The 69,671-nt window shown below is 42.1% G+C and overlaps 2 long non-coding RNA genes across 2 annotated transcripts; both read right to left on the reverse strand.

Annotated features, from left to right (window-relative positions):
- Positions 1–34,447: 34,447 nt before the first annotated feature.
- LOC116276363 lies at positions 34,448–51,673 on the reverse strand. The gene is made up of 3 exons (XR_004185840.1): positions 51,565–51,673; positions 41,872–41,978; positions 34,448–34,594 (listed from the first exon to the last, which is right to left on the reverse strand). It is a non-coding gene; the product is annotated as an uncharacterized LOC116276363 (long non-coding RNA).
- A 1,173-nt stretch (positions 51,674–52,846) lies between these two features.
- Positions 52,847–57,132, reverse strand: LOC116276362. The gene is made up of 2 exons (XR_004185839.1): positions 57,009–57,132; positions 52,847–53,016 (listed from the first exon to the last, which is right to left on the reverse strand). It is a non-coding gene; the product is annotated as an uncharacterized LOC116276362 (long non-coding RNA).
- Positions 57,133–69,671: the final 12,539 nt, after the last annotated feature.

Here is a 69,671-nt window from a genome sequence, read left to right on the forward strand (position 1 = left end):
TTTTGAAAAGTGAGGATACGAGATTTGGGAGGGGCCAGAGGGTGGAATGATATGGTTTGGCTGTGTCCCCACCCAAAGTTTCATCTTGAATTGTAATCTGAATTATAATCCCCATATATTGGGGGAGGGACCTCGTAGAAGGTGATTAAATCATAGGGGTGGTTCCCCCTGCTGTTCTTGTGATAGTAAGTGAGTTCTCATGAGATCTGATGGTCTTCTAAGGGGGTTTTCTCCTCTTCACTCTGCACTTCTCCTTTCTGCTGCCATGTGAAGAAGGCCATGTTTGCTTCACCTTCTGCCATGATTGTAAGTTTCCTGAGGACTTCCAAGCCCTGTGGTACTCCAAATCAATTAAACCTCTTGCCTTTTTAAATTACTCAGTCTCAGGCAGTTCTTTATAGCAGCATGAGCATGTACTAATACAAGACCCTTTTTCCAAGTAAGGTCACATTCCAAGGTTCTGGAAAAGAAATGAATTTGGGGGATGGGAGGACACTACTCTTCTACCCAGTACAAGTTTCATGTGAGCACAACAAAGTTGATCACTGCTGGTTCTGAATTATGAGGCATCAGGCTGCTGCCTAATCAGTTATTTTCCCTTACAAAGTCAACACCATGCAAGGAGGGACTAATGTATTCCAGAAGTACGCCCCCTTGGGTGGCTTGCACATAGATTATCATATAGATTCACTTGGCTTTTTCAGATCTGGAAAGGCTGTGATTGAAGTTCCGAGGAATAGAAAGATTACAACAAGTACTTGCTCACTTAAGTACATGCTATATTCTCCATTGAGACAACACACTGTATTTTTGACTCAACATAACCTATAAGAACTCCATGGAGGCAGAAGTCAAATATGTATTATTAAGGCATAATGCTATGCAAACATATACATCAATTTTATAAAATGCTAAAAAAAAGTTTGAATATTGTTTTAGGAAAGGAAACTACTGTTAATTTTGAGGTCGAAATCTGTTTATAATCTGATAGGTTTATTATATATATATATAGGCTTGTAATATAATATATAAGCTTATCAGAAAAATCAGAGAAAGCTTATATTTTGTCACCAAACATCAGTTTCAGCTATTTATAAAAATGATAAAACTGAGACATCAAGCAACTGAGTTTAATTCTTATTATGTCATATGCATATTTAGTGTTAGTCACAAGCGGTATGATTTACAGTGCTACATCTCTCTTCTTTTTTTGCTTGCTTGTTTGCTTTTTTCTTTTTTTCTTTCCTTCTTTCTTTTTTCTTTCTTTCTTTCCTTCTTTCTTTTTTCTTTCTCTCTCCCTCCCTCCTTTCTTTCCTCCCTTCCTCCTTTTTTCCTTTCTTTATTCTTTTTCCTTCCTTCCCTCCCTCCCTCCTTCCTTTCTTTTCTCTCTCTCACTCTTTCTTTCCTTCCTTCCTCCTCTCTCATTTTTTCTTTCTTTTTTTCTCTCTCTTTCTTTCTTTTTTTCTTTTCTGTCAGGGTCTTGCTCTGTCACCCCGGCTGGAGTGCAGTGGCATGATCATAGCTCACTGAAGCCTTGAACTCCTGGGCTGGGCTCAAGCAGTCCTCCTGCCTCAGCCTCCTTAGTAGATGCGACTATAGGTGCATACCACCACACCTGGATAATTTTTTAATTTTATCTTTTGTAGAGATGGGGCCTTGCCATGTTGCCCAGGCTGGTCTTGAACTCCTGGGCTTAAGTGATCCTAATGCCTCGGCCTCCCAAAGAGTTGGGATTACAGTGATGAGCCACTGTGCCCAGCCCTCCCTTTTTATAGAAGAAACACATCCCTACATATATGGTTAGATGGGTAGTCTAATATTTCCTTGCTTTTAGTATGTAGCAGAACACTTACACTTTATTGTATTCTCTGTGAATTCAGACCATGTAGTCTATGATAGCCACATCCATATTGAAAATTCAATTTAGAAAAAAATTCAAATGCCTAGACCTATTTTTCTGGTCTGTAGAGAGAGGTCCTTTTGGGTCCTCAATCCATCATGAGACAGATGGCTTATTTTATCTAATTAGAAGTCATATTTTGTTGGACTGCCATCAGTGTTTATATTAGCCCATTCTCACATTGCTACAAAGAACTACCTGAGATTGGGTAACTTATAAGGAAAAGAGGTTTAATTAGTTCATGGTTCTTCAGGCTTTAAGGATGCATTGCTAGGGAGATCTCAGGAAACTTACAATCATGGCTGAAGGCAAAGGGGAAGTAAGCACATCTTCACATGGCCAGTGGGAGAGAGCAAGCAAAGGAGCAGGCACTACACACTTTCAAACAACCAGATCTCGTGAGAACTCTATCATGAGAACAGCAAGGGGGAAATCTGCTCCTATGATTTAATCACCTTCTACCAGGTCTTTTCTTCAACATTGGGAATTATAATTTGACAGGAGATTTGGGTGGGGACACAGAACCAAACAAAATCAGTGCTCTTTTCCAATTTGTCCATGAAATTTTTGAACTGGAAGGGTAGCACAGTGGTCCTTTCCATTGCTCTCCAGGTTTACATCCCCCTTTGGTGAGAACAATCAACCACATGCAGATCCATGTGGCTGTTCATCACTGGCCCCTGGGTTTCCCACGCACTTCATGGAGTAGTTGATGAGACTTTGCTGTGTGCCCTACTAAACCCACTAGCACTTTGTTTACTTACCACTTTTTATATGACTTGCTAATAAGTAGGTGTGGAGATAACCATGTCGAAAGAGAAATGAGGTTAATTGTAGCTGATTTATTAATGAACCCATTATAGCTGTCAGTGGTCACATGCTTTCTTTTTAGATGCTGAAAAAAGCACTATTTGACAATCAGTTTTTGAATTTTGTCCAGGATTAACATCACCAATACATACTATATAGATATAATAATAACTCCCAATTTATTATTTTATTGAGTGTGTCCTCTGTGCTAGGCATTGTGTTAAGTGCTTTACTTATATTATCTCATTGAATTTCTACCACAAGCCTATGGAGTTGATTTTACTCCCAGATGGAGGATGAAGGCCACAGTAGTATAATTATTTTTCCAGCTCCACATAGCTTGTAAGTGGCAGAGCCAGCATCATCCTCTAGCCTGTCTGACTTGTAAACCCATGCTGATAACAACAGCTCTGGTTGCCTGATAATATCCTATACAAATCAGTATCATTGCACCTTCCAAATTTTTACTATATTATCTGTTGAGTGTCTCCTTTCTCTGGGAACCATGTCTAATTTCTCTTTATAGGAAAGATCTCAATAAGTTTTTGTTGAATAAATGTATTAACAATGTCTTCCTATTACTCACAATCTCCCATTTGCCCACCCTCACCCAACACTTATCTTCTTGTTCACAACAATTTCAGATAGTGGCTCAATAATGTCAGTGTTTCTGGCAGCCAGGGGTTCTCATAAAATTCTCTCTCATCCAACGCTTAACAAAAGCCTTTGTTTTAGCTTTTACAATCTGATAATCACCACCTAGGGAGAAAACACAGGTGAAATGGAAAATGACTGATTGTTTTTTCTTTTTAGCCATTAGCTTTTTACCAACTGCCAGGTATGAATTTATGCCTGCCATATTATTCATCTCTGAATATGAATTACTACCCTTATTGCCCTTAATCTTTTCCTTTACAGAAATGGACAGTCATATTTAAATCAATAATACATTGGAGTAACACACTTAGAACTGAGCACTTCTTGGTCTAGAGTCTCATTTGTTTATTCATTAATCAAATCACATTTTGGGAGGGAGAGGGAAAAGGGAATAATTAATGGGTACAAAAAATATAGTTAGATAGGATGAATAAAGATCTAGTGTTTGATCTTCATTCAACAAGATAACTACAGTCAACAATAACTTATTGTACATTATAAAATAACTAAAAGAGTGTAACTGGAATGCTTATAACACAAAGAAATAATAAATACTTAGATAGATACCCCATTTGCTCTGATGTGATTATTACACATTGTATGCCTATATCAAAGTATCTCATGTACCCCATAAAAATGTACCTACTATGTGACTGTAAAAATTAAAAAAATTAAAAAATGTAAAGAAAAACCTAAATCATATTTAAGATGTAATTTTAATAATGTAAGAATACTGGGAGGAGAGTAAGTTAACAAATACTCCCTGATACTTAAGGAATTTTGAATTATGTGCATATTTGTGGCAACCTCAAAAACAGGAGGAAAAGCAAAAAGATGTCTATAGTCCCTAAAATGGACAGATACTCTTTTTTTGGCTTTGGCTAACATGTACCCATTCTACTCTGCCTATTCTACCTACAACATGTGTCTCCCACTGGATACATTCCCAACCAGGAAAGTTTGCTAGTTTTCTCTTTCCAGCCAAGAATTCTGTGTTTTGGTCAATAATTTGTAATAGGCTTGACATATGACTCAATGTGGTCTCTAACTTGATAGTCTGATTTAGGGAATAAACTGGATGGTGAAGGTCAAAATTTTCACCTACTCCAGGGTTGTAACTAAACTAATGGACTTAGCAAATGCCAAAAACAAGGAGTGCTCAGAAGGAGAGTCATTCGCTGAGATCCCTTACTAGGAAGGAAGAAGACTAGAGTGTCTCCAAGTCATAGAGGAACCAGGTCTAAAGTCAGCTGTGAATCTAGATTAAAGAGGGTACTACCGCACACAAGTGGAAAGATGTTTCTAGATGGCATCTGTCCACTGATCTCATCAGGAGATGCCCATACTATGTATCTCTTAATGTGGTGGTACTTCATTGCCCCCTTTACATGCTGTTTATACAGCTATTCAATCCATGCAGTATATTTGTTTGTTAACCACCATTGGGAGGACATGGCTAGGTGTTAGGGATACCAAAAATGATTGAAGTCAATTTATTTTCAGGGTAGCAAGTGAAGCAATCATGCCAAACAACCCATCCGTTTTCCATCATAACATAAAAAACAAGCAATTAGAAAGCTCTACATCTAAATTACCATTACAAGATGGAGAAAAAGGGATGCATTATTACATGCTATGCCTGATGATCAAAGTGCCTCTGAATGTTAAGGATTATAAATATGATGTGTATGGTGCAGGCCTTACCAAGATGTACCATTTGATACATGTAAATAAAGTCTACTTTCTATACCAAAGTCACACTTTTGATAATAAATTATCATCCATTGAGTCATTTCTCATGAAATTATTGTTCTTTAGTGCCACATTTGCCTCTCTGTCTCTTCTGTCTCTCTTTCTATGCGCGCACACACACACATGCACACACACACACACACACACAACCATTATTAACTTTCAGGCTAAACCATTTGAAAATAACTTTCATACAATATGACCCTGACCTTTCACTCCTAAATACCTGATCATACTTCTAAATGCCTCCTAAGGACAATAACTTTCTCTTACATAACCGTAATTCAATAATCAAATTCAGGAAATTTAACAGCAATGCACATTTCTATTACCCAACATACACGTCATTTGACAATTTCACCAATTATCCCAATAATTAAATGTCCTCTAGGGCATTTATTTTTTTGATCCAAGAACCAGTCCAGGATCACACCCTTCAATTTTGTTGTCATGCCTCTCATGTCCTTGTCCTTGGAAGAGTCCTCACCCTCTCTGTTCCTTTGATGAAATGGATGTTCCTGAGGGGTACCAGCACGTCTGTAGAATGTCCTTCAGCTGGGTTTGGCTGGGTATTTTGCCAAGTTTTTCGTGGAGTTCCTGGACACTGGCTCATGTGCGATCTGGAGCAGGTCTCTCTGGTTCTTCCCTCTGGCGCTGTCCCTGCTTTCCACGTGGTGGCCACTGTGCTCCTCCATTGCAAAAGAAAGTCCAGCTATCTCTGCTCAATCCTCTCATGCCTCAGAGAAAGTGCACTGCAGCCCCATGGCCATTAGATGGGTGCTTCTTCGTTCCCTGCGGCACACCTCGGGCCAGGCTGTGGCTTTTACATAAAACTTCAGGGCTTGAGGTTAACACAAGTGTAATAAAAAGAACACTGTCAAACTGCTGCTAAACATTGCTACTCTTCCAGCCCACATCCTAAATCACCATCTGAGGGGTTTTTAGGGGTTTCTGCCTTAACACTGGCCTGCCTCCATGTAGAGGGGTGGACTCACTCTAGCACATGTGCTCCCGCGATGTCCATGCTAGATGGTTCGGATCCAACAGATCCCCAGGCCTGGAGAGGGGAAAACATCATTCTCTACCCCAGCCAGTGACCACTTCGTTTCCCGGTTTGGAAGGATTTTCTTCCCGGGAAGACTAACTCTAAAGACTGTTCTCCCTCTACCTGATAACCCACCTCTGAAGAATTAGGCTTCTGTGACTCAGCAAGTCCAGTCCTCCCAGACCACACTGACTAAAGTTAGACTGTCCGGTCTTATGTAACAGCAATGTGGGACAACCAGAAGCAGCCTGGAAGCACAGCCCCGAGCCAGATGCAATTCCTTTACAGCCTTTTCTCCAGCATGCGGTGAAGCGCAGAATGGTCTTTCACATGAACCCTAATGTAGCCCTGTTTTCATTCCTGATGTCCTATAAACAAATGCTGGACAAGAACCTATAAACACATCTCCCAAGAACAACTAGCATTTTTCAGACATAAATTCTAAATCTAGATTGAGGGAAAAAATGTATACCTCTGCAGGAACATAATTGAGCTTAAGACATTCCTAATTTACACTACCAAATAGACTGTCTGGAGCATTTGCATTTGGGTTACTGCACTGCATTTCGGCTTTCTTTAAGAAAAATAGTGAGTACTTGCCCTTACACCTACATAATTAAAAGGTCCATTGAAACGATGTTTGTAAAAAACTGACTTAGCAGTTTGGCTCCAATGGTAAATTCTAGCCTTCACCCCAGAGAGTGAGACTGCTTGTAACTTTAAGACTGGAAGGTTTTCCAGCCTCAACTATTTTCACTATTTTAAGGCAGATTTTCCACACTGCACGTGGTTACAGACAGCATCCTTCAAATATGCCCTATCTTTCCCACTTATCACACCAAGCCCATCCTGCTGATCTCTCACTGCATCCCTTATTTTCTCACTTCTAGGCACTTGCTTTTGTTGAATATGCTCCTCATCACTCCAGTCTCCCAAGATTCTACTTGGTAGTTAAAGACAAACCTAATGCTATCTCCTGATCTTCCCAACTGGATGTGATCACTCTTTCCTCTTAAAATCCCGTAACACAAGATCTGCGCCTTTCTCTTAGGGTGGTTACACTCTACCTTATGACCTAGTTATTTGGGTTCATGTTTCCTGTCCTACTAGGCTTTCTTCAGGTCAGTGACAAACCAACAGTCATCTTGGCACTTCTCCCATTACCTAGCGTGGTGCCTTGCAAAGAACAGGCATTCAGAATGCTTGCAGAGTTGAACTGAACTAAAACCTAGTGAATACAAGGTATTACAGGAAGGTTTAGTTCTGACCTAAAGTACCTAACATGGGAAATTTGAAAATATTAGTAAAAGAATGAGAGAAGGAATGTTTCAGTCTGTTCGTTTGCCAACTGCAGCTTTGGCCAAATATTAACACAGACAGGTATTGTAAATGAAGCTCCTTTATGTCCAGACTTAATGAGCATTCGATGACACAGAGTAGAGCAACCGGATAAAATGATTCTCGGGCTGCAGAGTTTGAGGTTTACAAGAAAAATGTGATACCAGCTAAATAACAATTACAAAATTGCTACTGCTCTCTCTACCATTTAGTTGGCCACACTGAAAGGAAAATTAAAAGTAGAAAATAAGAATGTAATAGACACTAAACAAAGATATTTAGTAACACATTTCTGATGATTACATCGCTGGTATCAGGTAGAGTCCCCAAGAGCCTTATTAGAGCTAACTATTGAGCAGCTAACTCTATCACAGTATAATGAGAAAGAAAAATGCTATATGGCAAATGGTAAGTAGATTCTTCTTGGGGTGGGGGTGGGGGAGCTCACCTTTCTTGTGGGTAAAGCCTTGAAAAGCCTATGAAGAAAAATAAATCTCTGTAGGTCTTCTGAGGATGGAAGGAAGACACGGAGAAATGTGTTTGCAACTAGAGTGGGGCTAAGGGAGAAGGGAGAGAGAGGAAAGAGAGAACAAGGGACATGAAGAAATGCCATGTTCAGTGGAATATTATAAACTGCACAGGGTAACTCCTCTCCATGACCCCATGAACACTCAAAAAATTTGACAAAAAGTTTGAGGTGATTGGATTTCTCGTGAAAATCAAATCTCATGAAAAACCGGCCAAATTCTGCGTCAGAATTTTTGTAAGAAAGTGGAGACAGTAAGTTCTAGTGCAGGGGACTGGGTGAGAGGGGATAAGTTCCCAGAAATCCTGGGGACTTCCCCACCCCATGGAAATTAGGGGCTTTGAAAAATTTCCCCCAGGGCACAGAAATAGAGAAGACCTCAGATAAAATCAGCATTATAGCAAATTTAGTGGCCACAGGTTTATCATTTAATATTCCAGGGGTATTAATCCAGGACCTATTTATATAAACACTACCTCCATTGCAAGAAAAGAAAATAAAGCTTGAGGCAGTGCAATGTGGCACTTATGAGCATAGATCCTGGAGCCAAATGCCTGAGTCTAGTTCTGTGATCTTGAACTATGTGATCTTGGTAAGTTACCTGACAGTCTGTGCATCAGTTTCTTCATTGGAAAAATAGGGATAATGAAAGCACCTATTTGTAAACAAAGGGTTTAACAAAACCTGTTATTCCTCTGGGAGACTTGAACATTGGTTGACTATGCAGTTCTGTCCTGGTAGCCTGGAAAAAGTAGAAGTGTTAACTATATCACTAGCATCACTGTTTATTATAAGAATGAGCCCTAATTGGTAAATTGCATCTGAACTTGGGGAATTAGAAGTGAACTGGGGATGCCCTGCTTTGGGCTGCCATGAGTATGGTGACCCTGGTAACTGGGCCTGTGCTTTGCAGGATCCTTGTACCTGTACCTATACAAGTCCTTCATATATATATATATGTCTCATTTCATACTTTTAAAACTTTTTAAATATAGAAATAGGAAAAGGAAACAATTTCTATAGGAGAGATTAACGTACAATCGAGCAATCATACTCCCTTGTATTTACCCAAATGAGTTGAAAACTCCACAAAACCTCCACACAAAAACCTGGACACAGATGTTTACAGCAGCTTTATTCATAGTTGCCAAAACTTGGCAGCAGCCAAGATGTCCTGTAATAGGTGAGTGGATAAATAAACCATGGTACATCCCGACAATAAAATATTATTCAGCACTAAGAAGAAGTGAGCTATCACATCACGAAAAGACATGCAGTGGTATTAAATGCATATCACTAAGTGAGAGAAGCCATTCTGAAAAGGCTGTATGATTCTAACTAGATGACACTTTGGAAAATGCAAAACTGTAGAGACAGTAAAAGATAGGTGGTTGCTGAGGGAGGGGGATCAGAAGGATGTATAGGTGTGGCACAGGGAATTTTTAGGGCAGTGACACTCTTCTGTATACTATAATACTGGTTACATCTGTTAAAAATCCGTAGAATGTACAACATGCAGAATCCTATTGTAAACCATGAACTTTTAGTTAATAATAATCTATTAACATTGTTTCATCAAGTAAAACAATATATCACACTAATGGAAGACATTAACATAAAAACAGGGGAATCTGTGTGCTGGGGGTATATGGGAAATTTCTGTACTTTCCACTCACTTTTTCTGAAACCTGAAACTGCTCTGGTCTGGTGGAGAATGAGGCTTCTAGGCCAGAGTAAATCCTGCACTTACCCCCTGTGGATCTTTTTTCGCTGAACCTGAGCTGTTGGACGACTTCAAAACTGCCATTGAAGGGAACTGTCTGGAGTTGCCCTGGGGTGAGCTATGTTTCCTGTCTTACATCCTTCTCACCAGGCTGGTGGCCTGTGGTCACTTTGTAAGTCTGAACATCTGGTAGAGTCTAAGAAGACCACCTGTTGGGTGATGCACTATCTCAAAAGTGTTGTGACAATTAAATGAAGAGTTAACATAGGCAAAACACTCAGAACAAGGCTTGGGACATATAAGTGCTGTGTAACTACAGTTGTTGTAAGAGTGAGTGGTTGTGGTTTAACTTTTTAATAATAAAATCTCAAAAAGGTGTGAATGATATGCCATCTGCAATATCGTATATGTATCTCCACATATATAGATATTATATATTCATTATGTAATGCCTTGCAAATAATTTTCTGCTCCTCAGGCACCCCCCAAAATTAAACTATCTGGCCATGTTTAAGTGATTACACCATGGAACCCAAATTAGGACTGCAAGTTTCCAAAGTCCAGCCTGCCCTCAGCATAGCTGAGCTCCCCTCAAAATGAACTAACTGACCCCAGAGCTTTTGAGTGACTATGTGTCTGAAATCTATGCTTTTCTTGTTATTGTATCCAAAGTTCCTAGCACAGTGCCTTGCACATATTCATTTATTCACAAACCAATGTGTATCAAGGGCCTACACTGTGCCAAGTGCTGGGCTAGTATTAATAGTTGTTTTTATTTTTATTTTTTATTTTTTGAGACAAGGTCTTGCTCTGTTTCCCAGGCTGGAGTGTGGTGGCACAATCTTGGCTCACTGCAGCGTCTGCCTCCTGGGCTCAAGCGATTCTCCTGCCTCAGCCTCCCAAGTAGCTGAGGTTATAGGCACATGCTACCATGCTTGGCTAATTTTTGTATTTTTAGTGGAGATGGGGTTTCACCATGTTGGCCAGGCTGGTCTCAAACTCCTGACCTCAAGTAATCCATCTGCCTCAACATTCCAAAGTGTTGGGATTACAGGTATGAGCCACCATGCCCAGCCTAATATCTGTTTTTGAAAAGTCCTAATAGAAAACATGAACCTTGTGTTGAACACATTCTATGTGCCATCTCAGATCCGCTTGGCCTCGCCACCTCCTGGGCCCTTACTGCTTGCGTCTCCCCTGAAGTCTGCTCCCTGCCAGTCTCACACCGTACAGCCTGAGGCCAATGTCCAGAGTCTTGGATGAAACACCACAGCACAGGTTAAACACATCTGTCTTCACATACTGAAGGGGCCAGATGACATCATGGAAGTTTGCAGGAGTTAACTCTGTGGGACAAACTGATGAATGAAGATGGCACATCAATCTCTTCTCCATCCCTCCCAACAATGGACGGTTCTGCGGTATGGTGCTCAGGGAGTGCATCCGGAGACGGCTCCTTTATAGATGAGGCTATTTACACACTTTGTAAAGTGTCTCTTTACGAAGGAGTGACCCAACTTGTGTTTGCCTCCGTTCCTTCCAACCTTACTTCCTTTCCCCCTCACTTTTGCTGCCCTGGGATTGCAACTCCCCCACAAAACATCGGCAATTAAAGTTTTGCCACAGGCCCTGATTTCTGGGCCACTCGGGCTAAGCCATGCTCATAGATCCATGTCCTTAGTAATCCTAGTTACCCTTCTGCTTATTGCACTCTGGGTCCACTCCTTGCCCCTCTCATTCATCACACATTCCAATTCCACTTGGCTCAGTATCACAACTTTCCTGATTATGTCTCAGTGTTGATTCCACATACTCACACCCACCTTGATTATCCCAGTCTCCTTTGCTTTTGCTTTTCCAGCCTCCATTCCTCCTTCTTACAGCTAATGATATTTTTCTGTTTCCTTGGGAAATTTGCTACTCTCTTCCCCTTGGTCCATGTGGTTCAAGTGGGACTGAGCCTTCTCCCCCACCACCCAGGTCCTGGACAATCCGTGTATTCCCAAGAGCCAGTCATAGTGATTGGTTTGGAGACAGGGACATGACTAAATCAGTCCAAACAGAGCCTGTCTTGAGATCTTTGCCAGAACTACTGAGGTTTAGAAGCTCTTTCTCTTATGAGAAAGACAAAGGAGGAGAGCCTGGACATGGAGAGAACCTGAGAACAGAGTCGGACCCAATGTGGGGCAAGGGATTGGCCTTTGACGGGGAGCTTTCAGCCACTGAATTAATTCATGCCTGAAATTTCCTATCCTCAATTTGGCTTTCTGTATCTACAACAGAAGGTGAACAAACTAATTGGTTCTCTCTCTATATAAATCCTGGGCATTAATATAAAAGCCTGGAGTACCTAATGTAATACAGTGGAAGTGCTTGCTATCACCTTGTGATCTGCGTATCTTTCCACTGCGGGGTTGTGGGATGGGCTTCGGTGAGTCATTTCACAGAGTCAAGGCTTGGGACACGGGCCCTTAGGGCACACACTCCACCTGGTGCACAAGTGGCTGTTCCTTCCACAACGCCGCCTGGCCTGTCTCGGCTTGTCTCTGCCCTTTCCCTCCTGACATGTGTTTCTGTCTGAGTGCCTTGCCAACAGTCTGATGCAACTTCTCAAATTCTTCATACTGCAGGGAGATTTTATGGCCATTTAGGCATACAGTTCTTCAGCAGCGCAGAGCAGGTGGAATTTCTGGCACCCTACCAGACGGGGCGATTCAAGAGCAGGTCTTTTGCTGTAGGAGGTGGTGGCAGCTCTCAGAGAGACTTTCCAGTCGGACCACCGCATGCCTTCCACGGTTGGCTTCTGCTTAACATTTCTACTTGACTCATGTTCCTGTCTTTCCTAACTCTCCTCAGAATGCAGTTTTACATCTGTTTCTGGGCTCCCCACACTCTCAGACTGCCTTGGGTAATGTTTCCTCACCCATCCTTGACCCTTCAGACTTTCCTCCTTCCTTTAAGTTGCCCCTTTAGGAAGGCAGGTCTTATCAGTTCTATGCCAACCTGATGAATAGGACCTGGCCACTGGCAAAGTCTAATTACTGCTTCTTCTGACTCAAGATCATGGTGTCCCATGTGTCCCAGGCTAGAACCAACGACAACTTAAAAACTCATCCTCTACCTTGCCAGGTGTCCAGCAAACCTCTAGAATTTATGTCTATCCTGCTGTGTTTTCAGAGAAGTGTCCTTATGCAGTGATCAGATGTGTATTGAGCAAAGTCTAAAGCACATTTGGGGCTATCCTGCTTGCAGATGAGTGAGTGGCTGATGGTGAAGTCTTAAAGCATAGACTGAAAAATATTCCCACTCATGCAATGTGGCAATTTTCTCTAACGCTTTAGCCCCTTTAGTCCAGCACAATTTCTGGAGTTTGCTTGGTGACCTGCACAGCAGCCATACCCTCAGTCTACTGAACAGACATACTCTGGACAACCAGTTGGGTTTCAGGCAATATTGATGGTGGAATTCAGGTGTAACATGCATGGACCAAACAATAATTGTAAAACATCTTTCATACGCAATGCTCTGGCTAGGGGCTAGTGGTTTAAACAAGAAAACATTAAATGAAAACATTATTATAAATTGTGAAATATGCTTTGAATATTTGAACTTTGAATAAGCAAGAGGCAGAGACAGAATAATTGGGGAAAGTGTCTACTTAGGGAAGGCCTTTCTGAAGAGGTGACATGAGGTACAGCAAAAAGTAAGAGCAAAAGAAATGAGAAAGTAGAACAAAAAGAATGAGATAAATGCAAACAGTTGAAGGAATGGTGTTACAGCTAGAAAAAACAGTCTGTACAAACTCCCTGAGGTAGGTATTTTACAAGAATGGAAAGAAAATCAGTGGAGCTGAAGCATAGTGAGCCTGGGGGAGAAATGGTACAAGATAAGAATTGAGGTATAGGCTACGCATGGTGGCTCATGCCTGTAATCCCAGCACTTTGAGAAGCTGAGGCAGGCAGATCACTTGAGCTCAGGAGTTTGAGATCACCCTGGGCAACATGGTGAGACCCTGTCTCTACCCAAAATACAAAAGATTAGTTAAAACAAAACAAAACAAAACAAAACAAAACCTATCTTAAAAAAAAAAAAAGAATTGAGGCATGATCAGCAGCAGAATGTAGGACCTTAGGGAGCTCATATATAAATCCATGTGAGAAATGAAGGCATTGAGGTGAGAGAATAACATGGAATAATTGAAATTCCAAGGTCACCCTTACTGCAAAATGTATGGAGAATGGGTTGTAGATGGCAGAAGAGGAAGCAGGGGAGCCAGTCAGGAGGCTGCCCCTGGGTGTGGCGGCTGCGGGGAGGAATGAAGGATTTCTCCATCCTTTTGGAGGGTGATCAGTAGGACTTCCTGTTGGGTTCAACTAGATGGGTAAGAAAAAGAAGAATCAGCATGACTGTTAGGTTTCTGGCTTAAGAGACTGATCCATGGTGGCGTCAGTTAGTAATCCGGGAAAATCTGAGAGGTGAGTATATTTGTAGGGGTGAGTGGGAATCCATTTCATTTTGGAGCTGAGTTTTAGATATTTGTGAGACAGCCAAATGGAGCCATCTAATGGGAAGTTGGAATACGCACCTGAAACCTGGGCAGATAGGTCTAATCTAGAAGCAGGGATTTGAGAACCATCAGCATACAGATGGCCTTTAGAGCTGCAGGCATGGAGAAGGTCCCTAGGAGGATGTGGTAAAAAAAAAAAAAAAATAGGAGGGCAGAAGGTCCTACACCCCAGTTCCTCCCCTCAAGTCTTACCATATGTCCTAGTCCTTCCTTCTCTAGGCTTCATGTGCAGAAGATACAGTTCACTTCTGCCCGCTCACTTGGAGTCTGATGGTCCCTCAGCAAGTTGGCCAACTGTGGTCACACTCTCAGAAAGCCCAGCCCCCCTGCCTTTATCTTCTACACCTTTCAGATAAGATTCCTTCCCCCCTCCCCAACCCTCAAGATCACCGAATGATCTTCATTGCAAAAGGAAGGAAGGAAGAAAACCTAAACAATACTGCCATCATCACCCAGCCAAGCAACTAAACCAACAAGCAAAACTGCAGCATGAGCTTTCAGAGAGATTACCCTCCTGGTCAAGTCTTAGAAGACAATTTGCTGTCCTACGATTTGCCTTTGGGGTGAATCACGTTTCCAGACTGCTCTCTTTTGACTTAGCAGTTAGTTTGTCAGTGTATAGCCTGGATCACACGGAAGGCTGGAATAAGAGAATTTTACCAGCATCACTCTTTGATGAGCATATGCTCCACTGACAATGAATCCCAAAGGGAAAATGAGTCCCGAAGCCAATATGCACCTGTAATGACACCACATGTTTTTCAGTGTGGTGTGTGAGTTTCAAAGACCCCGTTGTGTAATTCTCCACTCCTTTTATGTTAACTCTTATCTCTGTATGAATATTCCCCATTCCTGGCAGATTCCCCCTCTTACCTGCTCCCTCCCACCGCTCCCAGACTATGTCAGGAGCTAATTCCTGTACCAGAAAGAAGCAAACAGGAAGTGCCTTCTTTAAGGCTGTAGATAACCCACAGCATTGAGGTTTCCTTTTGGTGTTTTGCACCTCTGCTTCAGTTCATTTTGCCCGGCCCCTTTCCTTCCGGTGCAGCATCAGGCCACTTTTCTGGCCTTTCTCTGCAGTTCTTAAGGCCACATGTTTCTCATCTTCCCACTATTTTCCTTGACCAATCATTGTGTGTGCTGCTCATACAAGTGGTGTGATTCACAACTTTGCCCTGAAGCTCAATTTGTTCATGCATCTGGGCTCCCGGCTCCTCATCAGGTTTGCAAACCTGCTGTGCAACCCAGACCCATAACTTCCGCATGTGCTTTGTTCCCCTAGCTCCAGCTTGTGGCCTATCTTTGTACTAAGCCACCACCCCCACAGTTCCTCTGCTGACACATAGCGTGCACATGCAAAAACTGCTTTTTGCTTCATGACTGCTTAAAATACCTGGATCCTGTGATCCTGTGGTTGCGTCTCTGTCCCCTCCTTATTTATGTATTTCATGACATTTTGACTCACCCAAATCTACTCCATCTCTGCTCCCCACTGAAAGGGTCTGCCTTCTGCAGCTTTTCCTAGGGGTCAGCATTTGTGTGTATCACTGCTCCTAAGCAGGGTTAACTATTTTTTTTTTTTTTTTTTTTTTTCTGAGATGGAGTTTCACTGTCATGTTGCCCAGGCTGGAGTGCAATGGCATGATCTTGGCTCACTGAAATCTCCACCTCCAGGGTTCAAATGATTCTCCTGCCTCAGCCTCCCAAGTAGGTGGGATTACAGGCATGTGCCACCACACCCAGCTAATTTTTGTATTTTTAGTGGAGACAGGGTTTCACCATGTTGGCCAAGCTGGTCTTGAACTCCTGACCTCAGGGGATCCTCACGCCTTGGCCTCCCAAAGTGCTGGGACTACAGGTGTGAGCCGTCGTGCCCAACCGCATGGTTGCTATTGATTAGTAAAAGTGTTTCTTTTTCCTGACCTAGAAATGTCTACTTCATGTTAGTTCATCATTCAGAGCTGCTTGGGAGACCTGTGTTCAGCCAGCAAAGAATAAGGCAAGGATGGGGAATGATAAACTGATGGTGGTCCAGTCTTTACTGACATTTAATATTAAATCTATTTCATGGGTGTGATTAGTGAAACTCTTTAAGGAAAGGACGTGTGGTTGTCACTAGTGCTGTAAACGAAATTATTCTGGTTCCCCTGAGTGCATATGGTTCAATTATACTTCTCTCTGAAAAGGTTAGGAAGGGCTGTGTGAGTTGTTTGGGACAAATAAATTTTAGCAGAAGTGATATGTGTTACCTTGGAATGGAAACTCTAAGAACCATTGTGGACTTTGGCATACTTCCTTTTCTCTGCCAAGGCCAGCATCCTCTGACAGAAATACAGTGCAAATATGTCACCTTAAATGTTTTAGTAGTCTCATTAAAAAGGTTAAGAGAAAAAAGTAAAATTAATTTTAATATATTTTATTTAACTCGTTATATCCAAAATATCATTTCAACAGGGAATTGATGTTAAAAATTATTTGTGAGACATTTTACAGTCTTTTATATTCATATTAAGTCTTTGAAATCTAGTGTGTATTTTACAATTACCTCTCAATTCAGAATAGCCACTTTTCAAGGATTCAACAGCCAGAGATGCCTAGTGAATGACAGCTGGACAGCACACGCCCCAGTCAGCATGGAAGCACAGATAGAGCTTATTTCTCTTCACCTGGCTTTCTAAGGAGAATGGTATAGGCACAGCTGATCTTCAGCGGATGCACAGGCAGGAATGAGAAGTAAGCCTCTGTTGTTTTCAGTCACTCAGACTTTAGGGTTCTCTGTTGTGCAACATAAGGTAACTAATAGAGATATTGATATAGGGTATTAGATACTGATGTAACAATGTGCTGAAATATGCGGTGCTATTAGCTACAGGAGCAAGCAATGAGTAGCAAGGAAATTTTTATCAACTAAAAGGATAGCAATTCCCTTTAAGTAGTGGTAAGACATTGAGTAAATCACTTTTGAAAACTTAGAAGGTTGTATGTAATGCACTTGCAGTTTTAGGGAAAGAGGTTGGATGACAACATTTAGTAGCATGTGTTAGTTGCCATTGGCTGCATTTATGGAGGAATTACAAGAAAAGAAATCAGCTGAAAAGAGAATTGTTGGATTTGAAAGCAAGAATAAAAGGAAATAATAGAGATTGTCCCCAAATTGTACAATTTGTGTGGCAGAGACTTATTGCTTATTATTAACCACAAATGGAAGAAATAAAATTAGGAAATTCACTTAAAAGAAGATTCAAACACAAATTATCAAATTTGTGTTTACTTACTATAAATTATCAAGTCAAGGCCTGACCATGGAAACCTCTGAATGGATTAAATAACTCTTTAAATTGGATAAAAGAACTTAAGGAAAAGATACTAAAACCCTCGTTCTTAGACCCAAGGAATTCATAATTTTATGTTTGTATTATATCCTTACCTACATATTCTACTAAATTTTAAATTTTACTATCTGAAAAACCATGAACCAGGACTTTAAAAATCTACGACTTTCCTCTCCTAGACATTTCTGTCTCTATCAACAAATGTTTAGGAAGGGTGATGGAAATCATCCCTTCAACCTGCAACACCACCAGCCTTGCCACCACAATCAGCCTTGAATCTACTGAGGCTAATTTAAAGGGTTCCTTTAATGTGCTTGTGTTGGTCATCATAGGAAAGTCCAGAAACTCAAGTACTATGGTTTGTTCGTATTTCCCTGAAATTAATATGTTGAAATTCTAACCCTCAAGATGATGATATTAGGAGGTAGGACCTTTGGGAGGTGATTAGATCATAGGAATGGAGCCCTCATGAATGAGACTAGTTCCCTTCTGAAAAAGATCTAGAGAGACCCCTTGTCTCTTCTTCCTGTGAGGTTAGAGTGAGAAGACAGCTGTCTATGAGGAAGCAGCCCTCACCAGACATAATCTGCTGGCACCTTGATTGTGGGCTTCCTAGCATCCAGCACTGTGCAAAGTATGTTTGTGTTGTTTGTAAGCTACCCAGTATATGGTATTTTATAATAGCAGCCCGAATGGATTAAGACACCAAGTAATCTCATCTTTTGCACACGGAAGTCCATGGCATTTACACCCCCATTGAGCCACCCATCCCCAACCCCTGAAACTCTTTAACTCCTCTTCCATTTCTGAAACACTTCAAGTAGAACTCTACTGTGCCTTATCATTTCGCCCCTCCCTAACTCCTAAACTCTGCGTATTAAAGTTGCACATCATTTTACACTTCCCCAAGTATTCCCTACACCTTCTTGTTCTAAACAGAATCTAATTCTTCCCTGAGGACTGATTTCTCTGCAGAAGTAACTGTGTATCCCTAAGATGTTAGTCCTGATTTCTCAATGATTTTATTTACTGCTCATACACCATATTCTACATGATTCTTTCTTAAATATACCTCTGTGGTCTTTCCAGTGACTCTAGCCACTCAGTCCCTTTGACCTCTTTTCCCCACTGTTCTGGTTTTTCTCTGTGTCTCATTTCCCCAGAAATATCTTAGACTATGTCATTATCAAGAACTGTAAACACTCCATAATCTCATTTCCAAGTATTTCAAACTCTGAGCACCAGGGAATAGTACACTTCCTCTAGAACCCAAACACTCCTTGACAAGGAGATGGCCTCCAACCCATGGGTCCCATTTTTTAAAGTGTCTCCTTCATTTATAGCCTTTTCCCGGTTCTTATCAAACTGAGGTTATATGATGTTATGGGCTGAATTGTATCCTTCCTAAATTCATATGTTGATGTCCTAACCCCCAGTATCTCAGAATATGACTGTATTCAGAGATAGGGCCTTTAAAGAAGTAATTAAGATTAATAAAGTCATATGAGTGGGTCCTAACATAATCTGACTAGTGTCCTTATAAGAAAAACTTTGGAACATAAATTTTATTACCCAAAATTTGACTATTTTTTGGATAGTAAAATTTGCAACATAAAGATATCAGGGAAGTGTGTGCACAGAGGAAAGACCATATGAGTAATAAGGGATTTTTCCCTTGACCTTGACCCGCTTTGTGCAGGGGAACTGGAGTGGCTTGTTTCACTCAGCCTGCCTCTGGCCACTCCTCACAAGAAGGAGTGTGTGAGCAAGTGAGTGTGGGAACTGGAGAGAATGAATGCTGGAACCAGCCAGTCGCTTCTCTCTGGCAGGAGCAGGCTCTGTGTGGGCCTCGCAGCAGAGTCCAAGCCCCTGCGCTCTCAGCACCTGGGCTCTTGTCCATTGTCCAGAAAGAGTCAGATCACATGAATGGATGGAAGAGTAGTGTATGCTGAGGATTGTATTGGGTGATGGATGTGGTTCTCAGTGGAATGGGGAGTTGGAAAGGGGATGGTGCAGGAAGAAGGTGCTCTTTCTCTGAAACCACATTGTCTGAAGTTAGCCACATCTAACCGTAGTCTCTGAAATTCAGCCACTCATTTGTATCCCTGATACTCAGCTGCTTCTATCCCCAACGCTCAACTGCTTGTGTTGTTCTGCCAGCTGGTCTTTTTATGGGCACAGCATAGGGATGTGGCAGGCCAAAAAGGCAACATTTGGGCAGAAAAATGGGGTCGGCTGTTTTCACTTAGGGCTGTGGTTCCAGGCTTAAGGGGGTTGGCCTGGAGCCCAGCCTTTCTGTCTCATTAGGACACAGCAAGAAGGCAGCCATTTGCAAGTCAAGGAGAGAGGCCTCAGAATAAACCAGACCTGCTGACACGTTGATCTTGGACTTCCAGTCTTCAGAACTATGGGAAAATAAATTTGTGCTGTTTAAACCACCCAGCCTGCAGTATTTTATTATGGCAGCCTTAGCAAACTAATATGGATTTGGTACTGAGAAGTTGGGTACTGCTGTATCAAATACCTAAGAGTGTAGCAGGGGCTTTGGGATTGCATAATGGACGGAAACTAGAAGAGTTTTGAGGTGTATGCCAGCAAAAGCCTAGATTGCCTTGAAGAGTTTGTTGGTACAAATATTGATGTTAAAGGTGGTTCTGATAAGGCACCAGAGGGAATAAGGGACATGTTATTAGAAACTGGAGGAAAAGTGATCCTTGTTATAAAGTAGCAAAGATCTTGGTTTGTGTTCTAGTGTTTTGTGGAGACTAGAAATTGTAAATGATGACCTTCAGTATTTAGCTGACAAGATTTCTAAGCAAAATGTTGAAAGAGCAGTCTTGTTTCCCCTTGGAACTTATAGTAACACACAAGAAGACAGAAGTAATTTGAAGAAAAAGTTGTTAAGTAATAAGGAAGAACTTGAAGATTTGAAAAAGTGTATTTTGGAGAGAACACTAACGGTGTGGCTGGACAATTGCTCCATAGATTTGGGGTATGATTCATGGATCCAATCAGCAATTTTAGCAGAAGCCAGGAAAAGATATGGGGTTACACGAGCAGAAATACTGCCAGCTTGGACTAAATGGGACAGAAATGGGACAAAGTCAAGAAAGGCTGTTGTACTTCTGGGATTCTGCAGGACTGGACAATGGAGCTATCTGGCTGGGAAAATGCATTACCCATTATCCTTAAAGAAAAGGGAAGCATGACACTGAGGTGACTCAGAGATCATCAGGACTGCCACCCCCACTCCAGATCCTAGGGTTTAGATCCAGGGGAGACACCATCTCCTCTTCAGTTTCCATGGGGCAGGCCCTCACTGCCCAGGGCTGCCAGGATGGGGGTATGTCCTGGTGGGCCCAAAGGACAGAGCATTCAGCCAAAGAGGATTATTCTTGAGCCTTAAATTTTAATGAGATTTCCTGCTAGGTTTTGGACTTGCTTGGGATCCATGACCCCTTTCTTCTTTCCAGTTTACCCTTATCCTCTGTCTATCCTCTGCCTGTCCCACCAGTGTAATTTGGAAGTAGATAACTTGTCTGGTTTCACAGGTTCACAGCTGGAACGGAGTTTCGCCTTAGGATGAATCATACCTGCAGTCTTGCCCATATCTGAATTATAAGAAATTTGAGACTTAGAGTTTATGCTGGAATGGATTAAGAATTTTGAGCTGCTGGGACGGGGGTAAATGCATTTTGCTTGTGAGGAAGACTTGAATTTTGGGGGACCAAGGGCAGAGTATCATGGGTTGAATGCCCTGCCAAATTCATATGTTAAAGCCCTAACCTGCCGTATCTCAGTATGTGGCTGCATTTCGAGATAGAAACATGTAAAAGGTAATTAATATTAAGTGAGGTCTTATGGGTGAACCCTAGTTCAATCTGACTTGTGTCCTTATAAGAAGAGGAAGTTTAGACATCATGAAAGTGCACACAGGAGAAAGATCATATGAGGACACAGCAAGAAGGTGGCCATGCACAAGTCAAGGAGAGAGGTCTTAGGAGAAACCAGACCTGCTAATACCTTGACCTTAGATGTACAGCCTCCAGAACTACAAGAAAATAAATTTCCGTTATTTAAGTTCCCCTACCCACCACCAAAAAAAGAAAAAAAAAATCCATGACTTTCAATATTTAAAAAGCACCACAGGTCCCTACTTCTGATGAGTAGGAGACTGGTTTCCAAGAAACGAGCTAGTCCCCAAGGAATATTCTCCAACTCTTCAGGTGATCAAGGAAGATAATGGAATAGGTTATCAAGTTACATGTCTACCCGTAAGTAGAAGGCCTTACGACATTTGCTCAGTGGGATTTTAGAATTGTAAATGACCGCTGTGTGTCTACCACGCTTTCCCAATTTTTAGTCGGGAGATGATATTGTGGCATGAGGAGAAAACACGGGAAACTGAGGGATGGGAGAGATACTGAGAACAAAGGGAATGAGAAGTTATGACAGGCAGTTAGATTCCCTTTAAAACTATTTAAAGAATAAAGGTTGGAATTACGTTCAGCTACACTGGCCCCTGGGCGTTTTCTCAGACCATAACTTCTTATGGATACTGCTCTCAGTGGGGCCTCGGCACTATGTGAGTTACAGTAAAATACATTAAACTTGGCACTGGTCATGATTAGTACCTACCGTATCTCTCCTCTGTATATCAACCAGGCTGATCTGCACAGATGTAGATCAGGCTGTGCTGCTGTCCATTGAAATCCAGCAAGGGCTCCCCATTCTATGTATGATAGGAATTAAGCCTCTTTAACCCACTAGTCAGGGCTCTTCACGCTGTGGCTCCTGTTTTCTTCTGCAGCCTCATTTCTTGCTGCTCATGTCCTTTGTCTTATGCTTCAGGAACACCAGAGTATTTTAAGTTTTTTGCTCAATGCATGATACTTCTCTTGATTCAAACTTTCCTGGAATACCCTTCTTCCTCTTTTTTGCCTACTAATTGTTTAAAAACTTAATTCAAGTCTCATCTCAAAGAAGTCTGTGCAAGCTGTCAGAATTATTAGATGTTCTTGTTTGACCCACCCTAAGACCTTACACATCTATCATTAAGGTTATCACTTTGCATTAAAATTATGTATTTACGGGCCAGGCACGGTGGCTTAGGCCTATAATCCTAGTACTTTGGGAGGCCAAGGCAGGTGGATCGCTTAAGCTCAGGAGTTCGAGACCAGCCTGGCCAACATAGTGAAACCCCATCTCTACAAGAAATACAAAAGTTAGCTGAGGATGGTGGCTCGAGCCTGTAGTCCCAGCTACTTGGAGGGCTGAGCGGGGAGGATCGCTTGAGCTCAGCAGGCGGAGGTTGCAGTGAGCCAAGACGGCACCACCACACTCCAGCTTGGGTGACAGAGAGAGACCCTGTATCAAAAATATATATATATATATATTTACATTTGTGTATATACATATATTTACATCTGTGTGTGTGTGTATATATATATATTTACATTTGTATATAAACATTTCTTGGAGAAATGTTTCTGGAAGACAGAGCCAGTGATCACAGGTAAGAATGGATGAGGAAACTTCCTAGAGAGTAAGGTTAGGCCGGGCGCGGTGGCTCAAGCCTGTAATCCCAGCACTTTGGGAGGCCGAGACGGGCGGATCACGAGGTCAGGAGATCGAGACCATCCTGGCTAACACGATGAAACCCCGTCTCTACTAAAAGATACAAAAAACTAGCCGGGCGTGGTGGCGGGCACCTGTAGTCCCAGCTACTCCGGAGGCTGAGGCAGGAGAATGGCGTGAACCCGGGAGGCGGAGCTTGCAGTGAGCCGAGATCCGGCCACTGCACTCCAGCCTGGGCGACAGAGCGAGACTCCGTCTCAAAAAAAAAAAAAAAAAAGAGTAAGGTTAGTAGAGGTTTCATAAATGTTTCCTGAGTAAGTGGCAAGTGAGAAGTTTGTTGTTGAAATAGTAGAATCTGACTGTAATTTACAGTTTTTCCCAGCATGGCGAGTGTATTTCTGTACCAATAATGGATCATAATTTCTAAAAGCTCTCATTTTTTGCCTGATAGGCCACCAAAACTCTGATGGTATAAGCTAGTCAGCTTTTCCTTGCCAGCTTATCAGAGAAGGATCTCAAATGCCTGATCTTTTACCATAGCTTGCTGACATTCCCTAACTGAAGACAGGGAGGTAAGAAGCCACAAGAGTTTTCGTGGTGAAGGGAGTTACTTATGCAGTAATTGCAATAATGTCTTATATGACTGGGCAACCATGGCCAAGGCCTTAACAGCCTTTGACATAGCTATAATGTTTAGAGTGTATTTTTGGACCATGATGTGAAAAGCAGACATTTGTGAAGTTTTTATCAAATGCCAAAGTTATTGGGAATTTGGGAAACTATCTGCCCATGAAACCACATCATACCTTCTTCTCCCCTTGAAACTTGCATTGTCTCTTCCTTATGATTACTTTGGGGCCCTATTATTCCTTTACATGACACCTTGGCCATAATGGATTGGTTTATGAGTGGAAACAGGGACCCACTTGGACCAATCATAAAACTTGACAGCTCCAAATCATACCTCACTGGTACAAAGACTATCATCTGACCTAAGATTGACTAACAAAATCCAGGATTGTTGTGCTTGGTAAAAGAAAGTTTGGAAGTTATGAGATGTGAGACTTTGGAGACTTATTTGAAAAATTCAGGTGCTGTGAGAAAGAATCCAACCACCTTGCAAAAAGAAAAGAAATGAATTGTACATAGATGGTGGTAAGTTGACTAGGCACAGTAGCCTCACAATAAACATAATTTAAATGGATACCTTAGCTAAATGACAGGTTTATTTTATGACATGGACCTACAGGATGATTCAAATATAAATGTAGCTACAAATCTTAGATTATGAAATATGACCCATTATATTTACAGACAGAAACACAGAATAAGAGAAGGAAAGTGGCACCAAGATAATAAATACCTCAGTGAAAGAGGCTAGATTTGAGCTTCGAATTATATTGGCAGAGCTCTGATTCCAAACCTCCTGATCTGTTAAGAGAAGAGAACCATAGATTCACCTCTATGGTGGAGTAAAGATGGTCACAAAATCTTTGACACTTTTCCCATTGTGAGATGGAGTCTATGTCTCTTCCACTTGAACTCGGGTGGGCTCTGTGATAGATATCCATCTCTGCTCTGATGGATAGAATCTGGTGGAAATGACACTGGGCATGTCTGGCCTTAAGAAACTGACCGCTTCTGCTTCCTATCACCTGGAACACTAACTATGGAAAGGCAGCTTCTGTGTGAGAGGTATGACTACCCTGAGAGTACCATGTTGTGAGAAGCCAAGGCCATGTGAAGAGTCCATGGAGGATGAGACATTATGTGGAGCAAGAGAGAGACCGAAGAAGATCAAGATGCTGGACAGAGGAGTGAGACATAGGAGCCCTCTTAGAAGTCCATACCCAGCCCCAGTGACTCGGGCTGACAACACGTGAATCAGAAACAAGCTGCAGTCATCATGAATTCCCAATCCAAAATTTTAGGTAAATAGTATAGTTGCTTGGGGACACTAAATGATGGATAGTGTGTTAGGCAGCGATAGATAACAGGAACAGATAGACAACTAGAAAAGGGGTGCTGCCATCACAAAAATCTAAAATATATAGTATGGTTTTTTTGTTCTTTTGTTTGTTTTTTGAGATGGAGTCTCACTCTGTTGCTAAGGCTGGAGTGCAGTGACATCACGTCGGCTCACTGCAACCTCCATCTCCTGGGTTCAAGCAATTCTCCTGCCTCAGCCTCCCAAGTAGGTGGGATTACAGGCACCCACCACCATGCCTGGCTAGTTTTCATATTTTTTTGTAGAGACAGGGTTTCACCATGTTGGCCAGGCTTGTCTCAAATTCCTGACCTCAGGTGATCCACCTGCCTCGGCCTCCCAAAGTGCTGGGATTACAGGCATGAGCCACCCCACCCGGCCAATATATAGTATTGGTTTTGGGAATGGACAGTGGGCAGAGACTGAAAAAGCCTCAAGGAAAGTGTTAATGAAGTCTGGAGGACAGAAGGTCATTATTGTGGGTCAGTAGGAACATGACACTTATTGTACAGTGGCAGCAGGTTTAGCAAAACTATCATTTGAGAGATTCTAGAAAATAAAATATAGGCCTAATAAACTGATGGGTTTTGCTAAGTAGATTTCCACATAGAATGTTAAAAGTGTCACCTGGTTCTTTTATCTGTACATGATAAAGTAAGGATGGGGGAAATAAGATAAGAAATAGTTATTCAAATTTTTTGGCAGAATTTAGAGAAAATGTATGGCAGCCAGGACTTGTTGGCTTCAAATAGGACTATTTCTCATGTTTTCCTGATGGTGTCTCGCTGTGTTGCTGAGGCTAGCATCAAACTCCTGGCCAATCGCAGTGCTTGACATCCCAAAGTGCTAGGATTACATGGGATTACAGGTGTGAGCCACTGCACCCAGCCTAAGAAAACATTTTTAAAGCCAGAAATAGCCTCCAGGCAGAGATCAAAACCAGGGCAATAAGACAAAGACTCAGGGTAAAAGTTAAATCGAAGCTGCAACTGTAAATCCCTTTGATAAGACTTCTGAAAAATTTAAGTTGATGCTTTGTTGGCCCTTTCAGCTAGACAAAATATTTTCTTTTTCTTTTTGTGTTTTTGAGATGGAGTCTCGCTCTTGTCACCCAGACGGGAGTGCAGTGGTGCGATCTTGGCTCACTGCAACCTCCGTCTCCTGAGTTCAAGCAATTCTCCTACCTCAGCCTCCTGAGTAGCTGGGATTACAGGTGCCCACCACCACAGCCAGGTAATTTTTGCATTTTTAGTAGAGACGATTTCACCACGTTCGCCAGGCTGGCCTCTAACTCCTAAACTCAGGTGATCCACCTGCCTCGGCCTCCCAAAGTGCTGGAATTACAGGTGTGAGCCACTGCGTCTGGCCAGACAAAAGATTTTCTAGGATTTTAAGAGTGTGCCTTACGGGTCTATCTGTTAAACTAGCAGTTCCCAGCCTCTTTGGCACCAGCGATCAGTTTCATGGAAGACAGTATTTTCAAGGATGAGGTTGGGGCCAGAGGGGGTTAGAGGTGGGGGGATGTTTTCTGGATGAAACTGTTTCACTTCAGATCATCAAGCATTAGTTAGAGTCTCATAAGGAGCATATAACCTAGATCCCTTGCATGCGCAGTTCACAATAGGGTTTGTGTTTCTATGAGATTCTAATGCCACCGCTAATCTGACAGGAGGTGAAGCTCAGGTGGTAATGCGCGCTCACCCGCTGCTCACCTCCTGCTGTGCGGCCTGGTTCCTAACAGGCCATGACTGGTACCGGTCTGCGACCTGGGGGTTGGGGACCCCTTAAGATTCTAATAATCTTAAGGATATTGTCCCATTTTTAAGCAGCTTTGCAGAGGGCCCAGGGCAGAGAAGAATCTACCTCAAAAAGATTTGCGGCCATGACTTTTATATAACACAACAGATTATAATTTGATACACAAGAAGCCCATGATGTTTTAAAAGAAATTATATCACCTTGGACTTGAAAAAGTCAGAATCAATATCAAATAATAAAAAAAAAGCCCTTGGACTCCACACCAAACTAGTACAGCCAGGACTCAGAATGAGAAATTTATTCCGCATAAAACAAAGGCTATTTCTTAAGGAAAAAGAGGACTGACTTACAGGACCAAACCAAGACCCCAAAGGTCAGAACCAAAGGAAGCAGAGAATCCTACCAAAGGTTCAGGACCGGGGCCGCATCCAGGAGCTGGCAGCATCCACTGTCTGGATGTCAGTGTTGTTCTGGAGCAGCGACGGCCCTGAGCCTCTTGCTTTCCTCCTTTTAGAAAGGGCGTGTTTACACATTCCCACCCATCATGGTATGTTGGAATGTGTGTGTATCTATGTGTGTGCGCGTGTGTGTGAGTGAGAGAGAGAGAGAGAGAGAGAGAGAGAGAGTTGGGGCAAGATAATTTATTTCTCTATTTCTAGGATTTCAGATTGAGAGGACATGCACTTGAGGAACCAAACCCAAGATTTATTTGTACCTGGATCTGAGATCTGGAACCTTGAGCCTAAGCTTAATAACATAAGGGGATGAGACTTTGGGGGACTGCAGAAGATGATTAGCACATTTTCATGTGGGGAGAGTATTGTTTGTGACCACAGGGCAGAGTGTGGCACATCAAAGATGGCCACAAATTCTTTGACATTTCTCCCATTGATAAGTGGGAAGCTTGTGTTCCCCTGCTTAAATCTGGTTAGATTCTGTGGCTGTTTTGATCAATTGAATATGGTCAAAGTGAAGTCGTGCCAGTTTCTTGAACCAGGTTTTAGGCAGTTGGCAACTTTCGCTTCCTGTTCCTTGGAACTCTCAGTTTTGGGATCCAGCTACCTCTTGAGAAGTATGATTGTACTGACACTACCATGCCATGAGATGCCCGGCCACGCGGAGGAGGAGGCATCGTGCAGAGAGAGAACCATAGAGAACCCATGTATCATGCATGAGCGAGAGTCATCTTGGAAGTGGATTCTCCAGTCCTAGCTGATGCCTCATGGATTAGCAAGAAACTCAGAATGCATGATGCATAAAACCCCTGAGCAAAATAAACAGGCAGTTTTGAGCCAGTACATTTAGGGTAGCTGATTATACAAGCCACAGATGACCAGAACAACTTCTTGGAATTCACTATTTAATCAAAAGCACTTGCTCTTCCTGTCACGAAAATTGTTGGTTATACAAAATTGGAGTTTGTCTGACCTCATGACTTCTGGCCAATAGAATGCAGCAGAAGTGATGTCTCCATTTTGAGCCTGGGCCTCAGGAGGCTCATGTCCTTCTGCTCTTTCTCTTGGAAGCTTTGGAGGCTGAGGACATGAGTTATCCCAGCTGCCTCCCTGGCTGACCACAAATTTATGAGCAAGCCAAGCTGAGGTCAGCTGAGCCCAGCAGCCTAGAAGAACCCGCCCCGTTGGACCCAGCCTAAATTGCCAACCCACAGAACCATGAACTGAAAAATGGTTATTGTTAAGCTGTAAGTTTTAAAGCAGTTTCTTAAATAGTGAGAGCTAACTTTAATAGTGATACAACAGCCTTCTATTTGATTTACTGCCAACCAAGAACAAAGTGGAGAAATATTGATTGTGCTGTCCAGTTTTAGGGAATTTGTTTACTTTCATTTCTTTACACATTGGAGGATGAAACCAATTAACTTTTAGGATTTCTGTGTAACGGAATATGATGAGGAACACAGCAACACTTCTGTGACATTTCTGCCAAAAACGAAAACCTGAACCTAATTATAAGAAAACATCAGATGAACCCAAACCGAGGGACATTCTTCAAAAGTGTCAAGGTCACAAAGGACAAGGACACACTAAGAAATTCTTCCAGTTTGAAGGAGACTAAAGAGATGTGACAACAAAAATTCAATATGTGATTCTGACTGGATCCTTCGACTAGAAAGAGCATTATTAGAACGCTGGGCAAAATGTGGGCATTTATGGTTTGTTTAGAGGAGTGCATTAGCATTAACTTGCCCATTTTGGTGGTTGTATTGTGGTTATGTAGAAATGGCTTTGTTTAGAGAAATGATACATGAAAGTATTCGGAGGTTTTGGAGCTTCATGTAAGTAACTTATTCTCAATAGTTCAGTTTACAAGTTTAAAAAGAAAAAGAATATTATAGAAAAGAATTGTTTTGTTTTGTTTTGAGACAGAGTCTCAGTCTGTCACCCAGGCTGGAGGGCAGTGGCACTTTCTAGGCTCACTGCAACCTCCATCTCCTGGGTTCAAGTGATAGAAAAGAATATTAATGTTATGGCAGTTCTAATCCCACAAGATAATAAAGAACAGGTTTCTCCCACTTAAGTCAATAATTTGTGTTTGATCATCAGACTTACTGCCCCCCAAAAATACTCCTTGAGAGCCTATTTCTTATTATTTTTCCCTATTTATTTATTTATTTATTTACTTACTTACTTACTTACTTACTGGAGACAGAGTCTCACTCTGTCTCCCAGGCTGGAGTGCAGTGGTGCGATCTCGGCTCACTGCAACCTCCACCTCCCAGGTTCAAGTGATTCTTCTGCCTCAGCCTCCTGAGTAGCTAGGATTACAGGCGCATGCCACCAGGCCCAGCTAATTTTTATATTTTTAGTGGAGATGAGATTTCACCATATTGTCCAGGCTGGTCTCAAACTCCTGACCTCAGGTGATCCACCCGCCTTGGCTTCCCAAAGTGCTGAGATTACAGGCGTGAGCCACCATGCCCAGCTTCCCTCCATTATTTTAAATGAAAAAAAGTATATGCTTGGCATATCAAACTAGAGCACCTAATCAATTTCTATAACCTGGAACCAAAACACAGTCAAATGCCCATATATCAAAACATCATGCTAGTATGTAAAACATTTAAAACATCACTCTCTGATCACCAAATACTTAATATGGTTATTAACAAACTATTGCTTTGTGTGCAATATCTCAGCCACAATCCCACTTGCTGTCACTTGATGTGCTTTTCAAAATGGTCTACACATGATGACATGATATGAGTATGATATTCTACCAATTTTGTTTGACTCAAGACTATTCTTTATTCTTATTATTCTTTATTAAGATTTATTTCATCCATAGTTTTGTTTAAAATAAGGTATTGAATTTTAGGGAAAATTATACAATTTTCCTATATAAGCAGCGATTTAAAAAGTGTGCTAGAATAAGTATGTTTGATGAAGTTGGCAAGTATAATCCAAGAAGTATTCTAGTAAAAAAAATATATATATATCTACAAAGACATAGGGGCTGTGCCTGTATATTAAAAAGCCACAATCAGTTCAGCTATAAGTCTTAAATAGATAGCTCAATGAAACAGAACAGATTTACCCTCAAATGAAAGAATTACATCTATACTATATAACACTATAAATATTTGGCAAGTGAATGAGATTATTGGCTAGCAATTGGAAAAACAGTTTAGACCTACACAACATTATGAAAATCATTTTCAGAGAATTTACAAAGTTAAACACTTTAAAACAGAAAATCTAGAAGAAAGTGGAACTGAATTTATTCATTTTATGCATTGGAAGAGTTTCTCAAGGATGGAAGCAACAGAAGTCAATAAAAGAAAACACACGGATTTGATTACAGTAAAATTTTAGAATTCCGTGTGTATGAGCTTAAAAGGAAAATAAACATTTACAGCAAATAGGAGACCAAAGCGTCAAATATTAAGAACTCACACAAATTAGCCCATCGCAGTGACTCATGCTTATAATCCCAGCACTTTGGGAGGCCAAGGTGGGTGGATCACTTGAGGTCAGGAGTTCGAGACCAGCCTGGGCAACATGGTGAAACCCCATCTCTACTCAAAATACAAATTTTAGCTGGGTGTGGTGGTGTGTGCCTGTAATCCCAGCTATTCAGGAGGATGAGGCATAAGAATCGCTTGAACACAGGAGGGTGAGGTTGCGGTGAGCCAAGATCGTGCCACTGTACTCCAGCTTGGGTGACAGAGCCAGACTTCGTCTCAAAAAAAATTTTTTAAAAGTCACACAAATCAATTTAAAAAAAAATTAAGACAATGTAGGAAAGGGCACACCAAGACCATTTATAAGAGAAGAAATATGAAATTATGGGAAAAACGACTTTGCTTGTAGTCAGATAGAAATCATAACCCTGAGCTACCATAGCAATCTATTAAATTGAAGACATCATTAAAAATATCACACTATACAGTGGCAATGAAGGGTGTGGCAAACTAGCTGAGTACTCTGCACATAACTAGTGTACAAATAAAATAACAGAGCACTTTGGGAAAGTAATTTGGTATGGTAACCATAAATGTTAACACATTTTGGCCTGTTATACTTTTGGAAGTTGCTCTTATTCTTGCACAAAAGTGATCTTTACAATATTGTTTACAATGGCAGAAGAAAGTGTCTGTGTTAGAGAGGGGGCAGAAACTAAATAGCTGGTAGTTAAGCAAGCTATGCTACCAACACTTCATGTAATGGTATGCAGTCATTAAAATAGCCTTAAAAATGAACAGAAGCGTCTGGGCACAGTGGCTTACACTTACAATTACAGGGATTACACACCTGTAATCCTAACATTTTGGAAGGCTGGAGCAATAGGATCATTTGAGCCCAGGAGTTCGAGACTAGCCTGGGCAATACAGTGAGACCTCATCTCTACAAAAAATTTAAAAAGTAGCTGAACATGGTAGCATGCATCTGTAGACCCAGTTACTTGGGGGGCTGAGATGGGAAGATTGCTTGAGTCCAGGAGGTCGAGGCTGCAGTGAGTCATGATTGCACCACTAGACTCCAATCTGAGTGACAGAGTAAGATCCTCTGTCAATTAAAAAATGAAAAAATAAAAAAATAAAAATTGGACGGGTACAGTGGCTCACGCCTGTAATCCCAGAATTTTGGGAGGCCACTAGGGGTGGATCACCTAAAGTCAGGAGTTCAAGGCCAGCCTGGCCAACATGGCGAAACCCTGTCTCTACTAAAAATACAAAAAATTACCCAGGCATGGTGGTGCATGCCTGTAGTCCCAGCTACTCAGGAAGCTGAGGCAGGAGAATGACTTGAACCCTGGAGGCAGAGGCTGCACTGAGCTGAGATTGGGCCACTGCACTCCAGCCTGGGCAACAGAGTGAGACAATGTCATAAAAAATAAAATGAAACAGAAGTGATGATACTATGTCGAAAAAAAAGTAGAAGCCCAAATTGTATGCCCCGTCTGATTACACAACCTTAATCAATGCATACGAATAAGTAGTGAGATTATACACCACGATATTAACAATGGATGTGAGAAGTAATGAATCAATAAAAAAATATTTAAAAAATATTGTTTCTATTTGTCCAAATTAAAAGAGAACATACATTATCTTTACAACTTAAATATATATATAAAGAAAGAAGAGAGGAGGGATGATGTTACAGGCCACTGTAAAAAGTCAGTATCCCTCTGAGAGCTGATGACAACACTGCCTAAGATGGAGGTCATGCTCCAACCTGCCCAAAGAGTCTTTCCATGCAGTCACAGCTGCTGTAATACTTTACAAGGCTTCATAAACACATCAAATGCTTACTGGCCAGGAAATAAGCCTTGTAGTTAGATATTTTTGTTTATGTTCAACATAAAGTGTGTCTGTGTTTTTCAACTTTTCATAAGGTTAAGGTCACAGTGTTTTTCCATTATAAAATTGCTCATGTAAGAAAAAAAAACACCCACAGTTGCACCATAGAAAGTGTTTTTATTATAGGAGTCATCAACAGACGTAGGATCCATTTTTTCCCCCAAATATCATTTTAAATGTTCAAGTTGCATTTGTGCTGGTAGTATTTTAAATCAAGGAAGTACATTGGTAATATCATTTTACTTGTAGTTTTGCTGCTTCTTATATCGGAGGATGTTTAAAGTGAATGTAATATAGTAGGGGGTAATCTTCCATTGAGCTTGATAATTCTATCAGCAAAATGCCAGGGGAGAAGGAATATCATGTTCTCTTTGAATTGCATTTTTGCAACCTGAGATTCAAGTTCAGGTTTCTTGATGCACCCTTGGGCATTGAATATGAATTAATTATTGTGTCCAATTTCCTCCACCTAGCCCCTAAGGCAAGTGCAAACAAGCCATCAACATCACCCCCATGGCCACTAGAGATCATATCAAAGGAAAGCACAAATGGCACAATGTTCCACTGGTAAGAAGTTGTTTTTTTTTTTTTTTTGAGACGGAGTCTCACTCTGTCACCCAGGCTGGAGTGCAGTGGCGCGATCTCGGTTTACTGCAATCTCCGCCCCCTGGGTTCAAGGGATTCTCCTGCTTCAGGCTCCTGAGTAGCTGGGATTATAGGTATGCACAAGCACACCCAGCTAATTTTTGTATTTTTAGTAGACATGGGGTTTCACCATTTTGGCCAGGCTGGTCTCGAACTCCTGACCTCATGTGATCCGCCTGCCTCAGCCTCCCAAAGTGCTAGGATTACCAGCATGAGCCACCTCACCTGGCCCAGTGGTAAGAATTTATCCATTGGGAAGGACTGAAGGGAGAGTCAGGTTGGCCCAAATTGGAAGCTATTCGATACACTTAATATCTTCTAATTTAATTCACACTTTCCAGGTGTGGATTAAATCACATCAAGAACCACTGTGCTCTGATTACAGGAGTAATTTCTTTTTTTTTCCTTTTTTTCACTGTAGTAGCAATTAGCCAGGCACTGCCTATAAAGGGGAAGGCAGGCCTTATGCCAGGCTGCATGCTGCTAATGGGGTTGCCACCCATTCTTAGCGGGAAAATGGTTCTTTATGACAGGTGTGAGATTTTGGCCTCAAAGAATGACTCACAAAAGAAAAGCAGATATGGGTCTTTCTAAAGCTCTTGCTTCTCTAAAAGATTTTTAAAACCCTCAGAGTATTTTATTTCCTAGGATTTTTTAAGTCCCTAATAAATAATGATGGGCCTGTAATCCTAGCACTTTGGGAGGCTGAGGCGGGCAGATTACTTGAGGCCAGGAGTTCGAGACCAGCCTGGCCAACATGACAAAACCATCTCTACAAAAAATACAAACATTAGCAAGGCATGGTGGTGCGCACCTGTGGCCCCAGTTACTCAAGAGGCTGAGGCACAAGAATCTCTTGAACCCACAAGGCAGAAGTTGCAGTGAGTGGAGATCGTGCCGCTACACTCTAGCCTGGATGGCAGAGAGAGACACTGTCTCAAAAAAAAAAAAAAAAAAAAACTCACAAAAATTAAAAACCAAAAAACCACAAAACAAAACAATCAAGTAAAAATGAAAAAATTTAATGATGGGATTAATAAAGAAATTTCCTTCTTTTGTCCTCTAAAATGTATGTGCCTGCTCCCAGATTGTCTTTTTGTCTTGGCTGCCATTCTGCATAAAATCTCTCGCTGAAGCACTCAAAAGGCTAGTCCTATGGGAAGAAAAATAGAATAGCTTTTCCTATTCTTTTTATTGGAGATGTAAGTGAAAAACTTCTTTCCTCTTAATGTAAGTTTTAGGGCAAAATTCTTGAGAAAGACTTTATAAATCACCTATGAGTTTAATTCTGTACAAGGGAGTATTTTTAAAATAAAAATAATAAACATTATTATTAATAACAATGAATAATAATGGAAGCTAGCAGAGAGACTATACAGTAACATGGTCAAGAAGTGGATGAGAGTCAGACAGACTGGCATAGAATCCCAAGCTAGTAATGGTCAAGACAGCGATTTTACTGCCTCTCTAGAGGCCATTATTATTGGTGATGGTTTGTTATTTCTTGTATGGCTAAGGTAATAGGTAGGTGAGGAGGAGGGAGGCCAAATACCAAGAGAGAGCTGGAGAGGCAGCTGGGACCAGATTATGAAAGGCCTTGCTTCTGAGTTTGGATTGAATTATAAGCTTGACATTCACTGGAAAAAATGTATCTTAGAGAGAATGACATACACCTTAGACATTCTGGCTCATGATGCAGAATGCATGGCCAGGGCAAGAGTGGAGACATGACCTGCTAGGATAATACAGTGGTCCAGTGAGAGGCCACAATGTTAGAGACAGTGGAGATGGGAACAAATGGGTATGTTCTGAATTTATCTAGAAGTTAGAATCCACAGGACATGGAGATATGCTAGAAGTGTCAAGAATGAATACTACCTTACAGAATTAAAGACAAGGTGTGACTCTCCTGGTGTCTATTGTGTATTAACAGGGACCATCTGACACATGGTAACTTAATCCGGAAGAAGAGTAAATCTAGGTAGTTTTGTACAGGCTTTTTGGACAAGACCCCTTTCAGGCCCTGACTAGTTGCTCAGCCCATTGACCCACAAGACTGGCCATCAGAATACATTCAAGCGACTCATACTTTTTATAAGCTTTGGATTCGTAATTGAAAAATCTAAATCCTTCATGCTGTCTTTTAAGTACAATACTAATTTTTGTTTAGTAAAGATTGTTAATTATATTTTCTTTACTAAATCTATATCTTTATGTAAAAGAAGAAAAATTAATCTTTAAAAATCCTTATACAATGTGTGTGTGTGTGTATATATATATATACACATATGTGTGTGTGTATATATATATACGTGTGTGTGTGTGTATATATATATATATACACACATATATAAATGTTTTTTTTCTTTCAGATGGAGTCTCGCTCTGTTGCCAAGACTGTAGTGCAATGGCGTGATCTCAGCTACTGCAACCTCCACCTCCCAGGTTCAAGCGATTCTCCTGCCTCAGCATCCTGAGTAGCTGGGATTACAGGTGATCACCACCATGCCCAGCTAATTTTTGTGTTTTTAGTAGAAATGGGGTTTTGCCATGTCAGCCAGGCTGGTCTCAAACTCCTGATCTCAGGTGATCCGCCCACCTCAGCCTTTCAAAGTGCTGGGATTACAGGTGTGAGCCACCATGCCTGGCCTATAAAAAGTATTTTTAAAATTTAAAAGCAATTTAAATATCTAGGCAAGTTACCCAAATCTCCAGTTCCTTAAATTGTAAGTAGCTGCATGGCCTGTTTGTAGCTTTCCCTTGGTGTGTTCTTTCTAAAGCACAAATCAATTTTGAAAGAAAAAGCCAATGTTTCAAGTGGTATTTATTGAATTCAGAGCCTTGATACAAGTATGGAAATAAGTATACCATGATTGGATAGTATTTAAAAAATTAGAATTAACAGCCCAGGTATGGTGGCTCACGCCTGTAATCCCAGCACTTGGGGAGGCTGAGGTGGGGCAATACGAGGTCAGGAGATTGAGACCACCCTAGCCAACAGGGTGAAACCCCATCTCTACTAAAATACAAAACAAAACAAAAAAATTAGCTGGGTGTGAAGGCACGTGCCTATAGTCCCAGCTACTCGGGAGGCTGAGGCAGGGGAATAGCTTGAACCCGAGAGGCAGAGGCTGCAGTGAGCTGAGATTGCGCCGCTGCACTCCAGTCTAGCAACACAGCAAGACTCCATCAAATAAATAAATAAATAAATAAATAAATAAACAAATAAATAAAATAAAAATCATAATTAACAAATATCCCATTCTGACTTTGCTTAATTTTTATGATTATTAATATATTTTAAAACCCTGTTTGCTTTTTTCCCCTGGAGACTGGTTTTTGTCTCTTTCGTTAACTTTATTGTTTACACTGAGAATTCCTTAAAGGTAAGAAAAAAAGTTAAAGACTTAATATTGTTTTAACTTAATATATTACTTTACTATTCAAGCATTTGTTCTTTGATGACAATAAATTAACCCTAGCCTTTTTATATAAAAAAGAAAAATCTGTATCATACTATTTATCTTTCTAACTTAGAGCATACCATTTAGGTCACATATACTTTCCAGAGTTATAAATCAGAATTTGGGTGTATTAACTTAGTAATATCTTTAATGAATTGACTATAGTCAATAAACAGTTAATGTTAATGATGATAACCACTTGCCTCTGTGTTATGCTACAGCTTACCTAGTGCTTTTATTTTTTTAATCTTATTTATCATCTCAAATGGTCTGTAACATAAATGAACTAGGTACTAATCCTTCCTTTTAAATATGAGAAAACAGAAACTGAAGAACCTAGTATCTTCCTCAAATATCAACTATTGGTAAGGGGGAAAGTCAGCCTTGAAAACAAGTCTCTGGGTAGTGCCTTTTTCTATCACAAACCATTGTGTTTGTCAGTTGCGAGTTAGTAAAACCCAGGATATATTTTAGAAATAAATGAGAACAGATTCAAGATTATCCTTACACTAACATAACTTTTGTTTGCCTGCCACTGTTGCCTTTTTGAATCAGATAAAAAGTTTTGGACTTTTGGTTAATATTTTGCAGAATTGTGGCCAAACTTGCATCCCCCTATCGTTGTGGGTTGAACTGTATAGCTCAAGAAAGATATGTCAACGTTCTCACACTCGGTACCTCAGAATGTGACCTTATTTGGAAATAGGGTAATTGCAGATGTGATGAGTTAAGCTGAGGTCCTGCTGGAGTAGTGTGGGCCCTGAATCCAATATAATTTTTGTCATTATAACAAAGAATGCCATGTGAAGAGACAGAGATGCACAGAAGAAGACAGCCATATGAAGCTGGAAGCAGAGGTTGGAGTTGCACCGTCACAAGCCAAGAAATGCCTGAGGCCACCAGAAGCTGAAAAGAGGCAAGAATAATCCTCCTCAGAGGTGTCAGAGGGAGCATGGCTCTGCTGATGCCTTGATTTCAACCTGTAGCCTGCAGAACTGTGAGACAATACAACTCTATTTTCTTAAGCCACCCAGTCTGTGGTACCTGGTTATGGCAGTCCTAGGAAACTAATACACCTATGGAAGTACACTGTGTTTGGGTAAGTGTGGTTTTAAAGAGAATATGGCTGGGTGCGGTGGCTCATGCCTGTAATCCCAGCACTTTGGGAGGCTGAGGTGGGCAGATCACCTGAGGTCAGGAGTTCAAGACCAGCCTGGCCAACATGGCCAAACCCCATCTCTACTAAAAAATACAAAAATTAGCTGGGTGCAGTGGTACATGCCTGTAATCCCAGCTACTCGGGAGGCTGAGGCAGGAGAATCACTTGAACCTGGGAGGCAGAGGTTGCAGTGAGCTGAGATCACACCACTGCACTCCAGCCTTGGCAACAGAGCTAGACTCCATCTCAAAAATAAAATAAAATAAATAAATAACGATTTCTTCAAAGCTGTACAGAAGTCTGTGGTTGCTGACTATGAAATTTTGTGGCTAGCTAGACGTCTGCAAAGTTCATCATCAATGTTCATTAAGGGTCCTAGTGCCTTACCCATGTAATCTGAGTCTTGGGAAAGCTGTTTAAGATGGCACAAATTGCCAGAGTGACCAAGGCAATCAGGCAGTGATGAAGGGCCTGAGCAAGGAGTCTGCCTCCAAAGATTGCCCCAAGAAAAGTTAGGATTGGGCATTTCCAGGGCAAGTGATCCCTGACTTAGCTCTAAAATTCTCAGCTGGAAGTGAGGCTCCAGTGGAGCATTGGGATTCTTGGCCATCCCCGTATTTCAAGGACATGTCTTGGGCACAGTAGATATCAGGACAAAAGTGCAGGACTTTGGGGTTAATACTTGAAGGGCAAGCAGTGGACTGATGGTGACTGCTGAAGACCCAGCGGACAGACTTGTAATTTCATTAATGAATTCATACAAATACATGGGAATGGGAAATGCTGGTACCTCAGCTATGAATTTGCACATCCTGGGCTAAACATGTCACCTATAGGCTAACAGTTGATGATGGTATTGTTTCAAAACAGAATAATCCAGAACGTTTAGCAGTTTGTTTATAATTTAGATCCCAAGAGTCCTAGTCTAGGAAAGATTCATCCCTACAACCCCCGACCCACCAGTCAGCTGAGGGCTTGTAGCAGTCAGGATCCTGGGAGAAAGGAGGTGACACTCTCTAGCTGAGTAATTAAGGTGAGTAATTAAGGTGATTTTAGTAAAAGTACTATTTGCAAATGTGTTGGCAGGATTTAAAAAGAGCAACAAAAGGCTGTGCCCTACTTTAGGCTAGTCACAGCAGGGAGCCATTTCCACATCTTGGTGGGAAGGGACAGAGGAAGGGAGAAGTTACCAAGGCTGGGAGACAGCTGCTGTCTCCAAGGCTGCTGCCAGGAGCTGTGCATTCAGGAGAAGCCTGCACAAAATCCACAGGGCCTGGATGGAGCAGTGTCGGGGCAATAAATCCTAAGTCTCACTCTACCCTTACTGCATCTTCTGCTAGAGACTCTCACTGGTGAACCCCAACTAGAAGTAGGAGGGCAAGAGAACCCATGGTGTGATCCATGCAGTTAGCTTTCGGGGATGCAGAACAAAATGAGGACTGTAGATGGAGGGAATAGCCAAGTAAATGAAGATAATCAGCACAGGCAACCAGGATCCTTCCAACTGCAAGTGACAGAACCCTATCATAAACTAACTTAGATAAAAAAGGAAATTGATTGGAAGTTGCTATGGTTTGAAGGTTTATGTCCTTCCAAAATTCACGTTGAAGCCTAATCTCCAATACAGCAGTATTAAATAGTGTGGCCCTTTGCAGATGATCAAGTCATGAGGACAGAGTCCTCATGGATGGATTCAGTGACCTTATAGAAGAGGTTAAAGGGAGCTCCCTGCCGCTTCCACCATGTGAGGACACAACAACAAGGCACCATCTATGGAGCAGAGGACTAGCCCTTATCAGTCACCGAATCAGCTGGCACCTTGATCTTGGCTTCCCCAGCCTCCAGAACTGTGAAAAATAAATTTCTGTTCTTTATAAGTTACCCAGTTTTAGGCATTTTGTCATAGCAGCCCAAAAGGGCCAAAACAGAATTTGGTAGTGAGAAATGGGATGTTGCTATAAATACCTGAAAATGTGGAAGTAGCTTTGGAACTGGGTAACAGGTAGAGGCTGGAAAAGTTTGGAAGTGAACACTAGAAAAAAAACTATATTGTCATGAACAGGATATTAAGGGTGATTTTGGTGAGGGCTCAGAAGAAGAGGTGGGCAGTAGAGAATTCTTCAATCTTCTTAGTGATTAAGAAATAATTAACAGAATGTTGGTAGAAATATGAACAGTAAGGGCCATTCTGATGAAGTCTTAGATGGAAATGAGAAACATGATACTGGAGATGGAGGAAAAGCCATCCTTGTTATAAAGCGAAAAACAACTTGGCTGAATTGTATTTGTGTCCTAGTGTTTTGTGGAAAACAGAACTTAAGAGTGATGAATTAGGATATTTGGTAGAAGAAATCTCTAAGCAAAGTGTTGAGGATGCAGCTTGGCTTCTCTTAACTGCTTATAGTAAAATGTGAGAAGAGAGAAGCAAATTAAAGACAGAATTTTAACCACAAAGAAGACAGAACACAATGATTTGGAAAACTCTCATCCTGGCCAGGTAGTAAAGAATAAGAAAGTATGCCTGGCAGAGAAAACCAAGGGTGTGGCCAAAAGATCATTTGATGAGGAGATTAGCATGAATGAAGGAAGCCGTGTGCTATTCATCAAGACAATGGAAGAATGACGCTGAAGGCATTTTGGAGATCTTTGGGGCTGCCACTCCCATCACTGGCCCAGAGTGCCAGAGCCTTGAGGGCAGAACAGGTTCCAATTGAAGAGCCCAGAGGGAAGTGCCCATGTGACCTTGAGACTCCTGCCTAGGGCCACCTTAAGTTCCTGTCCCCCACGTTCCAGTGTAGAGCTCCTCTCGTGCCCCACATGTGGCTCCAGTAGGCCCATGTGCAGGGTGGTCAGCTATGGCCACACCTCTGGAGGGCACAAGTAGTAAACCCTGGCAGCATCCACGTGGTGCTAACTCTTACAGGCACAAAGAGTGCAAGAGCTTGGGGGCATGGCTACGTCCTCCTAGATTTCAAAGGATGTCCTGGAGATACTTGGGGCCTAGGCAGAGAATTGCTGCAAGTGTGGAGCTACTGCAGAGAGCTCCCACCAGGGCAATCTCTAGCGGAGTCATAGGAGTGGGGCACCCCTGAGACCCCAGAACTCTAGTGTTACCATCATGCAGGCCAGCCTGGAAAAGCCACAGGCACATGACTCCAGTGTATGAGAGCTACTGCATGGGCGGCACCAAACAAAGCCATAAGGGCAGGGCTTACCAGAACTTTGGGGGTCCAACTGTACCCCCAGTGTGTCCAGAAGGTGGGGCGTGTAGTTAAAGAAGATTATTCTGGACACTTAAGATTTAATGTTTGTCCTGATGGATTTTGGGTTTGGTTGGCATCTGTTACTTTTTCTTGTTTTCTATTTCTCCCTTTGGAATGGGAATGTCTGTTCTATGCCTGTCTAAGCATTGTGTTTTGCAAGCAAATTTTTTTGACTTCACAGACTCACAGCAGGAGGGGGAATTTGACTCAGGATGAATCATACCTCGAGTGTCACCCATATCTGATTTAGAGGAGACTCTTTAGACTTTTAAGTTGATACTGGAACAAGTTAAGACTTGGGGGCTATTGGGATGGAATGAATGCATTTCGTATGGGAGAAGGACTTGAATTTTAGTGAGCAAGGGGTGAAAGGCTATGATTTGAATGTTTGTGCCTCCTCCAAAATTCATGTTGAAACTTAATCTCCAGTGCAACAGCATTAAGTAGTGGGTCTTTAGGAGGTGATTCAGTCATGAGGGCAGAGCTCTCATGGATGGAATCAGTGACCTTATATAAGAGGTTGAAGGGAGCTCCATTGCCCTACCACCATGTGACGGTGCAGCAAGAAGTCATCACATTGCAGCTGAGAGCAAGGCCTCACGAGACATGAATCTTCTGGTGCTCCAATCTTGGCCTCTTCAGCCTCCAGACCTGTGAAAAATAAATTTCTGTTGTTTATAAATTGTCCAGTCTTAGATATTAGGTTATCGCCTATTACAGCACAGACTGAGGCAGACATTGGTAGTGAGAAGTGGGGTGAGTGCTATAATAAATACCTGGAAATATGGAAGTGGCTTTGAAACTGGGTTATGGGTAGAGACTGGAACAGTCTTAAAGTAAATACTGAAAAAAAAAAAGGCTGTATTGCCATGAACAGAACACTAAGGGTGATTCTGGTGAACACTCAGAAGAAAAAAGATCCTTGATCTTCTTAGTGATTATTTAAGTGGTTCTGATCAGAATGCTGGTGGAAATATGGACAGAAAAGGCTATTTTGATGAGTTCTTAGAAATTAAAACAAGGTATTGGAAACTGGGGGAATGGCCATCCTTGTTACCACATGGCCAAGAACTGAATTACGTCCAAGTCCTACACTTTGTGGAAGTCAGAATTTAAGAGTGATAAACTAGGATATGTGGCAGAAGAAATTTCTAGGCAGCAAAATATTCAGGGCGGTGCATGGCTTCTTTTAACTGCTTATAAAAATGGGAGAAGATGAGAAAATGTGAGAAGAGAGAAATGATTTAAAGACAGAATTTATCATTAAAAGGGAAGTAGAAGTTAAAGATTTGAAAAATGTTCAGCCTGCCATGTAAAGAATGAAAATAAGTGTGTTCAGGAGAGAACACCAAGGGTGTGGCCAAGCAACCATTTGATGAGGAGATTAGTATAGACAGGAGGAAGCCAGGTGCTATTCATCAAGAATATGAATGGGAGAATGACCCTGAAGGCATTCTGGAGATCTTTGAGGCTACCAAGCCCATAACAAGCCAGAGTGACAGGGCCTTGAGGGCAGAATGGTTTCCAGGAAAGAACCCAGGATTCCCATGGAATATAGGAGTTCACTTAGGCCATCTTAAAAGTCTCTGCTCCCAGCATTCATGTGCAGTCCTTCTCACCTGCCCCAGTTGTGGTTTAACCAGGAACATGTGGCTTGGAATACCTCTCTGTAAGGTACAGGTCATAAACCTTAGTGGCATCCATGTGGTGTTAATTCTGCAGGCTAGCAGAATGCAAGTGCTGTAAAGGTATGGCTGCCTCCAGTTAGATTTCAAAGGATGCCTTAGAGACCTGCGGAGCCTAGACAGAGAACTGTCACAGGAGTAGGGGTGCCAAAGAGAGCCCCCACTAGAGAGATGCTTATTGGAGTTCAGAGGGGAGGGCCACTGCAGAAAGCTGCCTCTAGAGCAGGGCTCAGTGGAGCCATGGGAACAGGGCTGTCCCCAAGACTCCAGACCTGTGGAGCCACCAGTGTGCAACACCCGCCTAAGAGAGCCACAGGCACCTGACTCCAACCTGTGAGCACTTTAGTGTGTGTAGTGTCCAGCAAAGCCATGGAGACAAGGCTGCCAAGAGACTTGGAGGTTTAACCCCTATCCCAGTGTGTCCAGAATCCAGAACATGGTGTCTAAGAAGATTATTCTCTAGCCTCAAGATTTAATGTTGTTTGCCTTGTTGGGTTTTGGTCTTACTTGGAATCTGTCACCCCTTATTCTTCCCAATTTCTCCTTTGTGGAATAGAAATGTCCAAATTGTATTTTGGAAGCACATAACCTGTTTGGTTTTGCAGGCTCACAGCTGGAAGGAACTTTGTCTCAGGGTGAATTGTGCCTTGAGTATTATCTATATCTGGTTTAGATGAGACTCTAGACTTTAAACTTTTGAGTTGATGCTGGAATGAGTTAAGACTTTGAGGGATGGAATGAATATATTTTGCACGTGAGAGAGACATGTATTTAGGGGAACCAGAGTGGAATGCTGTGGTTTGAATATGTCTCTTCCAAAATTCAGGAGTTGAAGCTTAAGGACAATGTGATAGTGTTAAGAGGTAGGGCCTTTAAGAGGTGATTGGGTCATGAGAGCTCTTCCTCTCATGAATGGGATGAAGGCCCTTATGAAAGAGGCTTCAGGCCAGGCATGGTGGCTCATGCCTATAATCCCAGCACTTTGGGAAGCCGAGGCAGGTGGATCACTTGAGGTCAGGAGTTTGAGACCACCTGGCTAACATGGCAAAACTCTGTCTCTACTAAAAATACAAAAATTAGCCAGGTGTGGTGGCACATGCCTGTTGTCCCAGCTACTTGGGAGGCTAAGGCCAGAGAATCTCGCTTGAACCCAGGAGGTGGAGGTTGCAGTGAGCTGAGATCGCACCACTGTACTCCAGCCTGGGAGACAGAGTGAGACTCCATCTCAAAAATAATAATAATAATAATAATAATAATAATAATAATAAATTAATTTTAAAAAAGAGGTTTCACACAGTGTTTGCTTCTCTTGCCCTTCCACCTTCTGCCATGTGAGGACATAGTGTTTCTCCCTTCTGGGGATGCAACCACAGTGCACCATCCTGGAAGCAGAGAGCAGCCTTCACCAGACAACTGAACCAGCAGCACCTTGATTTTGGACTTCCTAGTCTCCAGAATTGTGAGAAAATAAATGTATGTTCTTTATAAATTACCGCATCTCGGGCATTTTGTTATAGCAGCATAAATATACTATATTAGGCCATTCTTGCATTGCTATAAAGAAATACCTGAGACTGGGTAATTTATAAAGAAAAGAGATTTAATTGCCTCACAGTTCTACAGGCCTCATGAGAAGCATGGTGCTGATGTCTGCTCACCTTGTGCTGAGGCCTTAGGAAGCTTACAGTCATGGCAGTAAGTAAAGTAGGAGCATGCATTTCACATGGTAAAAGCAGGAACAAGAGAGAGAGTTGGCAGGGAGGTCCCACACAGTTCTAAATGACAAGATCTCATGACAACTCACTCACTATCACAAGAATAGCACCAAGGGGATGGTGCTAATCCATTCATGAGAAATCTACCCCTGTGATTCAATCACTTCCCGCCAGGACCCACCTCCAACATTAGGGTTTACAATTGAACATGAGATTTGGGTGCGGACAAATATACAAATTATATCGCAGGCTGAGACAAACACTCTCTGATATGGTTTGGCTGTGTCCCCACCCAAATCTTATCTTGAATTATACTCCCATAATTCCCACATGTTGTGGGAGGGACCTGGTGGGAGATAATTAAATCATGGCGATGGTTTCCCCCATACTGTTCTCGTCATAGTGAATAAGTCTTATGAAATCTGATGGTTTTATCAGGGGTTTCTGCTTTTGCATCTTCCTCATTCTCTCTTTGCCTGCTGTTATCCACATAAGATGTGACTTGCTCCTCTTTACCTTCCGCCATGATTGTGAGGCTTCCCAAGCCACGTGGAACTGTAAGTCCAGTTAAACCCCTTCCTTTGTAAATTGCCCAGTCTCAGGTATGTCTTTATCAGCAGCATGAAAATGGACTAATATAGTAAAGTTGTACCAGTGAAGTGGGTTGTTGCTGAAGAGATACCCCAAAATCTGGAGGCAATTTTGGAACTGGGTAAGGGGCAGAGGTTGGAACAGTTTGGAGGGCTCAGAAGAAGACAGGAAAATGTGGGAAAGTTTGGAACTCCCTAGAGACTTGTTGAATGGCTTTGACGAAAATGCTGATAATGATATGGACAATGAAATCCAGGCTGAGTTGGTCTCAGATGGAGACGAGGAACTTACTGGGAACTAGAGCAAATGTGACTCTTGATATGTTTTAGCAAAGAGAATGGTGGCATTTTGCCCTTGCCCTAGAGACTTGTAGAACTTTGAACTTGAGAGAGATGATTTAGGATATCTGGCAGAAGAAATTTCTAAATAGCAAAGCATTCAAGATGTGACTTGGGTGCTGTTAAAAACATTCAGTATTAAAAGGGAAACAGAGCATAAAAGTTTAGAAAATTTGCAGCCTGACAATGAGGCAGAAATTTACATAAGTAACGAGGCACAGAATGTTAATCCCTAAGACAATGGGGAAAATATTTCTAGGGCATGTCAGAGGTCTTCACGGCAGCTCCTCCCATCACAGGTCTGGAGGCACAGGAAGAAAAAGTGGTTTCATGGGCGAGGTCCAGCATCCCCGAGCTGTGTGCAGCCAAGGGACTTGATGCCCTGCATTCCAGCTGCTCCAACCATGGCTGAAAGGGGCCAACATAGAGCTCAGGCCATGGCTTCAGATGGTGCAAGCCCCAAGCCTTGGCAGCTTTCATGTGGTGTTGAGCCTGTGGGTGCACAGAAGTCAAGAATTGAGGTTTTGAAACCTCTACCTAGATTTCAGAAGATGTATGGAAATGCCTGGATACCCAGGCAGAAGTTTGCTGCAGGGGTGGGGCTCTCATGGAGAACCTCTGCTAGGGCAGTGCAGAAGGGAAATGTGGGGTCAGAGCCCCCACACAGAGTCCCTACTGGGGCACTGCCTAGTGGAGCTGTGAGAAAAGCGCCCCCATCCCCCAGACTGTGAATGGTAGATCCACTGGCAGCTTGCACCATGCACTTGGAAAAGCCGCAGACTCTCAACACCAGTCCATGAGAGTGACTAGGAGGGAGGCTGCACCCTGCAAAGCCACAGGGGTAGAGTTACCCAAGACTATGGGAACCTACCTTTTCATCAGTGTGACCTGGATGTGTGACATGGAGTCAAAGGAGTTAACTTTGGAGCTCTAAGATTTGACTGCCTCTCTGGATTTCAGATTTGCATGGGGCCTGTAGCCCTTTTGTTTTGGCCAATTTCTCCCATTTGAAATGGCTCTATTTACCCAATGTCTGTATCCCCTTTGTATCTAGGAAATAACTAACTTCCTTTTGATTTTACAGGCTCATGGGCGGAAGGGACTTGCCTTTCTCAGATGAGACTTTGGACTGTGGACTTTTGAGTTAATGCTGAAATGAGTGAAGACTTTGGGGGACTGTTGGGAAGGCATGATTGGTTTTGAAATGTGAGGACATGAGATTTGGCAGGAACCAGGGTGGAATGATATGGTTTAGCTCTGTGTCCCCACCCAAATCTCATCTTGAATTGTACTCCCATAATTCCCACGTGTTGTGGGAGGGACCTGGTGGGAGATAATTGAACCATGGAGGCGGTTTTCCCCATACTGTTCTCATGGTAGTGAATAAGTCTCACGAGATCTCATGGTTTTATCAGGGGTTTCTGCTTTTGCAACTTCCTCATTCTCTCTTTGCCTGCTGCCATCCACGTAAGATGTGACTTGCTCCTCTTTGCTTTCCATCATGATTGTGAGGCTTCTCCAGCCATGTGGAACTGTAAGTCCAATTAAACCTCTTTCCTTTGTAAATTGCCCAGTCTCAGGTATCTTTTTCAGCAGTGTGAAAATGGACTAATACACTCCCTATGCAAATTGTGTCCTAAGAGTGCAATTCATTTGCTGTTCTCTGGGAACAGCCTATGTCACCATGTCTGGCTGACTCCTTTTCTTTCATCTCCTACATTTCCTGATCCTACTAATCACTAGAGACCCTGCTCAAGTCTCACCATCTCCATCAGAACATCCCTGCTCCATCCAGGGGAAAGGAAACTTTCTGTCCCTGCTCTTCTGCTACGTATCAGAAAGCTGTTTACACATCTGTCAAGGCCAGCTTTTCATCACAACTAGTGATCTACATCAGTCTCCCTCATGAAACTGCAAGATCCTAAAGGGAAAGCCTCCTATATTCTGGACACACCGCCATAACCTACATGCCCACATCCACACCCACACTTGTGCTTGGCACTGGGCTTGTGTGTTTTTGATGGAAGGAATCTTGGGAGCTGTGGGAAGGAATGAGGACTTGACTTTCATTTCGTGCCCTCCCCCCACTTCACATACCCTCACTAGCTTTCTCCTTCTTCCCATGCCTCCTGTCTGCTCTTGGCTTTTCAGTGGTTGGTTATAAATATGGTCACTTTTCTTATCCACATTGGGATAGATTTAAGATTGAACTTTGACTTTTAAAAGCATGTGCCTAAGACACTGAGCTTGTAAATCTACCCTGGTTAAACATGTGACAAGTGTTGTAAAGCAAATGTGACTGTATTTCCTTTTAGAAACTGATGTTCCTCATAAATGTCAGAACTGAAATCTTTTAGGGAATGATATTTTTACAAGAACTTTTAGAAAAGTGTTGATTACTTAAGCCACATTAGTCAAAGGTATATAGGATCAAACATCATTTGCCTATCCAAAGGGAGAGCTCAGCCTGACCTTGGCAGCTGTGGTTGCATTATAACTTCTTTTGTTCAGAGACATTTTGCTTTGAAAATGGTTTACACTTCACTGTTCAGAAACAGAAGTAAAACTGTTCATAGAGTGGATTGAGGGTCAACGGGCTTTCCTTCTTTTTTGGTGTTAACCACAGATGTCTTTAACTGAACATGGCCTTTCTAAATGACCCTTTCAGTTTCTATAGCTACTACTTTGTGGACTAAAGTTCAACAGTTTGTGGGCTGGCCAATTTGACTTGGTAACCCCCTAAGCACACTCTGGAACAAAGTAAAAGACATAACATCTCTGTGAAGAGAGTTGCTGAAATTCAGGTAAACAACAAGCCCTGAGTTTTATGATGACCAGTTAATAGTACATCTGTTCCAGGCCCTAGTAATCAACCAAACTGCAGCTTCTAATTATTAAAGCCACCATCTTCGTTTGTCCAACGAGGTAAAAGAGAGAATGTTAACCTTTCTGTCACTTCCAGGACATCAAAAAAGCAATTCCCCCTCCCTCTTCTTTTCTCCATCAAACTAAGAAGGAGAAAGAAAAGAAGGAAGGAAAAAACCTGAGTATTTTCTACAATCAAACAACGGAAATTTTAACAACTTTTCAACAATAAGTGTAATGTTTCCCAGACAAGAATCTTTAATATAGTTGAGTAAACCAGAAACTCTAAACTATTCCTCTTTTAGCACTCAGCCCCCATAATGACATATTATTGAATTCACATTTTGACACTAATTGTGATAATTTTTCTAGAAGCAAAATGGAGCAGCAGTACAATGGATGTGATGACATTCAAAGTGGTTGGGACGTGTTGACTGACAGAGGACCAAGAAGGAGTATTGAAGATGGTTTTGCAAGGTTAAGCCTAATGACTGGGAAAATGTGTAACTGAAGTAGGAAATCAACAGGGGAGCTAGTTTTATGAATCAGTTGCTTAGTTCAAGTTTAGATGTTGGGTTTGAGGTAGAGACAGTAGTATGTTCAGTGGAGGCCTACGGGGGCAGATAAAATGGAACCTACGATATTGGACATAAAATATAATGCTGCTTCTGGTGCTGCTCCCTAAGATATGTTTTGCATAGGAAGTACAATGGTCTTTCTTAAAATAGGGTGTATAGAGTGTTCCAGAGAGGCAAATGATTACATATTTATGGTCTGTACTTGTCAAAAGTGAGGGCTGAAAATTTTGGGGGATTGGTAATAACGGCCCTGTATTAGTCATTTTTTGCATCACTATGAAGAAGTACCTGAGGCTGAGAAATTTATAAAGAAAAGAGGTTTAGTTGGCTCATGGTTCTGCAGGCTGTGCACGAAGCATGGTGCCAGCATCTGCTTCTGGTTGGGACCTCAGGAAGCTTCCAATCATGGCAGAAGATGAAGCAGTATCAGGTGTATCATGTGGTCAGAGTGGGAATAAGAGAGAGAAGGGGAAGGTCCCAAACTCTTTTAAACAACCAGATCTCGAATGAATTAACCAAGTGAGAACTCACTCATCACCATGGGGATGGCACTAAGCCATTCATGAAGAATCCACCCCCTGGTGGTCCAGGATCACCACCCCTGGTGATCCAATCACCTCCCACCAGGCCCCACCTCCATCATTGGGGATTGTATTTCGACATGAGATTTGGAGGTAACAAACATCCAAAGCATATTAGTGCCCCAAAATAAGAAATTAACACTCCATGCCAGGAAGGATAAAAACACCCAGAAGTATACCCCCAAGCCAGGAAGAAGGGAATCTAAGCTGGATAATGCTGATACAATTCCCACAACCACACTATGTGCTGCCACCGACTTTTTTTTCTTTGAGACGGAGTCTCGCTCTGTCGCCCAGGCTGGAGTACAGTGGCGTGATCTCGGCTCACTGCAAGCTCTGCCTCCCGGGTTCACGCCATTCTCCTGCCTCAGCCTCCCAAGTAGCTGGGACTATAGGTGCCCACCACCACACCTGGTTAATGTTTTGTATGTTTAGTAAAGACGGGGTTTCACCGTGTTAGCCAGGATGGTCTCGATCTCCTGACCTCATGATCCGCCTGCCTCGGCCTCCCAAAGTGCTGGGATTACAGGAATGAGCCACCACGGCTGACCAGGTGTTGCTACCAACTTCTGAGTGAGAAAGAAGCAGCATATCCAGAATCACCTACACATTTACATCCAAGTTACTTGTTTAATAAACTAGATGTAGCTGTCATTCCCAAGAAATCCTTTGCCACATCCCTAAGTTAAGGAACATGTCTATAAATTATGTGAAGCTTGTGTTGCACTAGGGTTGATCCCATGCACGTCATCATTCAGCTGGAGGTTGAGAAGGTAAGGTTTTCAGAAGTAAAGGGAATATCTATGTTTCTCACATTTTCTGCATGGAGTATAATGTGTTTATTTAAAAGCACATAATTACTGAAAAAAGTTATTAACAAGAAAAACTTTCTGAGCCCACAAAATAAAAATATGCTTAAATAAAAAAAAAATGTTAGGAGGATAGAACAAGGTGAATGCAATCCTCCTTGTAATAGTATAGTTTTATTAAGTCAGTGTGAGTATCTGGCCTTCTTTCCAAGGGTTTCATCTCCTCAGAGAGAGTTTATCTGTACACCAGGTTGCCAAGACAGCTGAGAAACAAGCAATAGGCTTCAAATACTGGAACTAATTATATGAATGCCAGCTACCAGATTTCTTTCTTCTTTCTTTCTTTCTTTCTTCCCTTCTTTCTTTCTTTCTTTCTTTTTTTTTTTTTTTCTTTTTTAGGGTCTGGCTCTGTCACCCAGACCAGAGCGCAATGGCGTGATCCCGGTTCACTGCAACTTCCACCTCCCAGGTTCAAGAGATTCTCCTGCCTCAGCCTCCCAAGTAGCTGGGATTACAGGCATGTGCCACCACGTCCAGCCAATTTCTTGTATTTTTAGTAGAGACGGGGTTTCACCATGTTGGCCAGGCTGGTCTCAAACTCCTGACCTCAGGTAATCCACCCACCTCAGTCTCCCAAAGTGCTGGGATTACAGACGTGAGCCACGGTGACTGGCCCAGCTACCAGATTTCTTTTACCTTTTATAAAATATATATAAGGTCCTGAGCCCAGCATTCACATTCTACTTTGGCTTACGTTTTGAATACTGTTGTCCTTTCACAGATAAGGATGGTTATGAATGTATACTAGGTATGTTCATGTATGGAGTTACACGATTCACTGCTCATACAAAAGGTGTATGACCTATGTATCCATGTACGGGGAAAAAAGTATAAGTGTGCCTCTTTTAAAAACATAAATAGATAAAGAGCTACTCAAGGAAAAAGATCCTCCAAAACAAACAACCATCATGAAAAATCTTGATTATTCACATTTGAATTGAAATGAAGACCAAATGTTTTGGATTTTTCTAGGCACTCTCCTGCAAGAAAGAAACATATTCGAAGTCCGCCTTACCTGAGAGATTTACTGGAAATGTCATTGCTTTGTGCTCTGGCACTTTCTACAATGAGGGTACTTGTCAGTACTCAGCAGAAGGCTGAGGAAAGAGGATGCAGATGAAAGCGGCAACTGGCAGTGCAGACGAGAACGACGGTGCCAGGAGACCCCTGGGAGGTGAGGAGGGCACAGTGCTGGAAGGCATATGGGGTCCAATTCAGGTAATGAGTCAGGAACCAGGTGATCCAACTCAACAAGCAGGCATCACCCAAATTCTGTGGAGAGCAATGTGGTTCAATCCTGCCTTTGCCTTTTCAACTTGTGGCCTGAGCACAACAGAAAAATGGAGATGTTGTCCTTTGGCCCTGACAATAATGCTTGAAAACTCTCCACACCAAACCTTGAGTGCAGTGGCCAAGACACAGGCTGTTTCAGCTCCTTTCTTGCCATGGTTGTCTGCTGCCTTTCACATAGGCTCCTTGCAGCTGCCTGAGGTACTTGGCTTGAATTCCCACCTCCAAGGGCGCAAACCTGGTGGTTTGTGAACCCGTTGGTCTGCTTGTCTGCTCCCCTGCCTCCTTGTCTCCCTCCTCTGAGGCTGGAGCCCGTCTGCCCACGAGGCCCTCCTGCTCCTCCACTAGTGCTCTCCCATCTCTCTTTCCGACTGAATTCTCAATCCTGGCTCCTAAATCTACCCACGCTGGATTATGAAAATGAAGATTGTGAGGTATTGCAAATTCTTCAACACTCTACATTCCTTGAAGGTGGGAATGTGTCTGTCTGTAATGTTCGCCACATGTGCCTAGCCCCTAACAGCGTCTACATGTGCCTGGCATGGAGGAAACACTAACAAAATAATGAAAAATTAAAGTGAGTTGTTTATGTAGTATTTATAGAGAGTAGGAAACTTGGATTTTTTTTTTTTTTTTTTTTGAGACTAGGTCTCACCCTATCACTTAGGCTGGAGTGCAGTGGCTCAATCACGGCTCACTGCAGCCTTGACCTTCTAGGCTCAAGTGATTCTCCCACCTCAGCCTCCTGGGTAGCTGGGACCAGAGGCATGCTCACCATGCCCGGCTAATTTTTGTATTTTTTTGTTGAGACTGGATTTCACCATGTTGCCCAGACTGGTCTCGAACTCCTGAGCTCAAGCAATCCACCTGCCTCAGCCTCCCAAAGTGGTGGGATTACAGATATAAGCCACTGTGCCTGGATGGAAACTTGGGTTTTTAACATAGATTGAAACAAAAACATTTTTCTGCTTAATGGGAAAATTAAAAGAATGAAAAACTATGAAAAATAAAAAGAATGAAAAATCATATTTATGGTTGATTGAGATTTAAATCCCAAGTATTTCATCCTCAAGTTCCCTCAAATATGCCAAGCAGGCTCACACTTTGAGGCCTTTGTGTTTGCTGTTCTCTCTGTCTGGAGTGTCCTTCCATCAATTCTCCACATAGCTCCTGTATTCTGCAACGAAGAAAAGGGAACACATATACACTGTTGGTGGGAAGGTAGATTAATACCACCTCTATGGAAAAGAAAACAGTGTGAAGATTTCTCAAAGAACTAAAAATAAAACTACCATTTTCTCCAGCAATACCACTACTGGGTATCTACTCAAAAGAAATCAGCATATAAAAGAGATACCTGCACTCATATGTTTATTGCAGCACTATTCACCATAGAAAAGATAAGAAATTAACCTAAGTGTCCATCAATAGATGATTGGATAAAGAAAATGTGGTGTATACATATAAATTCCATGGAATACTATTTGGCCATAAAAAGAGTGAAATAATGTCTTTTGCATCAACATGTATGGAACTCGAGGCCATTATCTTAAGTAAAGTAACTCAGAAACAGAAAGTTAAAATACTGCATGTTCTCACTTATAAGTGGTAGCTAAATAATGTGTGCCCATAGACCCAGAGACTGGAATAATAGACTTTGGAGACTCAGAAATGTGGGAAGGTGAGAGCAGGATGATGGATGAGAAATTACTTAATGGGTACAAGGTACACTATTTGGGTGACGGTTACACCAAAAGGCCAGACTTCACCACTCCACAGCATATCCATGTCACAAAACTGCACTTGTACCCCCAAATCTATAAAAATAACGTTTTTTTTTTTTTTCTTTTGCGACAGAGTCTTGCTCTGTCACCCAGGCTGGAGTGCAGTGGTGGGATCTCTGCCTCCCAGCTTCAGGACATTCTCCTGCCTCAGTCTCCCGAGTAGCTGGTACTACAGGCGCCCGCCACCACGCCCAGCTAATTTTTGTATTTTTTTTTTAGTAGGGACGGGGTTTCACCATGTTAGCCAGGATGGTCTCGATCTCCTAAAAATAATTTTTTTTAATTATGAAAGAAAATAGCCTGGTATATTTAATTTTATTGGACTTAAATAAAACTGACCTTCTGTTTATAAACATTGTGACATGGGGGTACATATTCCTCATTTTAATATACACTTTTGATCCTCATTAACCTATTCTAAAATATGTTACTGCTTACTTACTCCACAATATTTTATCTGTGGGCTAAATAAGACAGAACATCTGCCTCTGAGGTACAGAGAATGAATCATAAAACTACATACTTAGGTTATGTGCAGCAAAAGCAGGGGTCTTCATACACACTCATGCCTAATCTTTAAATGCATCTTCTAGTGGGGCTTTTGACACTCAAATAGCCAAAGTGCATTTATGAGTGAATGCTTTTAAAGCAGCTCACTACTCATTCATGGATAATTCTATTGAAACTTGTTTTTTTCGTATCTAATGGGAAGTTTAAAGCCTACACCATGGGAAAGCATACACTGAATTTGGGGATTTATCGTGGTATCATATGTTAGACAACAGATTCTAGTCTTTGACTTCCCTGCTAAGCCAAAGAACCCTGAAAAGTATAAACACACTTGTCATTCCTGGGAGGTCGCTGTTCAACATGGATATAAAAGGTTTATAAACAAAGATCAGGATAATCAGAGCAAGGGTAGTGAGGGGTCAGGTCTCGGAAGTGAAGATGATCTAGAATGCCCAGGGAAAATGGCGTGGATCACTGAACAGGGGCTGGGTCCACAGAGTATTTTTAGTGTCCCAAGCAAGATTTAAACTTTTATCTTTAGTTACTAAAACATAAGGCAGAATCTCCTGCTGTTTCTTCTCAAGGAAGAACTGTTACTAAAGCTTGTACAGAAAACAAAATCAAGTGAAGCCCTCAAAAATATTAAACAAGATAAGGTACATAAAGTGATAAGCTTGGGACTTGTGATTTAGTAAGCGCTCAAGAAGCTCATATTAATGTTTACTTCTTCCATATTCTTCCTGTTCCCTTACTCCTCTCTGCTTCGTTTCTCTTTTCTTTGTTTTTCTCTCACTGTAGAGCCTGATTGTAATGATCATGATTGTTTGTAAGTATTTATTGAACATCAATCCATTATCATTAAATAATAATTCAGGAGAATCAATATGTATGTGAGGATTTACTAAACAACTCTCAGGAGCAATGGGCTAAGAGATACAGGTCAGAGACTGTGTGTTTGGTCCCCCCGATGGGTGCACGCTCCCACGGTGATGCAATGCAGGGTGTTATTCCATAGTGGGGGGCAACATCGCTTTTGGGTGGCTGAAGGTGGCTGGCCTTGATAAAAAGTAAAGGCCTACAGTAGTCAGAAGGCCTGCTCCCATTTGGAAGCCACAGGTTCCTGGGTAAATTTTTTCTAGAGAGGGGACATGGGAAGAGACTAGTTTTCCTGCTTCTTAGAGTCCCTGAGACACCGGAGAACAGGCTTTGTGAACTCCGAAGTGGCAACTCTCTCAGGGCTGTTGCTAAGAAGAGGGCATACCTAGGAAATGGCTCTGTCCCCCAGAGGCATTTGGATCCATTATAGCTGGACAGGGAGCTGGGGAGGCTGCTTCATGAGCCCCTTCTCTGCTCTTTTCCCTGCTCATGCCTTTGTCCTACCTCATCTGCTCTCTCCCCCTGGCCATACCCTTCACAGGACTACCACTTCTTGCCTCCACGTGTCTCTACTTCAGTCATGCTGAAATCCTTCCAGTTTCCTAAAGTGCTTTATTTATTTATTTATTTATTTATTTAGAGACAAGATCTTGCTCTGTCACCCCGGCTGGAGTGCATGGCGTGATCTCACTACAACCTCCACCTCCTGGGCCCAAGCAATCTTCCCACCTCAGCCTCCTGAGTAGTTGGAATTACAGGTGCGCACCTCCATGCCTGGCTAAGTTTTTGTATTTTTTTGTAGAGATGTGGTTTTGCCATGTTGCCCAGGCTGGTCTCTAACTCCTGAGCCCAAGCGATCTGCCCTCCTTGGCCTCCCAAAATGCTGGGATTACAGGCTTGAGCCACTGTGCCTGGCTGTCTTCTTTATTTATGGAAGGCAGAGCTGCTGCTTCTGCCTTTAATGTTCTTTTTGGCCTATCTTCTATTTGTTCTCAAGACCCACCTCTGTGCAGTCTCCCTTCATCCCCATCTCTTCCACAAGGTGCCCCTGTGGTGTGCATGGTCTTGGTACTGTGGTCTTGTGGCCCTCATCAGTCAGTGTGTAATTGCTAGGACCTCTCACTCTCCTGGAAGTCTGCTGAGAGTAGAGATGGTATTCATTTCTCTCATCTCTGTGTCCCTAACACACAGCACGGTGCCTGATGCATAGAAAGTGCTTAGTAAGTGTTGGTGGAGCAAATTAGTGAGAATCTCCATCTTCTCTACATCTTCCATCTGAAAGTGAGCTGTGATGGCTTCCCCCAAATAATTAAGTTGTGTTTAAAAAGCACACACTTGGCTGGGTGTGGTGGCTCACGCCTGTAATCCCAGTACTTTGGGAGTCTAAGGCAGGTGGATCACCTGAGGTCAAGAGTTTGAGACCAGCTTGACCAACATGGTGAAACCCTGTCTTTAGTAAAAATACAAAAAAATTAGCCAGGCATCATGGCGAGTACCTGTTATCCCAGCTACTTAGGTGGCTGGGGCATAAGAATAGCTTGAACCCGGGAGGTGGAGGTTGCAGTGAGCCAAGATTGCACCATTCCACTCCAGCCTGGGTGACAAGAATGAGATTCCGTCTCAAAAAAAAAAAAAAAAAAAAGAAAAGAAAAGAAAAAGAAAAAAGAAAAAGCACACACTTTCACATTTCTCCTTGGGTTTTGGAAAGATTCATATCTATTTGGCAATGAAGATTTTGTAAGGAGACTCAGCTCCTTGAAGGAAAGGGGCCATGCATGATTTAAAAGACATTAATGATTTTGATCTGTGGTGATTGCCACATCTGTCCTCATACTCTGCTTGTGGAGAATACAAGTATCCTTCACTACTTAGGAAAGTGGTACAACTTTTTTAAATGACTAAACATAACCTTATATTACCTTGTATTCTGTCAGATGAAATAATTTTTAAAGGTTATTCTGACCAAGCAAAACAAATAAGATGAATTTGATTCACTTACTCTCTGTCCTCTAACAGGGGAGGACCAACTCCTGTGTTCCTATTTCTCCATATCCTCTCCAGCACCTGTTGTTTCCTGACTTTTTAATGATCACCATTCTAAGTGGTGTAAGATGGTATCTCATTATGGTTTTGATTTGCATTTCTCTGATGGCCAGTGATGATGAGCATTTTTTCATGTGTCTGTTGGCTGTATAAATGTCTTCTTTTGAGAAGTGTCTGTTTATATCTTTGCCCACTTTTTGATGGGGTTGTTTGGTTTTTTTCTTGTAAATTTAAGTTCTTTGTAGATTCTGGATATTAGCCCTTTGTCAGATGCATAGATTGTAAAAATTTTCTCCCATTCTATAGGTTGCCTGTTCACTCTGATGGTAGTTTCTTTTGCTGTGCAGAAGCTCTTTAGTTTAATTAGATCCCATTTCTCAATTTTGGCTTTTGTTGCTGTTGCTTTTGGTGTTTTAGACATCAAGTCCTTGCCCATGTCTATGTCCTGAATGGTATTGCCTAGGTTTTCTTCTAGGGTTTTTATGGTTTTAGGTCTGACATTGAAGTCTTTAATCCATCTTGAATTAATTTTTGTGTAAGGTGTAAGGAAGGGATCCAGTTTCAGCTTTCTACATATGGCTAACCAGTTTTCCCAGCACTATTTATTAAATAGGGAATCCTTTCCCCATTTCTTATTTTTGTCAGGTTTGTCAAAGATCAGATGGTTTATTATTATTATCATTATTATTATTATTATTTTTTGAGACAGAGTCTTGCTCTGTCACCCAGGCTGGAGTGCGGTGGCCAGATCTCAGCTCACTGCAAGCTCGACCTCCCAGGTTCTCGCCATTCTCCTGCCTCAGCCTCCTGAGTACCTGGGACTACAGGTGCCCGCCACCTCACCCAGCTAGTTTTTTGTATTTTTTAGTGGAGACGGGGTTTCACTGTGTTAGCCAGGATGGTCTCGATCTCCTGACCTCGTGATTTGCCCATCTCGGCCTCCCAAAGTGCCGGGATTACAGGCTTGAGTCACTGCGCCCAGCCTGTGTGGTATTATTTATGAGGGTTCTGTTCTGTTCCATTGGTCTATATCTCTGTTTTGGTACCAGTGCCATACTGTTTTGGTTACTGTAGCCTTGTAGTATAGTTTGAAGTCAGGTAGTGTGATGCCTCCAGCTTTGTTCTTTTGGCTTGGGATTGTCTTGGCAATGCAGGCTCTTTTTTGGTTCCATATGAACTTTAAAGTAGTTTTTTCCAATTCTGTGAAGAAAGTCATTGGTAGCTTGATGGGGATGGCATTGAATCTATAAACTACCTTGGGCAGTATGGCTATTTTCACGATATTAATTCTTCCAATCCATGAGCATGGAATATCCTTCCATTTGTTTGTGTCCTCTTTTATTTTGTTGAGCAGTGGTTCATAATTCTCCTTGAAGAGGTCCTTCACATCCCTTGTGAGTTGGATTCCTAGGTATTTTAATCTCTTTGAAGCAACTGTGAATGGGAGTTCATTCATTATTTGGCTCTCTGTTTGTCTGTTGCTGGTGTGTAGTAATGCTTGTGACTTTTGCACACCGATTTTGTATCCTGAGACTTTGCTGAAGTTGCTTATCAGCTTAAGGAGGTTTTGGGCTGAGATGATGGGGTTTTCTAAATATATAGTCATATCATCTGCAAACAGGGACAATTTGACTTCCTGTTTTCCTAATTGCATACCCTTTATTTCTTTCTCCTGACTGATTGCCCTGGCCAGAACTTCCAACACTATGTTGAATAGGAGTGGTGAGAGAGGGCGTCCCTGTCTTGTGCCAGTTTTCAAAGGGAATGCCTCCAGTTTTTGACCATTCAGTATGATATTGGCTGTGGGTTTGTCATAAATAACTCCTATTATTTTGAGATACGTCCCATCAGTACCTAATTCATTGAGAGTTTTTAGCATGAAGGGCTGTTGAAGTTTGTCAAAGGCCTTTTCTGCATCTATTAAGATAATCGTGTGGTTTTTGTCTTTGATTCTGTTTATATGATGGATTATGTTTATTGATTTGCACATGTTGAACCAGCCTTGCATCCCAGGGATGAAGCCCACTTGATTATGGTGGATAAGCTTTTTCATGTGCTGCTGGATTCGGTTTGCCAGTATTTAACTGAGGATTTCGCACGATGTTCTTCAGGATATTCTGGGTCTAAAAATTCTTTTTTTGTTGTGTTCTGCTTTGGTATCAAGATGATGCTGGGCATCATAAATGAATTAGGAGGATTCTCTTTTCTATTGATTGAATAGTTTCAGAAGGAATGGTACCAGCTCTGGTACCCTGGTAGAATTTGGCCAGAATCTCTTGTCCTGGACTTTTTTTCGCTAGAAGCTCCAATTACCGCCTCAATTTCAAAGCCTGCTATTGGTCTTCTAGAGATCTCTACTTCTTCCTAGTTTAGTCTTGGGAGAATGTATGTCCGTGGAATTTCTATCCATTCTTCTTAGATTTTCAGTTTTATTTGCATAGAGGTATTTATATATTCTCGATGGTAGTTTGTATTTTGTAGTTGGTAAGTGACATCCCTACTGGCTTCTTTTTTTGTCAGTATCATTTATAAATTTTCTCTCTTTCTTCTGTCAGTTTCATTACCAATTTTGCTTTGATCTTTTCAAAAACCCAGTCTTGGATCAATGTGACTTTTTGAGGGTTTTGTGTTCTCATCTCCTTCAGTTCTGCTCTGATTCAGGTTATTTCTTGCCTTCATTAGTTTTGAATGTGTTTGCCCTTGCTTCTCTAGTTCTGACCAATGTTAGGTGTCACCTTAGATCGTTCCTGTTTTCCTAGGCATTTAGTGCTATAGCCTTACACACTGGTATGTAAATGTGTCCCAGAGATTCTGGTATGTTGTATCTTTGTTCATTAATTTCTAAAAGAACATCTTCATCTGCCTTCATTTCATATGTACCCAGTAGTCATTCTGGTAGGTTTAAACAAGCCATGTGAAGGAGTGGTTTTTAGTGAGCCTAATCCTGGAGTTCTCTAGTTTGATTGCACCGTGTCTGAGAGAGACAGTTTGTTATAATTTATTCTACTGTTGAGGAGTGCTTTACTTCCCAACTATGTGGTCATGACATTTGGAAATAAGTGTGATGTAGTGCCGGAGAAGAATGTACAATTCTGCCGATTTGGGGTGAAGAGTTCTATAGATGTCTATTAGGTCTGCTTGGTGCAGAGTTTGCTCACCCTGGACATCTCCACCTTCTGTCTCATGGATCTGCCTAATGCTGGCCAGTGGGAAAGTCAAAGTCTCCCATGGCTATTGTATGGGAGCCAAGCCCCTTCGTAGGTCTCAAGTGACTTGCTTTATGAATCTGGGTGCTCCTGTATTAAGTATATATATTTCTGAGGGATGTTAGCTCTTCTTGTTGAATTTATCCCTACCAGCTTATGTAATGGCCTCTCTTTGTCTCTTTCTGATGATCTTGTTGGTTTAAAATCTGTTTTATCAAAGAGACTAGGGATTGCAACCTCTCGTTTTCTTTGCTTTCCATTTGTTTGTAGATCTTCCTCCATCCCTTTTATTTTGAGCCTATGTGTCTCTGCATGAGATGGGTCTCCTGAACACAGCACACTGACAGTGTCACTCTTTATCCACCTTTTGCCAGTGTCTTTTTAATTGATCTTTATACATTTCTTACATTTAAGGTTAATATTGTTATGTGGGAATTTCGATCCTGTCACATGATGTTATTGCCATTTTGCTCATCTGCTGATGCCATTTCCTTTCCAAGTATCATTGTTCCTTTTACACTGGCATGTTTTTGCAGTGACTGTACTGCTGTTCCTTTCCCCATGTTTAGTGCTTCCTTCTGAGTTCTTTTGCAAGGCAGGCCTAGTGGTGACAAAATCTCTCAGCATTTGTTGCTGTAAAGGATTTTATTTCTCCTTCACTTATGAAGCTTAGTTTATTGATATGAAATTTTGGGTTGAAAATTCTTTTCTTTAAGAATGTTGAATATTGGCCCCCACTCTCTTGTGGCTTGTAGAATTTCTGCCGAGAGATCTGCTGTTAGTCTGATGGGCTTCCCTTTGTGGGTAACCCGACCTTTCTCTCTGGCTGCCCTTAACATTTTTTCCCTCATTTCAACTTCGGTGAATCTGACAATTATGTGTCTTGGAGTTGCTTTTCTCGAGGAGTATCTTTGTGGCATTCTCTGTATTTCCTGAATTTGAATGTTGGCCTGCCTTGCTAGATTGGGGAAGTTTTCCTGGATAATATTCTGAAGAATGTTTTCCAACTTGGTTCCATTATCCCCGTCACTTTCAGGTACACCAATCAGACGTCGATTTGGTCTTTTCACATAGTCCCATATTACTTGGAGGCTTTGGTCATTTCTTTTTACTCTTTTTTCTCTAAACGTCTCTTCTCACTTCATTTCATTCATTTGATCTTCAATCACTGATACCCTTTCTTTTAGTTGATTGAATTGGCTACTGAAGCTTGTGCACGTGCCACGTAGTTCTCGTGCCATGGTTTTCAGTTCCATCAGGTCATTTAAGGCCTTCTCTGTGCTGTTTATTCTAGTTAGCCATTCATCCAATCTTTTTTTAAGGGTTTTAGCTTCTTTGCAATGGGTTTGGACATCCTCCTTTAGCTCGAAGAAGTTTGTTATTACCAATCTCCTGGAGCCTTCTTCTCTCAACTCGTCAAAGTCATTCTCTGTCCAGCTTTGTTCCATTGCTGGTGAGGAGCTGCATTCCTTTGGAGGAGAAGAGGTGCTCTGATTTTTAGAATTTTCATCTTTTCTGCTCTGGTTTCTCCCCATCTTGGTGGTTTTATCTGCCTTTGGTTTTTGATGATGGTGACGTACAGATGGAGTTTTGGTGTGGATGTCTTTCTGTTTGTTAGTTTTCCTTCTAACAGTCAGGACCTTCAGCTGCAGGTCTGTTGGAGTTTGCTGGAGGTCCGCTCTAGACCCTGTTTGCCTGGGTATCACCAGTGGAGGTGGCAGAATCGCAAATATTGCAGAACGGCAAATGTTGCTGCCTGATCATTCCTCTGGAAGCTTCATCTCAGAGGGGTACTCGACCGTATGAGGTGTCAGTTGGCCCCTACTGGGAAGTGCATCCCAGTTAGGCTACTCGGGAGTCAGGGACCCACTTGAGGAGGCAGTCTGTCCGTTCTCAGATTTCAGACTCCATGCTTGGAGAACCACTACTGTCTCCAAAGCTGTCAGACAGGGACATTTAAGTCTACAGAAATTTCTGCTGCCTTTTGTTCAGCTATGTCCTGTCCCCAGAGGTGGAGTCTACAGAGGCAGGCAAGCCTCCCTGAGCTGCAGTGGGCTCCACCCAGTTCGAGTTTCCAGGCCACTTTGTTTACCTACCCAAGCCTCAGCAATGGCAGATGCCCCTCCCCCAGTCTCACTGCCACCATGCAGTTCGATCTCAGACTGCAGTGCTAGCAGTGAACAAGGCTCCATGGGCATGGGACCCTCCGAGCCAGGCACAGGATATAATCTCCTGGTGTGCCATTTGTTAAGACCATTGGAAAAGCACAGTATTAGGGTGGGAGTGACCCGATTTTCCAGGTTGCCATCTGTCATGGCTTCCCTTGTCACAGCTAGGAAAAGGAATTCCCTGACCCCTTGCGCTTCCCAGGTGACCTGATATCTTGCCCTGCTTCGGCTCACGGTCCATATGCTGCACCCACTGTCCTGTACCCACTGTTCGACAAGCCCCAGTGAGATGAACCTGGTACCTCAGTTGGAAATGCAGAAATCTCCCATCTTCTGCGTCGCTCACACTGGGAGCTGTGGACTGCAGGTGTTCCTATTTGGCCATCTTGGAACCTCCTTCCTTATCCATCTTTAGAGCAGTACTGCCATCAAAGAAAACCTGCCCAAACCCAGTAAGCACTGTTAAAATAGTTATTATTATTATTATTTTTTGCTTGGGTTTCTTTAACATTTTGAGTGAATACATAGACCATAGAAACCCTTAAAACCCCATCTCTTTCCCGTTTACTTCTCTCTCATCACAAACTGCTCCTCCAACACTCCTACACATTCTGCAAAGCCTTCTTCTAGTCCTAGCCCCTACATCTCCTGTCTCTACCTCCTTCCCACTTTCTCCTTATTCTATATCTTGCAATCTGCAAAGATTTCAAAGAAGAAATCTTTGGAAATGTTTGAAAAGAAGATTTCCAGTCTGGTGAGGTAAGAAGAGGCTTTCTGAAGAGTGAGAAAGGAGAAGAAATGAAGCCAGCAAAGTCAGGATTCTTCTAGAGGCCAGGAGTTGGGGAAAGGTTGGAAGGGCTCTCGCATTAATGTTTTTGTTCCTGTCACAGTGGACTCAAAAACCAGGCTGATCTTCTAAATAAGTCATGCATGCAAAGAGGTTTAGCAGAGAGCAAGGACCCTTGTACCAGGAAGTGGATGGCAACCAAATGAAAGAAGGTTCTGATCAGTGGGTGAAAGGTATTGCCCAGAGACATTCCCTGAGCTGCAGAGAATAGCCGAAGCAGCTTGTACAAGTTCTAGTGGTCTGTAGCACAGAGGAAAGGAGCCACTAAAGTGCTAATGAGGCCTGGACATCATTGGAAGAAGGTATAGAGTGAGAAGAAAACAAGAGTCAGGACAGACGCTTAGGGAGCAAATGGAAAAAAAGAGTCAATGAAAGATTCTGATGAGAAACTGTCAGGGATGTGGACGAGAACCATGAGTGTGTGGTGTTCTGGAAATTAGGAAGCATTTTTTAAGGAGACAGTATCGAATGTTTCATAATGGCCAAGTTTGATAAGGAATGCAAAGTATCCATTGGGTTTGGCAATTGAGAAGTTACTGGTGACCTTAACAAAAGCATCTTTAGTGGAATGGTGGGAGCAAAAGGTAGATTGTTCATTGAGAGTGAAAGATGACAAACTCCAGACATGAGGACAAGTCTCCTGAGCAGCCTGTCTGAGGAGTGGCACAGGACAATAGCTAGAGGAGTTTATCCCCTCCCTCCCTTCTTCCCTCTCTCCCTCCATCTCTCTGTGTCTCCTTCCTTCTTTCTCTTCCTTTCTTCCTTCTCTCTCCATTCATAATTGGCAAGACATACACTTTTTTTTTTTTTTTATGAGATGGAGTCTTTCTCTGTTGCCCAGCCTGGAGTGCAGTGGCATGATCTCCACTCACTGCAACCTCCACCTCCCGGGTTCAAGCAATTCTCCTGCCTCAGCCTCCCTAGTAGCTGGGATTACAGGCACATGCCACCACACCCAGCTAATTTCTTGTAGAAACGGAGTTTTGCCATGTTGGCCAGGCAATGTACTAATTTTTAGTAGAAATGGGGTTTTGCCTGTTGGCCAGGCTGGTCTGAAACCCCTGACCTCAGGTGATTCACCTGCCTTGGCTTCCCAAAGTGTTGGGATTACAGGCATGAGCCACCGCACCCGGTGACATACACATTTTTTAAAGACTGTTAAGTAGGATCTTGTGATGAAGAGTCTGAAAGTCCAGAATGGAAATGGCACAGATGGAGGCATTGACCTTGAATGAGAGAAGGAGGAAACGAATGAATATCTGTTCTTCTGAGGATGGAGGGAAGGGACTAAGGAAAAGGTGTACATAGAAAGGTTTTGTGAGAAAGCAGGAGGTGATCAGTCAGCAAGTTGAGGGAGTTTGTCTGTTAGCCTCCAACCTCCAAGTCCTCTGCAAGGGAGCTAGCAAGATCATCTGCTGAGAGCAAAATTAGGAGGTGAGGACAGGCTCAGGGAACATAGAGGTTTGGAATAATGACAGTAGAGAGTGGGAGAGGGGGACAAAATAAATGGCACAGAGGGCTCACATGTGTGGGACCACATGTTTGTGACACCAAGTATGTTTGAAACTCATAATACGTTTTTCCCCTGCTGCACCTGAATGAGGTGCAGTGATATTCATGTGAGATGTGCTCAGGGATGGCAGGTGGAGGTAGATGAGGTGTTTAGTAAGTATCTGCTTCCCCACTAGGCAGTGCAGGTTGGTGGTACAAAAATATGCAACTGTGACTTTCCAGTGAGAAGAAATATTTCCATTTGATTAAATTAATATCAAGGATATGAAGGTCTTCTAAAATTGTTGATTTCAAGCTGAGTACAGTGACTCATGCCTGTAATCCCAGCACTTTAGGAGACCAAGGCAGGAGGACTGCTTGAGCGCAGGAGTTCAAAACCAACCTGGGCAACACAGTGAGACCCTATCTCTATGAAAAATAAAAATAAAAAAATTAGCTGGGTGTAATGGCATGTGCCTGTAGTCGTAACTACTCAGGTGGGAGGCTCACTTGAGCCCAGGAGTTTGTGGTTACAGCAAACCATGATTGTGCCCCTGCACTCCAATCTGGATGACAGGGTAAGACCCCCATCTCTAAATAAATAAATAAAAATAAAATATATAATTGTTGATTTCAAGTTTGGGAAGGTAAACAGCAAAATATCAGGTGGTGCTACTTGGTTATTGGACCTGGGATTGTGACTGCCCTTATCTTGAGAACACAACAGAAGTAATTAACTTCCTTCCTGCTCTACCCAAGTCAAGGGAGACAAAAGAATTTCCAACATATCCAATCTTGACTTTGCAGACAACCTTCAAAGGAAATAATAGGACAGTAAATTTTGGGAACATGCTCGTGAAGTGTCTAGCACATGAGATCATTTATTACAACAATTGCATGAAAGCAGAAATACCTTTTTCTTAGAAAAGAGATCTGAATTCAGATAAGGCAGAGCAAGAGTAAGAGAACAAGAGCCTGAATGAATCAGTTTGTCCTCTTTGCCTGGTAGAGAAAGTAAATCAATCCTCTTGCAGGTAGGTGTCAAAGCAGGAAAAGGATATGGAGAATATTGGAAATAATGTCCAAGGATATGTGGAGACGGTCATGGATATGCTACTCCTTGAAATTGATGTTTGTGTAAGGTTTCAGAAAGAGACCCACATCTGAGCAAGAGTTTCTCTTGTGGAATTGATTTTGATTTGAACTGGTAGCACAGCTCCCACGTGAGTGTGAGTGAGTGATGTAGTGCAGGCCTGTTAGGAACTGGGCTGCACAGCAGGAGGTGAGCAAGCAAAGCTTCATCTGTATTTACAGCCGTTCACCATCACTTGCATTACTACCTGAGCTCCACCTCCGGTCAGATCAGCAGTGGCATTAGATTCTCACAGGAGCGAAAACCCTATTGTGAACTGCACATGCAATGCCATCAGATCTTGGTTGGGTGCTCCTTATGAGAAGCTAATGCCTGATGATCTGAGGTGGAGCTGAAGCAGTGACGCTAGCACTGCGGAGTGGCTGCTAATTCAGACTAACATTAACAGAGAGGTTTGACTGGACAGAGACCATAATAAATCAATTGCTTGCAGACTCATATCAAAACCCTATCAGTGGGTGGTAAGTGACAATTAAACTGCATCTGGTGGCAGGCTTTAAGTATGAATCTGACACTTATTTTAGTCTGCATGTGGTCTATTATTTTATTTGCCACTTTCATCTGTGCCTCTTTCCTGCACTGAGCACTTGTCTCAGTCACAGTTTTGGTAAGTCCACAAGCTAGCCAAAATCAGAAAAAAAAAACAAATGCCACTGGAGAGCCTCTTCGAAAAGGGGAAAGACCCAATGATGAGAAAGAAGGAGACTCCAAGACTGCAACAAAAAGAAAGCTTAATTTAAAAGAAAATGCTAAGTCCTACTTAAATTACGAGTTCATTGCAACAGGTGATTCACATTCTCCAAGCCCGCTTATATAGTATGTGGTGACCAGATATCCAATGAAGCCATGAAGCCTTCAAAACTGCTTTGCCATGTGTAGACCTGCACCCTGCCTTTGGAGTTTTTCAAAAGAAAAACAATGTGAACACGAAGAATAGAAACAATTATTGAAGGCCAACACTTCATCAAATGTGTCTGCACTGAGACCATCATTCTTAGTGGCTAACCACATTTCTAAACCTAAGAATCCCATTACTATTGGTGAAGAGTTGATCCTGCCTGCTGCTAAGGAGTTAAGGATATTTGTTGTGAACTTTTAGAAGAGGCTGTGGTTCAAAAGGTGGCACGTATTCCTCTTTTGGCTAGCACCATAACTAGGCAAATTGATGAAATAACAGAGGATATTGAAGCACAATTGTTAGAGAGGATTAATGAGTAACTGTGGTTCACAATCCAGGTTGACGAGTCTACCAATGCTGACAATAAGGCAACAATGCTTGTTTTGTGCGATATATTTTTCAGGAGGATGGGCATGAGAACGTGTTATGTGCACTTTTGTTGCCAACCAACACTACAGCTACAGAACTATTCAAGCCTTTGAATGATCGCATATCAGAAAAACTGAATTGTTCATTTTGTGTCAATATGTGCACAGACAGAGTTGCTACCATGACTGGATGGCTTTCGGGTTTCACTGCTTGGATCAAAGAGGTAGCTTCTGAATGTGAGTCTATGGAGTGTGTCATCTAGAGAGAAATGCTGATTAGCCAAAAAATGCCATCTGAACTTAACAACGTTTTGCAGAATGTGATTAAAATTATCAACTACATTAAAGTATATGCCCTTAACTCACATCTGTTTGCTCAGCTCTGTGAGGAGATGGACACAGAACACACATGTCTTCTTTATACACAGAAGTGAGATAGCTTTATAAAGGTAGATCACTGGCCAGAGTTTTTGAGTTACTAGAGCTGCACCAGGGATTTCTTTTAGAAAAACAGTCACCACTGGCAGCACATTTCAGCGACACAGAATGGGTCACAAAATTTGCTTACTTGTGCAACATATTCAACCTGCTCAACAGACTCAATCTGTCACTTCAGGGGAGAATGACAACTGTGTTCAAGTAGGCAAATAAAGTGACTACCTTCAAAGCCAAAATGGAATTATGTGAGTAACGAGTGAACATTGGAATTTCTGACATGTTTCAAGCATTAGCAAAGATTTTGAAAGAGACCAAGCCAGGGCCTGGCACATAATCACCTATCTTAGCTTTCAAAAGAGTTTAAGCATTACTTCCAACCACAAAAGACCCCCAAACTGGGAAGGAATGGGTCTGTGAACCATTTCTGAATAAGCCAGGTGGGTCAACTGGTTGAGATCACAAATGACAGTGACCTTAAAAGTATGTTTGAGATAACTTCAAATCACCATACCTTCTGGATTAAAGTCAAGGCAGAATATCCTGAGATTGCTACAAGTGCATCAAAAAGCTTGCTGCCATTTCCAACATCCTGTCTTTATGAAGCAGGGCTTTCTGCAGTGACAGCAACCAAAATGAGATTATGAAGTAATCTTCAGTAACACTTCAGGTGTCACTGCCTCTCATCACTCCCAGAAAGAACCGTCTAGTTGGAAGAAAACAAGTCAGGGCTCCCACTGATTCTACATTATTGGGAATTGTATAATTACCTAATCATATATTACAATGTAATAATAATAGACATAAAGTGCACAATAAATGCAATGTGCTTGAATCATCCCAAAACCACCCCCCACTCCTGGTCCATGGAAAAATTGTCTTCCACGAAACTGGCTGCAGATACCAAAAAGTTGGGGGCCATTGATGTAGTGCAAAGGGGAAGGAACTATCTAACATTTGTTGAGCCTCTACTAAGTGCTAACAAATCACTTTTCCCCATTTGATTAACATAACACTGTGCCATAAATATGAGTTCCTACATTTCATAGGGGAAAGAATCTGGGGCTCAGAGTAGTGTAAGAACTTGCCCAAGTTTACATGCACAGACCATCTTGTGCATCTCAAACATGGACCATGGAGACAGGCAGAGCAGGCCTGGGATCTGGCTCTGCCACTAACCAGCCCTGTGACTTGGGGAACCAGTGAAAAGTAGTATCCAGGATGGTCGGTTTATTCAATCACAGATGCTATTCCAGGCATCGCTGTCCTCAATCAGAGAACGTGTTTTGTAGATGTTGTTAAAGTCCATAATCAATTGCCCTTAAGTAAGGAAGGTTATTCTAGATAATCTGGGTGGGCCTGATTCAATCAGTTGAAAGGATTTGAAAGCTGGTTAAGGCTTCCCTGAAGAAGAAAGTCCATCTGTGGACCAGCTTCCCTGAGTGCCTCAAATTCCAGCCTGCCTTTCTCAATGGCCTGCCCTCTGGATTTTGGACTTCCCCAACCAACCCCACAATGACATAAACCTACACATAAAAATTCTGAATATCCCTTGCTGGTTTGGTTTCTCAGGTGGAACTCTGATACAGTGTCTCCCTCATGTGTGGTGAAGATTAATGGAAGTCATTAATGGGAAGCATTTCTCACAGATGGGAAGCATTTGACATGGTGCCAGGAACATTCAAACAGGTTTGAAACATGGTCGTTATTACTGTGAGGACTTGGCAAACACCAGGTTAAGCCTACATCTAGTCGGTTCTCAAGCCTGATGCTTTACCCAGCACAGACTTGGTCAATAGCTATAGTTACCAGTTCTATCACCAATTCAATGGGACCTACCACAAACTCAGTGTGACCTTGAGTGGGCTACAAACTTGATGGGCCCTGGCTTCCTTCCTGTAAAGTGAGGGGATTGTGTACCAAATGATTTTTGTATAAACTTCCAGCTCTGATGTTGTCTGGGTCAGTTTTGACCTAATTGATCAGATTTTTATTAGGCCATGTCTGCTTCCTCCAGCCACCAGACAAGATTTGTTCCGTTACTGGTACATTC

Source organism: Papio anubis, chromosome 8 (genome assembly GCF_008728515.1).
Source record: "Papio anubis isolate 15944 chromosome 8, Panubis1.0, whole genome shotgun sequence".
In the NCBI taxonomy this organism is placed as follows: Eukaryota; Metazoa; Chordata; class Mammalia; order Primates; family Cercopithecidae; genus Papio; species Papio anubis.